Source organism: Choloepus didactylus, chromosome X (genome assembly GCF_015220235.1).
Source record: "Choloepus didactylus isolate mChoDid1 chromosome X, mChoDid1.pri, whole genome shotgun sequence".
Taxonomy (NCBI): domain Eukaryota; kingdom Metazoa; phylum Chordata; class Mammalia; order Pilosa; family Megalonychidae; genus Choloepus; species Choloepus didactylus.
This window is the reverse complement of record NC_051334.1, coordinates 189,202,295-189,274,383: the sequence shown is the minus strand read 5'-3', so window position 1 is coordinate 189,274,383 and position 72,089 is coordinate 189,202,295. Positions and strand designations below refer to the sequence as shown.

Sequence of the window (72,089 nt, the reverse complement as noted above, 5' to 3'; positions counted from 1 at the left end):
GACAAGGATACCCCCTGTCACCACTGTTTTTCAACATTGTGTGAGAAGTGCTAGCCAGGGCAATCTGGCAAGACAAAGAAATAAAAGGCATCCAAATTGTAAAGGAAGAAGTAAAACTGTCATTATTTGCAGACGATATGATCTTATATCTGGAAAACCCTGAGAAATCGATGAAACAGCTATTAGAGCTAATAAACAAATTTAGCAAAGTAGCAGGATACAAGATCAATGCACATAAGTCAGTAATGTTTCTATATGCTACAAATGAACAAAGTGAAGAGACACTCAAGAAAAAGAGACCATTTTCAATAGCAACTAAAAAAATCAAGTACCTAGGAATAAACTTAACAAAAAATGTAAAAGACCCATACAAAGAAAACTACATAACTCTACTAAAAGAAATAGAAAAAGACCTTAAAAGATGGAAAAATGTTCCATGTTCATGGATAGGAAGGCTAAATGTCATTAAGATGTCAATTCTACCCAAACTCATCTACAGATTCAATGCAATCCCAACAACCTACTTTGCAGACTTGGAAAAGCTAGTTATCACATTTATTTGGAAACGGAAGATGCCTCGAATTGCTAAAAGCACTCTAAAAAAGAAAAACGAAGTGGGGGGACTTACACTCCCTCACTTTGAAGCTTATTATAAAGCCACAGTAATCAAAACAGCATGGTATGGGCACAAAGATAGACATATTGATCAATAGAATTGAATTGAGAATTCGGAGATAGACCCCAAGATCTATGGTTGGCTGACCTTTGATAAGGCCCCCAAAACCACTGAACTGGAACATAATAGTCTATTAAACAAATGGGGCTGGGAGAGCTGAATATCCATATCCAAAAGAATGAAAGAGGACCCCTACCGCACACCCTACACAAAAATTAACTCAAAGAGGATCAAAGACCTCAATATAAAAGACAGTACCATAAAACTCCTAGAAGATAATGTAGGAAAACATCTTCAAGACCTTGTATTAGGCAGCCACTTCCTAGACCTTACACCCAAAGCACAAGCAACAAAAGAAAAAATAGATAAATGGGGACTCTTCAAGCTTAGAAGTTTCTGTACCTCAGAGGAATTTGTCAAAAAGGTGAAGATGCAGCCAACTCAATGGGAAAAAAAATTTGGAAACCATGTATCTGACAAAAGACTGAAATCTTGCATGTATAAAGAAATCCTACAACTGATTGACAATAGTACAGATAGCCCAATTATAAAATGGGCAAAAGATATGAAGAGACAGTTCTCTGAAGAGGAAATACAAATGGCCAAGAAACACATGAAAAAATGTTCAGCTTCACTAGCTATTAGAGAGATTCAAATTAAGACCACAACGAGATACCATCTCACACCAATTATAATGGCTGCCATTAAACAAACAGGAAACTACAAATGCTGGAGAGGATGTGGAGAAATTGGAACTCTTATTCATTGTTGGTGGGACTGTATAATGGTTCAGCCACTCTGGAAGTCAGTCTGGCAGTGCCTTAGAAAACTAGATATAGAGTTCCCCTTTGATCCAGCGATTGCACTTCTCGGTATATACCCGGAGGATCGAAAAGCAGTGACACGAACAGATATCGGCACGCCAATGTTCACAACAGCATTATTCACAATTGCCAAGAGATGGAAACAACCTAGGTGTCCTTCAACAGATGAGTGGATAAATAAAATGTGGTATATACACATGATGGAATAGTACAAGGCAGTAAGAAGGAACAATGTGAAACATATGACAACATGGATGAACCTTGAAGACATAATGCTGAGTGAAATAAGCCAGGCACAAAAAGAGAAATATTATATGCTACCACTAATGTGAACATTGAAAAATGTAAAATAAATGGTTTATAATGTAGAATGTAGGGGAACTAGTGATAGAGAACAATTAATGAAGGGGGAATGATAACCCAATAAGAACAGATAAGCTATCATGGGTAAATTTAACATTCTGGGAATGTCCAGGAATGACTATGGTTTGTTAATTTCTGGTGGGTATGGTAGGAACAAGTTCACAGAAATGTTGCTATATTAGGATATTTTCTTGAGGTAGAGTAGGAACATGTTGGAAGTAAAGTAGTTATATTAGGTTAGTTCTCTTTTCCTTATTCCCTTGTTTTGGTTTATTTGAAATGTTTTTTATTGTAAGTTTTTTTAAATTTTTTTTATATAGTTAATAGTTAATTTAAAAAAAATGAAAAACATATGCAGAGCCCCCTTGAGGAGCTGGGGGAGAATGTAGGGGTGTTGGGCTTCCATACCTCGATAAAAAAAAAACATTAGAGGCATACAACAGCAGATGTGAACAGGCAGAAGAAAGGATCAGAGAACTAGAGGATAGGACATCCAAAATCTCACAGACAAAAGAACAATCAGAGAAAAGAATGGAAAAAGTTGTGCAGGATCTCAGGGAATTGAATGACAGCATGAAGTACACAAATATGTGCATCATGGGTGTCAAGAAGAGAAAGGGAATGGGGCAGAAAGAACATTTGAGGAAATAATGGCCGAAAATTTCCCAACTCTTATGAAAGACATAAATGTACCTGTCCAACAAGCACAAAATACTCCAACCAAAATAAATCCTAAAATACCTACTCCAAGACACATACTAATCAGAATGTCAAATGCCAAAGAAAAGGAGATAATTCTGAAAGAAGCAAGAGAAAAGCAACTCATCACATACAAGGGGCACTCAAGACTAAATGCCAGTTTCTCATCAGAAACCATGGAGGCAAGAAGGCAGTGGTATGATATATTTATGATACTGAAAGAGAAAAATTGCCAGCCAAGAATTCTTTAAGCAGTGTGCTGGTTTGAATCTATTATGTCCCCCACAAAAGTCATGTTCTTTAATGCAATTTTGTGAGGGAAGACATTAGTCTTTTGATTAGGGTGGAACCTTTTGATTAGGTTGTTTCCATGGAGATGTGACTCACCCAACTGTAGGTAAGACCTTTTGATTAGATAATTCCCATGGATGTATGGACCCTACCCATTCAGAGTGGGTCTTACATAGATCACTGGAGTCCTTTAAGAGAGCTCACAAAGAGAGAGAAGCAGAGAGAGAGATTTTTTGGAGAGAAGCTAAGAACAGAACACAGACACTTGGAGATGCAAACAGAAAGACGTTTGGAGATGCTAAGCTAAGAGACAAAGCCCAGAGTTTGGCCCAGAGAAGCTGAGAGAGGACTCCCAAATCCTTAGAGAGAAACACCCTGGGAGAACAAGAATGCACAGCAGCTGAGAGAGAGAAGCTAAGAGAGAGAGACAGAAGCCCACAGACATTCTGGAGAAAGCCATTTTGAAACCAGAACCCAGGAGGAAAGGACCAGCAGACACCAGCCACATGCCTTCCCAGCTGACAAATGTGTTCTGGACACCATCAGCCTTTCTTTAGTGAAGATATCCTCATGTTGATGCCTCAGTTTGGACACTTTTATGAACTTAGAACTATAAATTTGTGAATAAATCCCCTTTATAAAAGCCAATCCATTTCTGGTATTTCACATAATGGCAGCTTTAGCAAACTGGAACATGCAGCAAAACTATTCTTCAACAAATGAGGGAGAGTTTTAAATATTCACAGATAAACAGAAACTGAGGGAGTTCATCAACAAGAGGCTTTCCCTACAAGAGATACTAAAGGGAATTCTGCAGGCTGGCAGGAAAAGACAGGAGAGAGAGGCTTGGAGGAGAATATAGAAATGATGAAGACTGACAAGGGTAACTAAAAGAGTAAAAAAAAAAGAGAGAGAGAGAGAGAGAGAGAGAGAGAGAGATTAAGATATGACATATAAAAGCCAAAGGATAAAATGGTTGAAGTATGGCCTATAAAGTAATAACATTGAATGTTAATGGATTAAACTCCCCAAGCAAAAGACACAGATTGGCATAATGGGTAAAAAAAAAAATATGGTCCATATATGTGCTGTCTACAAGAGATTCACCTTAGACACAAGGACACAAATAAGTTGAAAGTGAAAAGTTAGAAAAATACATTCCACACAAACAGTAAACAGAAGAGAACTGGGGTAGCTAAACCAATATCAGAGAAAATAGACTTTAAAAGCATAAACTGATCAAAGAGACAAAGAAGGACTTTATATTAATATAAGGGGCAATCCACCAAAAAGAAATAAAAATCATAAATATTTGTGCACCTAACCAGGGTATACCAAAACACGTGAGGCAAATGGCTAAACTGAAGGAGGAAATAGATGTCGCTATAGTAATAGTTGGGGACTTTACAGCACTCTCATCAATAGACAGAACATCTAGACAGAGGATCAATAAGGAAACAGAGAGTTTGAATAATATGGTAAGTGAACTAAACCTAACAGATATATACAGAATGTTGCACCCCTAAACAGCAGGATATACATTCTTCTCAAGTGCTCATGGATCATTCTCCAGCATAGACCACATGGTGGGTCACAGAAAGTTCTCAGTAAATTTTAAAATTTGAAATCATGCAAAGCACTTTCTCTGATCATAATGGAATAAAGCTGGAAGTCAATAACAGGTGGAGAACTGGAAATTTCACAAATATATGGAGGTTAAATGACACACTCTTAATCAGTAGGTCAAAGAAGAAATTGAAAGAGATATCAGTAAATATATTGAGACAAATGAAAATGAGAACACAACATATAAAAACTTATAGGATGCAGCAAAGGCAGTGCTAGGAGGAAAATTTATAGCCCTAAATACCTACATTAAAAAAGAAGAAAGAGGTAAAATAGAAGCCTTAACTGCACACTTGGAGGAAATAGAAAAAGACCAGCAAACTAACTCCAAAGCATGCAGAAGGAAAGAAATAACAAAGATTAGAGAAGAAATAAATGAAACTGAGTATTAAAAACAACAGAGATTGTTTTAAAAAAAGCACAAAAGTTGGTTCTTTGAGAACATCAATAAAATTGACAAGCCCTTAGATAGCCCAACAAAGAAAAAAAAGAGGGAAGACACAAATAAATAAAATCAGAAATGAGAGGGGAGATATTACTACTGACACCATGGAAATAAAAATGATCTTAAGAGAATACCATGAACAACTGTGTATCAACAAATTAGACAACTTAGATGAAATGGACAATTTCCTAGAAACACACAAACAACCTACACTGACTCCAGAAAAAATAGAAGATCTCAACAAACATATCACAAGTTAAGTGATTGAAATGGTCATCCAAAACCTCCCAAAAAAGAAAGCCCCGGACCAGATGGCTTCACAAGTGAATTCTACCAGTCATTCCAGGAAGAATTAATACAATCCTGTTCAAACTCTTCCAAAAGATTGAAGAAGAGGGAACACTACCTAACTCATTCTACAAAGCCAACATCACCCTAATACCAAAGCCAGTAGAAGATACTACAAGAATAGAAAATTAAAGATCAATTCATCTAATGAATATAGATGAAAAAATCCTCAACAAAAGACTTGCAAATCAAATCCAAAAGCACATAAAAAGAAGTTACACCATGATCAAGTGAGTTTTACCTCAGGCATGTAAGGGTGGTTCCACACAAGAAAATCAATAAATGTAATACACCACATTAACAAATCAAAGGTGAAAAAAACCACATGATCATCTCAGTTGATGCAGAAAAGGCATTTGACAAAATCCAGCATCCTTTCTTGATAAAAACACTTCAAAAGATAGGAATTGAAGAAAACTTCCTCAACATGATGAAGGACATATATGAAAAACCAACACCTATTATCATACTCGATGGTGAAAGACAGAAAGCATTCCCTCTAAGATCTGGAACAAGACAAGGATGCCCAGTGTCACCACTGTTACTCAACATTGTGCTGGAAGTTCTAGCCAGAGTAGTTAGGCAAGAAAAAGAAATAATAGACAATCCAAATTTTAAAGGAAGAAGTAAAATTTTACTATTTGCAGATTGCATGATCCTATATATAGAAAGTCCCCAAAAAATCTCCAACAAAGCTACTACAGCTAATAAACAAATTCAGCAAAATGGTGGGGCACAAGATCAACACGCAAAAGTCAGTATTGTTTCTGTACACTATTAAGGAGCAAATCTGAGGAGAAAATCAAGAAGAAAATTCCATTTACCATAGCAAATAAGAGAAGCAAATATCTAGGAATAAATTTAACCAAGGATGTAAAGGGACTGTACACAGAAACCACAAAACATTACTAAAAGAAATCAAAGAGGACCTAAATAAATGGAAGGACATTCCGTGTTCATGGATTGGAAGAATAGATATCATTAAGAGGTCAATTCTAACCAAAGTGATTTAAAGATTCAATGCAATTCCCATCAAAATTCCATCAGCCTACTTTACAGAAATGGAAAAGCCAATCATCAAATTTATTTGGAAGGGTAAGGGTCCCCAAATAGCCAAAAACATCTTGAGAAAGAAGAACAAAGTTGGAAGATTCATACTTTCTGAATTTAAATCATATTACAAAGCTACAGTGGTCAAAACAGCATGATACTGGCATAAAGATAGACATATTGATCAATGGAATCAAATTGAGAGTTCAGAAACAGACCCCCAAACCTATGATCAATTGATTTTTGACAAGGTGGCCAAATCCACTCAATTGGGACAGAATAGTCTCTTCAACAAATGTTACTGGGAGAACTGTATATCCATACCAAAAGAATGAAAGAGGACCCCTACCTCACACCTTATACAAAAATTAACTCAAAATGGGTCAAAGACCCAAATATTAGAACCAGGAACATAAAACTCCTAGAAGAAAATGTTGGGAAGCATCTTCAATACCTTGTGGTAGATGGTGGTTTCTTAGACTTTACACCCAAAGCACAAGCAACAAAAGAAAACATAGATAAATGGGACCCCCTCAAAATTAAATACATTTGTGCTTCAAACGACTTTGTCAAGGAAGTGAAAAGGCAGCCTACTCAATGGGAGAAAATATTTGGAAAATGCATATCCAATAAGGGTTTAATATCCAGAATATATAAAGAAATCCTACAACTCAACAATGAAAAGACAATCCAATTTAAAAATGGGCAAAATACTTGAATAGACATTTTTTGAAAGAAGAAATACAAATAGCTAAATAGCACATGAAAAGATGCTCAATATCACTAGCTGTTTGGGAACTGCAAATCAAAACCACAATGAGGTATCATTTCATATCTACTAGAATGGCTACTATTGAAAAGACAGAAAACTACAATTGTCAGAGAGGATGTGGAGAAATAGGAACACTCATTCATTTCTGGTGGAAATGTAAAATGGTGCAGCCACTGTGGATGATGGTTTGGCAGTTCCTCAAGAAGTTAAGTATAGAATTGCCATATGATCCAGCAATCCTGCTACTAGGTATAATACACAGATGAAATGAAAGCAGGGATGCGAAGAGATATTTGCACACTGATGTTCATAGCAGCATTATTCAAAATTGCCAAAAGATGGAAGCAACCCTAGTGCCCATAAACTGATGAATGGATAAATTCAAAATGTGGTATATACATACAATGGAATATTATTCAGCTGTAAAAAGGAACCAAGTCCTGATTCATGCAACAACTTGGATGAACCTTGAGGACATTATGTTGAGTGAAATAAGCCAGGCACAAAAGAACAAATATTGCATGGTCTCACTAACACCAACTAATTACAATGAGCAAACTCAGGGAGTTAAAATCTAGAGGATAGTTACCAGGAGATAGAATGAGGGTAGAGATTGGAGAGCTGATGCTTAATTTGTGCAGAATTTTTAATAAGGTTATTGTAAATGTTTGTAAATGGATAGAGGTAATGGCACCACATTATTGTGAGTGTAATTAACAGCACTGAATTGTGGGTATGATTGCAGTTGAAAGGGGAAGTTCAGGGTCGTGTATGTCACTAGAAGGAAAGCTAGAGGATGAAACATGGTATTGTATACCACAGCAAACCCTGTTGTGGATGATGAAGGTAGTTAATAGTGCAAATATAAGAATGTTCTTCCTTGAACTAGAACAAATGTATCTCACTGTTACAAGGTATTAATAATAGGGAGGTGTATGGAGAAAAATACCTCTACTGCAAACTATGGGCTATAGTTAACAGTAATATTTTAATATTATTTCATCAATTGTAACAAGCACCACACCAATGCTAAGTGTCAACAATAGGGGGGTATATGGGGTATAGGATTTTTCTTTTGGGAACCATGAAAATGTTCTCAAATTGATTGTGGTGATGAATGCATGACTCCGATTATACCGAGAGCCACTGATTGTATACTTTGGCTGGATTGTATGGTGTGTGAATAAAAAGGTGAATCCAAACAATCCCTGGAATACAGAAGCTCCTGGACTCTCCTGGAAGAGAGATGAAAGGCAATAATGACAACACAGGGGCTAAGTGCTACTGTACGGGACTGTTGAAGAGGTCTGTGGAGCCTGAAGGAAGGAGCCACTATCTCTACCTGCCAGGTAGAAAAACTTCATAATAGCTGGGCTGGGTCTTGAAGGATGTCAGAATTTACTGGGCAGAGAAGGGGGATATCATATATTCAAACACAGTCTCTTCATGGAAATGCCTAATATGTGCAAAAGCCAACTCAAAATGTGCAAAACTAAATTTTTGGCTTCCCATGCACCTCACTTCTTCCTCCCAGAATCTTTCCCAACTCAATGAATGGCAAGTTCATTATCCCAGTCAATCAGGCCAAAAATCATGGAGTCCTTTTTGACTCCTCTCTTTCACATCCTACATCCAATCTGTCAGGGGATCCTTTGACTCTACCTTGAAAATATATCCAGAATCTGACCACATCTCACCACTTCCACTGCTACCACACTGGTCTGAGCCCATCATCTGTCCTAACTGGTCTCCCTGCTTCTGTCCCAGTGTTCAGTGATACCTTGACAACCTAAGTAAGATGCTGTCTGAGATCTTGGAGAAAGGGCCTGATTTTGAGCAACATGGGAAAGCACAAGGGACTAGAGTTGCTGACACATTAAATGCTTTATTGTGAATTATTGCTGCTACCACAAATGTAGAGTATATTGATATCATAAGACTATGTAAAAGAAAATCCCCTGGTCAGCTAGAACTTAACCCAGAGGCCAGCCACCTGCAGTCCTGCTGAAGGGCAGAGTAGCTAGAGGCAGCTAGAACACCAGTATAGAAGTGAGACCCCTCAGAAGGCTCTCTCCGCCCTGTGCTTATCCTCCTGTTTCACTGAGCTTCCGAAGAAGGTCCTTTTGGTAAATGTCAGCCTGGCTTGCCTGGATTCAGGGAAACAATTAAAGAAAGAAAAGTTCACTCCACAATTAGACCAGGAGAGCTGAGGACCCCTGGTGGCTAAAAGTGGTAGTGACCGCCACCCTTCCAGATGGAGATTATGAGAAATTTGAAGGGCTGAGTGAGGTGAATCCCCAGAGCTAGGAAGATGACAGGAAAAGGGAATCCCTTATGTCAGGGTTTTTTCATTAACAGGTTGGCATTGTTGTCATGCCCAGATTTTAGATGAGAGAACCAAGGTTCAGAGGCTGCAACACATGCCAATCTAGAGCTTCAGAATCATAGTCAAATGCTCTTTTTAGTACACTCTGCTACAACCAGTGCCTGGGATAAAACCCTTAGAATTCGTGGAGCATTCTCCCTGCTCCTGCCATTCCATGGTAAGGGAGGGAGAGATTGCAAGAAGATGCTACAGATATTAAAGGGCAGGTTTCCGCAGGCCTTGGGGAGAGAGCTGTGACCTACAAAGTTGTGAACGCCCAGCAAAAGGCAAGAGAAACTCTGCATGCAAACTCCTAATCAAAAATTCAGCAACCCCTCCCTTTGTACTACTTGGTCAAAATTGTTGGTAACCTCCCGCCACAAATGAAGGAAGGTTAATGTCTTCACTGTCAGGCATTTTTCTGACAAGCTTGGGGTTTCACAACAGAGAAGGCTTTCCTACCCTCTCAATATTTTCTCTTGGACAAAGTTTGTTGTGGAGGGGGATCCAGAGGGGTATATAAGAGTGTTTAGCCCTCAAGTAGAAGAAATGCATGAAGAATTTTGAGCAAAAAGACTTGAAATTCTTCTTAGAAGACTTTATAGACAGCTGCTTTCCGCTTCAGTGGTTGTCGGGGAATTTTAGAGATGCGGGAGACCACAGAAACTCGGACGCAACTTGCCATATGGAGCAGAGTCCCCTCTCTTGCATCCCTGCCAGGTGGCCATTCGTAGGAACGGCTCCAGCAACAAGCAAGGAACACACTCTCTCGAAAGACAGCCCACTGCATTTCTAGCTCTGTTACCAATATAAACCCCTGCAGGCATTTTACTCCCGGGGTGGAGCATTAGATAGCCCAGGAGTGAGTGCACATGGCCAAGCCTGAGGGCTGCAATGAAACTCCCCGGAAACCACAGAATTGTTCATTTTATATACTTTTCCTTAGTAACAGAGGGAAAGTTGGGGGGGGGGGTGTGATCAAGAGGAAGCTTTTCTACAAAGATTTCCTTTTATTCTGCTTTCCCTTAGAAAGCCAGATTTAAGGATGCTTTCCCAGCCTTGGAGCTGAGCTGCAACTAGCATTTCAGACCCACGGAGAATCCTCACCCCTTTCATGGCATTGAGGTAAGGGACACCTACATTTAGGACACTGGCCTTCCAAGCAGGACAACTGGGAAGGGCTTTGAGGTGCCAGATTGCTCTAACAAATATATTTTATTAATTAGGAATGAAATGGATAACATCTTTATAAAATAGCCTTTCAGGATTTTCATGATCTCTAACTTGAACCATTATCATCGCTATCTTTGTTTCTCGTTTTCTGCCTTTGCACTTTAATGCGGCTAGAAGTGGGCTTCTTTAAATTTATGCTGCCTAGGATTCATTCAGCCTGTTGAATCTCTGGATTCAAATTTTCGGCCATCATCTTCTCTCTCCTGTCCTTCTGGGACTTCAATTAAACGTATGTTAGACTTTCTCACTCTACTCATTGTGTCTCTTATCCTCCCTTTGCTTTTTCCACATAATTTGCTTCTCCAGGCAGAATTCTGGACCATTTCTTATAGCTTATCTTCCAATTCAATAATTTTCTCTTTAGTTGCATTTAGCCTTCTGTTAAACCCATCCATTAAATTCTCAATTTTCATTGTTATATTTTTTAACTTCTAGAAGTGCTATGTGATTCTTTTTTTTCTTTTTCAAATTGGCTAAATCACTTTTTATGGTTTTCTGCTTCCTGCAGATGTTTTCTAGAGTCTCTTTCATTTTTTGAAATATAGAAAAAACATAGTTATCATAGTCTGTGTCTCATAATTCTGCTATCTGAAGTCTTTGCAAGTTTGTCTATTTTTTTCTGCTGGCTGTCACTCACTTTTTCCTTGTGTACCTAGTTATCTTTGACTATGCGCTGGTATATTACTGAAAAATTATTTGTTAGGATGATTTCAGGCCTAGGATGGCAGTACCTTCCTACAGAAAGTATTTCCATTTGCTTCTGACAAGTGCCTGGGGACACTACATATCCAAGACCACTTAAATCCAGGTTCAGGACTTGAGATTCCTTGGACCACCCAAGTGATGGGTGTCTAGGCTGTAAGTCCATGCAGATACTGGTTACATCTAGTTCACCATTATCTGGAAAGGGTAGGCACTCAGGGTCTCAATGTAAAGTGGCAGGAGGCCTTATCAGATCCCCTATTTGTTTGGGCTTTAGGCTTTGATTTTTGCCCCCCTTGACCTTGAGGCTACCAAAACCCCAGTTCAGTTTCAAAACTCTTTCTTCTGGTCTTCTGGATTCAGAAAATGCAATCAGGGCAAAGGTAGCTTCTAATGCTGGGCTTTCCTTAGCTTCCTTATGGCTTTCCTTGTCCCCAGTTTCTCTTCCTTCCAGTTCTGCCTTCACAAAGTAACCAAAAGATCCTTCCCAAGGCACCACTCTGATAGTGAGATTCCCATGGGTAAATCCTTCAAAAGCTACCCGTGAACTCTAAAATAAAAATCAAACTCCTTAGTTTGGGCAATCAGGTCCAGAATGCTCTTTCTGGCCTCATTTATTCATTCAACAAGTATTTATTGTGCACTGAGTGTACCACACTCACTAGGCCAGGTGCTGCCTCACCTCCCACTCGCCTTGGCACACTCACTCTCATGTGGCAGAGCTGGATCTGAATGCAGACAGGCTAACTCCCAGGTCAGAGAGTGGAACTTTCCCTACACCAGGATCCCATTTTCATATTTCCCATTCAATCAGGATATTTATGGACACTCTAATAAATTAACTAGACAAAAGCTCAACAAGTACAAATTATAGTGGCATTTTCGTATTTCTTGTTGCCTTTTGGGCTATTTGTCATGTGAGTCAGAAATTTCAAACAAGCATTACCTCCAGGGAGAACAGAAGTGGGGGGGGGGGGGCCTCTGTTTTTTAAGCTCTGGAAATGAATTCATCATTGCCATCAACTTTTTGGCAATTTCCATAGTCACAAGGGCACCGATGAACAAAACTTGGGGGCTTCAGGCTTATTTTCCCTGACAAATGAGGGAATGGTTGCCTGTGGAATTTGATTCCAGGGTGCTGGGAACACCCCACATCCAAACAAATCTACTCCCACCTGCTGGCGATTGTCTGAACTTCAGTCAAAGCTGGCATACGGTTGATGGAAATAGGCAAAATGGGAATGAGGGTTTCTAGTTTTGGCGTCTGCCACGATGTGCCCTTGGGCCAATCCTTTTTTCTTCTCTAGGCTTCAGTTTTCCCATAAGTACAATTCAGGTGGTTGGACAAAATAACCTGGAATGGCACTTCCATTTCTGACAAGCAAGGATTATCTCTACAAGGATGCCTAGGTGATCAGGGACAACGGGGGCAGAACAAATAGAAGTAGGGGTGGGCTTGACTGGCCCACTCATGGATGTGATGGTCAGTGGCATACGGATGCCACCACACTTTTTTTCTTCTGCTTCGATGTGGGAAGGAAAAAGGCAAGGAAAAGAAGGGAAAGGAAGGTGTAAGGTGCTCTGCTTGTTAAAAGCAAGTAGCAAATTATGAGACATATTTTGTAAGTTTGATTCTAAAATGGCTTTTAAAAATGGGGGGGGGGTAGTAAAGGGTTAAAAAGTTAAACCCTTAGTTCTGTAAAACAGTAAACTCCAGGAGCTCCAGGCAACTGAAGCTTTGTAACATGCTGGGCACAAACAGACCCAACTCATTTCACCAAATACTGCAGGCAAGGGGCAGAGGGGTGTGTTTCTGCTTGAAAGTTGTAGTTAACCAAGAGTGAACCTGAAGTCCATTTTAATTTGAACCCTTCCGAGTGCCTTGCATTTAGGAGGTCCAGAGCTGGTGACCACGGCAGCTCTGTTTGCTGATGGCCCACCAGGTTCATGGGTTCTGAGGGACCTCTTTGTGAACCCGCTTTGTCATGCACCTGAGCTTGGAAGGACAGTGGGGATTAGGTGAAGGCATTTCCTCTTCGTCACTGTCTGACATTCTTCTGGTCCACGGCGGGGTGTTTGAGGATAGCGGAAAGAATAGGAGCCTGCTACTCAAAATGCCAGGCTCTTCTCAGAACCAGGCCAGAGTGCTGGGGCATTGGAGTGGCCTGATCTCCAGGAGCTACCTTCCATGAGGATGGGAAACACTGACCTTTGTCCCCCTGCAGTGGTGTCAGCCCTGGACCCTCACTACAACTCTGCATTCCCCGACTCTGGGACAGGGTCACACCTCAGGGTGACCCCAGTTGGTGAAGCTACCTTCCAGTTCCTGGAGCTTCACCCTGGGGATCCAAACTTGGGGCAAAGAACAGTCTGGAAATGTAAGACTTCAAGCAACTCCAGGGCTCCTGAAGCCCAGTTTCTGTCCTGCTGTACCCAGGACACCCAGTCCTAAAACCCATCTGTGACCCTCTTCCTCCTCCCTCCCAGAAACTCGGCACCAGGATTACTGGAGACTCAAGGGTCTGGGAATGGCGCAAGCAGTCAGGTACCTCCTGATCCCCAAAGGGGTCCAGGCCTTTTGAGAATGCAGATTCAGCCACGGCAGGCAAATAGCCGCACTCCCTTCACCCATCCCACCCAAACACACCCACACAAAACAAACTCTTAAGCCCACGTTGTTCCCAGAGCAATGCCCACTTTCCATTTCTGCAGGGGGAAGGTGCGAGCCGGCACAGGGCTCCAGCAGCCAGCCCCGCCCCCCGGGCCGGCCCCGCCCTGTCGGAGTCTGGTGTTGGCCCGGAGACCACTGCAAAGGCCTGGAGGGGCGGGGACCGCAGCGCGCGCCTTTTTGTGCGGCTCCTGGCGCCCGCCGGATTGGCTCGGCCGCCGCTGCCGTCGGAGTGGGCGGAGCCAGCCGCGAGCCCTAATAGGTGCCCAGTCGCGGCCAGGAGCGGCCGCAGACGGAGCGCGTTCCGCGGCCTCCGGGCGCGTCCTGCGGGCTGCGTCCGGCAGAGCTGCGGGCGGCTGCGCCTCCGCCCCGCCTCGGGCCGGGGCTCCGCACCACCAGCCCTCCTGCTCCCCCGCCCGCGCCGCGCTCCCCGAGAGGGGCCCCTGGGCGCCTCGCGCCGTCCCTTTCTCCCCGGCCGTCTGCGGCCGACCCCGCGCCCCTCGGAGCGCCGCAGCCATGAGCATCCGCGGCATGCTGCGGGCTGCCGTGCTCCTGTTGCTCATCAGGACCTGGCTCGCGGACGGCCACGGCCCCAGGCTCACCTCGGAATTCCACTTCGCTCTCTCCACCGTTCCCGACGTCGTCCTGGACCTCTTCCACTGGTAAGCGGGCGACCCAGGCTGGCCCCCTGGACGGAGCGGGCCGGGGAGACTCGGACCCGGACTCGCGGAGCCCTCGCGCGCGCGCGGGCCCCACCAGGCGGCCCCTGGAGGGGTAAGGGGGGAAGTGAAGGGCGGCTGAGATGGAGCCCCGGGCTGCCACCCACCTGTTACTGCGGCGTCTGGCAGCGCCCTGTGCGCGCCCAGATCACAGCCCCCGGAGAAATGCCCTCACCCCAGGGTCTGCCCACCCATCCCCAGGGACTAAGGTCTGGGGCAGCGCTCCCCAGTCATGTTCTTTGGCTCCTGTGGCGGGGTCGGGGGGAAAGAGGTGATGGGCAAGACACGAAACAGAAGCGAGAGACACCTGTTTGAGTCTGATTTTAGCCCATTCCCCGGGTCGCGCGCGCGCGTGGGTCTTGAGGGGCTGGGGGAGGGGGGTACCCTTTCCGATGCCGCAGATAGAAATTTTTTATTCAGCCTTAGCGGAACCCAGAGAGTGCGGTTTGTGGCTGTATAAGCGTGTGGCCTGAGATGGGTGCACTTTTGCACTTTTGTGAAAAGGTTTGAAAAGACGAGGTTTTTCTCTGTGTTTGATTTCAAGTTTGTTTGAGTCTGCGAATATCGGAAGAGCTGTCAATTAAGTCAGCCATTTACATGTACCTCACACAGATCCTGAGCGCTAGCGCATGGGAAACAGGCGGGAATGCATCGCTTTTACTCGGGAATAATTTATGCGCACACTTTGGAATATTGCAAAATGAAAATGTCTGATTAAAGATGATCGGGAACAATTTTTTTAAATGGCAAACTAGAAAGGAACATGTACCCAGAGGAAAAAAAATAAAGTAGTTGGGCAAGGTTCCAGCAGACAGCCCTGCAGTGCCCTCAATACGACATACCAGACTGCGCTACTGAACACACACACACACACACACTGAGATTTGCAGGGGCTGGCATTCCCTGGCCAGTGCATGAACGATCCTAAGATCACAGTGATGGCCATGGCCTCTTCTTATTCCACAAGCCCCTTTGTGGGGAAAGAACCCCACTGAGGGTCTCAGGTGTCTGGGGTGAGCACGTCAGAGACCTCAGAAAAGGCCAGCTCTCCGCGGGACCAAGCTGGGTCCACTTGCATGTGCTCACCCAAGACACCTCCAGGCTGGAAGCACATGCTTAGCGAAAGAGTTGCCTGCTCCCAGAATGGATGTCTTTTCGAGGACAACCCTGAGCCCCGAGAATCTGAAATGCTTGGTTGCATGAGGGTCATAAATCTCTGCTACGTGAGCAAGGCTCTCTCTCTCTGCACCATGTCATATGCCCAGTCATTAAAAAAAAAAGAGGTGTACAAAAAGCAAGGTTGACAGAGATGTGACAACGAAATGCCCAGCCCTGCCCAACTAGGGGTGATGTGACTTGAAGCTGAGAATATAGGCTGCTTGGTTGAGCTCAGGGGATCACTGAGGGTAGAAGACTTCTTTTTCTGGGGCAATGAGGTGCTCCTGGCAAGAGGACCCCCTCCAACCTGGAAAGCTGTGTCCATGGTGATTACAAGGTGGGGTTCCTTAGGGAGCTCCCACCTGCCTGCTCCTCCCCCTCTCCACTGCCCCTCCCCCACCTCTGTCCTGCCTGGTAACAGGGATCCAGCCTGGGTGCCCCACCCTCTGGATAAAAGCTTGGGGGGAGGGGGAAGTCTGAGTCACTGCTGCTGCGCTTCTGGCTGACTCATCCTGGGGAGGGCGGGCAGCGGGGTGGAGGTGGGGGAGAGCGTGGACACATATGACTGTACATGTCTGCATGTATGCAGGAGAAGACAAGGCCCTGGCAAGTCAGTGTCCTCAGCTGCTTGTTCTCAGAGAAGCAACATGGCATTTATAATGACCAGTGACTTCTCTGTTTCAGCAAAAACTGCGCGAATGAAGCTGTGGTTGGAAAGATTTTGGACAGGGTGCTGGCTGGATATGATGTCCGTCTGAGACCAAATTTTGGAGGTAAGCCACTTCCAGCCACTCGAAGCTGGGGGGTTCAGTCAAATAAAGCTGAGACACACCAAGCCAGCCCCACCCAATAAACTGGCCATTGGCACCCCCCAGGCTGGTGACACCTCTGCCTCTCCAGACCCCCCTTCCTGAACCTGTGGACACCTGTTATGCCCACACTCGAGCCCCAACCCCCAGGCCTTTAACTCTGTCCCCGGAAGTTCTCCCACTTCTCTGACTTCCTGTGCAAGAGGCCCTCTGCCCCTTCCACGCTGCCTTGCCAGGGCACCAAGCCTGAAGCACGCAGCCCTGGAATGGCCAGAGAAGCACTAGCCCCAGGAATGAGCATGCGGTAAGCAGCTCAAGCTCGAGTTTTTTGTTTTTTTCCCCCGCTCCACAGGGAGGGCACCTGCGCACACATCCCTTGCACCCTGGGTACTCCCCCCCACCCATTAAATTTGTTCAAAAGTGCATGGTCTTCTTCATCAAATAAAGTGGGAATGCGCTAAAGAGCAAAAAAGAGGTTAAGCCAAAGAAAGCCTGGGACTTGAACTCCACAGCCCCTCGAATGGTTAATGAGCACTAATGGTTCACACTTGTGCATATGAACTGAGGCTTTCTGAATACACTAGCCCTAAAGAGCATCCAGCTGGGAGGAGCTGGCCCTTGGGCTAAGTCCAGTGGGGGGCTGTTTGGCCCCGGGAGCAACCTTGAAAACCCAGGCCCTGAATTTTGGGGGGAACTGGTGCCTCTCCTCTGTTCCATTCCTCCGTCTGGAGGTGAGGGCAGAAGGCGCAGCCCCCAGGTTCCAAGGTGAGTGCACACTTGGGGATCCCCCGAAGAGAAGGCCAAGACTCTGGAGCTCAGAGAAGGGATCTGGGTATAAGGGGAATTTGGTGTTAGGGCACCCCAGAACCCCTTCACTTGACCCCAGCTTTTGGATCAGTTGCGCCAAGCACTGGCGGGTGTCAGGGGAGTCGCTACTTCCTTTCCCCTCCATACCGTGTCAAGGCCGGGTTGCCGCCTCGGCAGGCACCCAGGGCCAGGGGCGAGGAGCCAGCTCTCAGGCTGGTCAGCTATGGAAAGTTCCCGTTCTCTCCGAGGCACCTCACCACTGTCTTACAAACAAACTCTGATTGTCTAAAGGGTAGGAGGCTTACATGCAGGCCTGGGGGGCAAATAAGGAAAGATGAGTCCCTGGCTGGATCTAGCCATATAGTAGATGAAGGTGGGAAGGCAGGGACAACTCGAACCTTCCAGCATTTAGACAGGGGGTCCCTCCAGCCTCGACTGCTGTGTGCTGGCGGAGGAGGGGCAGTAGGTGGGACAGCTGCACTCTGACGGGAGTGGGTGGCAGGGGTGGAGGAGGCAATAGAAAATCAAGCAGAGCACCATGGTGTCAGATCCCCATTTTTAGAGGGAGCGCCCCCAACTGGTCAGCAAGTGCAGCACACCCAAGAGAGGAAGCCCAGCCCCAGGGAGAGGAGGCAGGCACCTGGCGATGATGGCCTGAGAACGCCACAGAGGCTGAAGTCACTGAGGCTGTTTAGCTGGGAGGGGAGAGGACTCGGGCATGTGTGTCCCACCACACACACACACATTCACAGGCAAAGAGGCCTTAGTGACTGTGCCCTGCACAGGTTCCAAAGTGGGGAGTACTGAGGGTTACTGAGGGCATAAGAACTGAGACTCTGCAGTTTTGCAAAACACTGCTCCCTGAGGTTCCTGCACCTGGCCAGACATAGGCACCCTATATTGGAGAGTGAAGGAATGAATGAGACAGTTTCATCATTGCTTCCTCAGCACTCTGACGGATGCTGGGGAGGAAGAGGAGTTGGTGCAGTGAAGTTTTGGCGAATAAGGGAAAGGGGTTACCTCTATCTACCTGCCCTCCTGGGCCCATCAGGGGGCAGTAATGAGATATGGGGCTGAGGTCATCACTCCAGAGATGGCATTTGGCCGCATATCTGGAGGCTTCTCACTCTTCTTGATTATCCTTTTGGACATGACGGGAGACCTTAGCTAAGCTCCCACTTGCCCCTTCGGCCAGGAGCCCTTGGACCGGGCCAGGTCGCAAGCAAGCTTCCACCGTAAGGGATGGAGTTGCCAAAGGGGCGCTGGGTCTAGGGTAAATCTGACGCTGGGGAGGGAGGGGCGCTTGGCTGCCTGGCCCTGCTTCTGACTTCTAAAGGCACGTGGGGGGCCTGAAAGGTAGTAATAAAGAACTGCGTTTCCAGAACCCCCTGCCAGTCCATAGCACTTTGCCGGGGATTGTTCACAGTGGTCCTGAATGCTGTGCCCAAACAGAGAGGCCCATTTCCCTCTCCGCTGTCACTCATACGCTAATTCCCAGTAGCACTTTGCTTTCTGAAGCCTTGGGCTTAGAATAACACGTTTCCCTCTTTGCAGCTCAGCTTCTGGGCAATCAGCCTGCAGTGAAGCCAGCAGGCTGAATCGCAAGCGTCACACGTGTTACCATAGCAGCGGTGTGATGCAATAAAGAGAGAATAATGGCTTGGCTAGAGGTCTGGGTGTAGGCAGCTTTGAGCCGATGAGGGAACAATAAAAATTTATTTGTGTACAGTGCCTTACAGTTTACTACGTACTTTCCCATTCATGATCACATTTGAATCCTGCCAGTGGGCAGTGCTAACACTGAGGGCTGAAAATAAGCCCCAGGAGACAGAAACATGTACACACATGTCACACATTCAGACCTGCACATTAACACACACACATTCACACAGATATTCACATAAGGTCACCCACTCACATTCACTCAGTCTTGCACAGTGACACACAAACATGCTCACATACATGAACACTTTCCCACATTCCTTTACACATACAAATTTGCTCACATGCTAACCCTCAAACACAAACATGTTCAAACATTCACACATGAAAATACTCATAGAAACATGCTCACGCATTCACTCACCCACAGATATGCTGACATACACACACACACACTCACATGCAAACATGCTCACAAGCAGAAGCACACAAGTTCATTCACACCTAGACATGCTATCACACACATACTCACACATGCAGTCACATGCAGGAGCACACATATATTAACATGCTCACACATGAACATGCTCAAACATAAAAACATGCTCACTCATTTGCATGCAGAAATACACATATACTGACATGCACACACATTTACATGCTGACACAGACATGCATTTATTCACACACATGAACACACATTAACATGCTGAAAACAAACATGCTCACACACTCACAGACAAGGACGTACTCATACATTACTATGTTCACACACATGAACATGCTCACACATTCACTCATCAACACCCCCCTACACTTACAGGCACAAGCTCACATTCACACATTAACAACTTCATACAAATATGCTCATGGATTCATTTGCTTATCAACATGCACACAATTCATTCACACACATAACACATATTTAATTACCCACGCACACACCCAGACATGCTTACACATTCATTTGCACACATGAATGTGCTTACATTCACTGCCACATACACACTTACAATCACTTGTACATGAACAGTCATAAACATGAACACAAACAAGCTCAAAAATACATATACATGTTACTACATATACACATACTACCACACTCACACACCTTCTCACATATTGACTCATACAGACCCACTTACATACACTCTCACTCAGTCACACACTCACAAATTTGCTCACAATACACATTCACATTCACTCACACACAGGCATGCTCACATACACTCACATGATCATATATTTATTCTCACTCTCCCTTGAACACACCCATACACCCACACATTAACATACTTACACATGAGCACCCTCAAATACAAACATGCTCACATACACTCACATGTTCACTCACATTTTCATACGAAACACTTGCATATACAGGTACACTCATATTCTCTCCCACCAAAAAAGCACTCACATTAACTCACACATACAGACTCATTCACATATTCACACACACACAGACACACTCACATCCACTTATATGTACAGGCTCATACATTCCCTGCCACACACAGACATGCTCACATATACTCACATACTGTCATGTTTGGTGGCAAACCCTCAGTCATTCACACACACAAACATGCTCATATAAGAAAACACTCATACATTCACACATTACCGCACACAGGAACACATTCAGACATTCACTCCCATATCACTCCCATACACCCACATGCTCACATAGCTCTACACATATACTCACAAAAGCAGTCACAAATTAACATACACATTTTGACACACATTAGTATGTTAATATGAGTAGGATTGTGCATTCACTCCCATTAGCACCTTTCATTCACACAGAGGCATGCACACACACACAGGTTCACACATTAGTCATTCACAGGAAATCACTCAGACATACACATTCACTCATACCCACAAAGATGCTCACACACACTCATATGTACACTAACACATAAACAGGCTCCCACACTGATGTACCCACACATATATTCACCCACAAACACACACGATCAAGTGCATGCACATGCTCATATGTTCATTCACATACAGACCATATTCACTCATGCACTCACACATATGAACCCATGCACATATAAACTCACAGAACATGCTCACAGATTCACTCACATGCAGAAATGCTTACACATCCAATAATATGAACACACACCTTAACATGTTTAAGAGAACATGCCCATACCTGTTCCTATACCTTCCCACATACTCACACTTCAACATACTTACACACAAACATGCTCACATTTGCTCACCAAGGAAGGTACTCACACATGTATATGCTAGCCCAGCACAAGCGTGCTCACACATTCACTCATAGGCACAAGCTCACCTATTCATTCACACTCAGACCTTAAGCTTACACTCAAATATGCTCAGGGATTCATTCGCACATCAACATGCCTGCAGTTCCCTCACACACAAACACACATACACTCACATTTCATCATCCATAGACATGCTCACATTCATTCAAACACATGCACATGCTTACACTCACTCATATTTACACAGCCACTCGCACATGAACAAAGTCATACATATGAACATATTCACATGTTCACAGGCACAAACATGCTCAAAACACACATGTACAGTCACGTGTACACACACATACTCAAACTCTCACACATTAACTCACAGAGACCCACTCATATACTCTCACACTTGCACAGTCACACACAAACATACACCCATACACAAACATGCCCAAACAGGCATGCTTACATTCACACAATCACACTTTTATTCACTCTTACATAAACACATTCACACACATGTTCACAAATTCACTCACACACTCAAACACTCCAACAAAGCACACATGAACATGCTCAGTGACACACCCATACACCCACAAACTGACACCCTCAAGCATGCACTAACACACAAACATGCTCACATACACTCACATGTACATTAACACATGAACAAACTCACACATACTTCCTACACATCCACCCCCATACACACTGAAATACATGCACATTCATTCACACATAGAGACAGGAACTCACTTGCATATGAACACACATTAAATCACATTTATGGATACACTCACACATTCCCTCCCACACAAGCACACTCATTCACTCATACACAGACATGTTCACATACACTCATAGACTCATACATTTCAACAGCAAATCCCCACATGTTCACATACACACAAGCTCACACACAAGCATACACATTCACTTGCACATGAACACACTCAGTGACACATTCACATGCTCACACACAGGCATATGTTCACACATAGGAATGTACGTTAACACACGAACACAAATTCACTCCCTCACATGCACAGACACACTCATTCACATTAACACACTCCCATATGAATATACTCACTCAGGCATGCTCACACATTCATTTGCACATAAACATACCCACATGCGCTTAAATGTTTCTGCTCATACATTCACTCAGAAATGTCAACACATATACTTACCTGTGCACACTCATTTTCTCACACAGACATTAACATGCTCATGCAGAGTCAGTCACACAGATGTACCCACACATTAACAGACTCACAGACATGCACATGCTTTCGCACACAGGAATGCAGTCACATTAGCATGTTAACACACAAACATGCTCATATATCCACTCTCACATGCAAACACAGTCACATACACCCCCATGCACCCACAGGCACATATTCACATTCATTCACATGTTAGCATGTTCACACATGAATATCAACATGTGTGCACATTCACTCATGGATTCATTCAAATATCAACATGAGTGCACATCCACTCACATATGAAGACACATTCACTCACATGAATACACGCAAGCATTCAGGCACACTCACATTAACTCCCATACAAACATACACATACGGACACACACATTCACTCAAACACAAACACGTTCACACATTCACTCACAGAGGCATGCTCACGTACACTTATAGGCTCACACATCTATTCACACACAGGAACACACTCAGACATATTCAAAGACACAATGCTCACATACACTCACATAACATTCACACAAGCTCTCATGAACATGCGCAGTGACATACCCATATGCTCACACACACACAGGAACCTACTCATGCAGAAATACACTTGCACATATGTACACTAACACATGAACGGGCTCACACATACTGGCCCACACATTCATTCCCACGTGTGTACACACTATGCTGCATATACATGCTTACACATTCACTGATAAGCACAGATGTTCACACTTTCACTGTCACACAATCACATACATCACACATTCACTCATACTTGTACATTTGTACATGCTCATATATACACTCCCAAACACACCTACACATTCACTCACTCATATGGGCATGCTCATATATTAACTTAAAGCACACAAACATGCTCACACACTCACATAAACACTTGTGCAACAAGTTAACATGAATAAACTTATGCACATGAATATGGTCATAGACACACACACCCATACATTCACATTAACACACACATGAACATACTCATGCACTCACAAATGTACTCACTCAGTCATGTTCCCACAAATTCACAGGCACACTAACTTGGACAGGCTCACGAACAACAGCTTCCTTGCACTTTCACTCACATATACACACTCAGATACATGCACATTCAGTCACACATAGACATACATTTGCTGGCACATAAACACACACACAGATTCACTCACTCTTGCATATGAAACACAGACACTCACAAAATCACTCACTCAAACACACATTCACTCCCACAAAAATACATTTACATGTTCACACACGCATAGACATGCTCACATCCACTCATATGCAGATGCTCACATATTCCCTCCCTCATACTCACACTCAAATATTCACTCACACACGCATGCTCATAAACACACACTCATATATTAAATGGCAACCCCCAGTCACTCACACCCACAAACTTGCTCAAACAGAACACACCCACATTCTCACAGACACAAGCTCACACACAAGTACAGATTCTCACATTCACTTGCACATGAACAAACTCATACGTGTACACAGTCACATATTCACACGTTCACTTTGCACATGAACACATACATTCTTCCCACACACCACCATGTTCACCTACTTACATATACTCATATATTCACTCACACTCCCATACATTCATAGGCAACATACACATACACTCACATATCAACACACTCACACAGGTGAACACATATATTGACTCACTGGATATGCTTACATTAACTCTCACACTTGCACACTCATGTAATGTCACATGCTCACAAATTCACTCAGTCACACATTCATTCCCAAACTCATTAATTCCCACATACAGACCCACTCACACTTTCATGCCCACACAGACACATTCACGTACACACAACTTAACCACATACAGTCTTATGTTCTTATATTCAGTGGCAAACACATAAACACATTTAAATAGAATTACTCACATTCACACAAAAAAATCTCACATACAAGCACTCACACATTCACTTTCACAGGAACACACTCATACTTTTACTCCCACACACCAACTCACTCACATGCATGCACTGCCCAGACATTCACTCACAAACACACTCACATATTAAACACACAGACCCCACAAATTCACTCAGATACACATACACATTGACTCACATACATAAATATACTCACATTAACACAAACATGCTCACAAATACACTGCATAAACATATTCACATTCATTCACATTCAATTTACTTAACACAGAAATGCCCTCACACTCACAGGTATGCACTCACACACACATGTTCATATATTCACTCACACAGGAAGGTACTCACATTTACATGTTAACACACAGATGCTCAAATATTCACCCCCAAACACACTCACACATTCACTCGCACATGCCCCCATACACTCCCAGGCACATGATCAGAAATTCATTCACATTAACATGCTCACACACAAATATTCTCATGAATTCACTCAAACATCAACATGCCTGCACATTCACTCCCATACATGCGTACACATTCACTCAAACATGCACACGGTCACATACAGTCATATTCATATAAGCTCGTGTAAGCACTCACACAGGCTCACACACATGAACATGCTTACATTCATACCCCCAGTCACACTTTACACACAAACACACTCATGTATTCAGTTACACAGACATGCTCACACACTCACTGGCACACACAATATACTCACACATTGACTCATAGTTGAGTACACGCACATGAAACACATTCATACCTATACACTCACATATTCACTTCCACACAAACACGCTCACACATTCTCTTCCAACACCCCAAATGCTCATGCATTCACTCACACACACACAGGCTAACATAGGCTCATACATTTATTCACATTTTCACATGAACACACTCACAGACATGCTCACACATTCACATACACACAGCTTACATACACTTACTCAACACCTCACACAAATAGACTCACACATGATCATGCTCTCAGGCACACCCACACATTCACACATTAACACACTTACAGCCTCAGGTACTCACTCATACAGACATGCACACATATACTTACAAGTATACTAACACGTGAAGAGGCTCACACATTCACTCCTACACAATACACACTCAAAGATATACATATGCTCACATTCACTAACTCACACAGACATGCTGACAGTCATTGGCACACAGACACAGCCACATGTACTCACACTTGCACACTTACACACATTCACTTGCACACAGACACATATATTCTTCCCCCACACCAACATGCTTGCATGTACACTGTCATAATTCAGTCATGAAAATACATTAAACTCACACAGAATCATGCTCACACATTCACTCACAGGAATGTACTGATACATTGACATGCTCACCCACATGAAAATGGTCATCCACTTACACACTCCCACACACTCACAAGCACTCGTGAACATGATCACGTATTCACACACACATATGAATATCTTGCACTCTCACCCATACCCTCATACATTAAAGCATTCACATATTCACTCTCATGCAAACAATTTGCATTCACTCATACACAGACACACTCACACACACTCATAAGCACATACTCATTCCCTCCAACACAAACACAAATATTCACTTACACACACAGACATGCGCACATACCCTCACACACTCATACATTCAGTGGTAAACACATTCAGGCATACAAACCTACATGCTCACATTCACTAGCACACTAACATACTTGCATACACATATTTGGATATGCTCACATCCACTCATGCACATGCTCACACATTCCCTTACACACACATTCATTCACATACACAAACATGCTCAAATATAAGAACACATTCATTCACACACTCACACATTCACTTGCACACACACTCAGACATGTACTCCCATACCCCAACATGCTCACGTGCACGAACATGCTCACATATTCACACATATGAACAATCACACATTCATTCACATACCTGAACTTACACACTTAACATACTCACACAGATAAACATACACATTCAGGCTCATATATTCACACATGCAGAAATGCTCACACATATACTCATGTGCACACACTCATACATCAGTATGGTCACATGAGCAGATTCATGCATTCACTTGCACGTGTAAAGATACATACACTCACTCAACTATACTCACACAGTAACATGCTCACACATAAAAATACATGCATTTGCACACAGGAGTGTTCACACATTCACTCATAGTCATGCTTGCACAAATATGCTCATGGTTTCACTCAAACAGCAACATGCTCACACATTCACTCAAACGCACAAACATACATACCCTCAAACATACATACTCTCAGTCACTCACACAAAATCATACACATGAACACTCACTCGCAGACACAAACATGGTCACAAACATTCATGTGTACACTTACATGTTAGGATGCTTGTGCACATGAACACATACATGGATTGACACTGACACCCACATACACTCACACAGAAACTCAGAATTACATGTTCACTCAGTCATATAATCATGTTCATATAAACTCATGTAAACACAACAAGCTCACATGAACAGGCTCACACACAGACATGCCAAAATATTCACTTACACACCTTAATATGCTCACATACATACTCATACACTCACACTTTACACGAGAACACACAAGCACACTCATGCATTCACTCACACATTCACTGGCATACAGAGATGCTCAGTACACTCATTCACTCACTTCCACATGAACACACTCACATGTACCTATACACTCACATATTGAGTCCCACACAGACACATACACACTCACATACAGGCATGGTTACACAAACTCACAGGGTCACACATTTATTCCCAGTTGCATATGAACATACTCACAAACCTACTCACACATTCAAACACAAGCATGCTCACATACCCTTCTGTAAACACTCAGCAAGGCTCACATCAAGCTCACACATGTGAACATGCTCACACACACACACCCATATGCCCAAACATTAACACATTTGCACACAGACTCCAACATGAATTCACTCACATACAAACATGTTCACAAACTCACAAGTACACAACCATATGAAGAGGCCCTCACACACCAAAATGCCCACGCTTTCACTCCCATACACTTACATGTACAGCCTCACTTGTTCACTCACACAAACATGCTCACTCATTCCAGTCACACATAGACATAACATTAATGCTCACACATTCACTAATATTAACATGTTCACATGAATAGGCTCATGCATTCAGTCTCATGTAAACACACTCACATGTTCACTCACACAGGAATGTACTTAAACATTAACGTGTTCACACATGAACATGCGCACCCATTCATTCACATACTCATGTACATACACAGGCACATTTTCACACGTTCATTCAAACTCACAGTAACCAGCTCCCACATGAATATACTCATGGAGTCACTCAAACAGCAATGTGCTCACAGTCACACACACACACTCATATACACTCATTCACATATAGACACATTCACTCAAGCATGCGAACATGCCTACATATGCTCAAATGCACAGACACAATCACACATGACCAAAGTCACACACTTAAAACACATTCAGATATTCAGGCACAAACATGATGACAAACATACTTAGTCATAGACATACTCACATATATACTCACATACTGACACACTCATGCATACTAACACACAGTAATTTGCACAGCAATGCTCACATGCACTCATGCCTGCACACAGACAGGCATATGATGTCAGGTGCTTCAGTCATTCACAAGCACATATCCTCACACACCAGCAAGTTCACACACATTGACAAATCCACTCACACTTGCACATGAACACACATATGGACATGCTCACATACTCATTCCCACTCAAACACACTCACAGATTTAACTCATGCACACATATACTCAAACACATGCACACAGTTATTAACACTTAACACTCACAAAGATGCTCACACGTGAACATGCTCACAGATGCTCACCCATACATCCACATGTTAACATACTCATACATGAACACTTTCAGGCACTCACACCCACAAACATACTCACATACTCACAAGCACAACACATGTAGAGGCTCACACACCCCAGCTTACCCACACAGATACACAAATACATGCACATGCTCACACATTCACTCACATACACAGGCATGCTCACACATTCACTGGCATACAAACTCGCGTTCACTCATGCACTTGAACAGAGACACACACATTTACAACAAAAATATGTGTTAACTCACATATACACAGTCATACACTGACTCCCACACAAACACATTTGTTCACACACACACGGGCATGCTCACATTCACTCATATGCACATGCTCACGTATTCCCACCCACACACACTCATATCCACTCACATGCACATGATCCTTCACTCACACACATACTCACATACTTATGCACACACATAAGAACATACTCACATTTGCACACACAGCCCCGTACAAGCAGTCTCATCCATTCACTTTCACATGAACACACTCACATAAACTCACACATAATTTCCTGTTCTCACACACTCATGCATTTACTTGCACACACACTCATACATTCACTCCCACACACCAGCATGCTCACATACACGCACATGCTCACACATTCACTCACACAGACACACACGGACATACACGCCCACTCCTTCATTCATACACATGAGCATGTTCACGGACCCCACAGATCTTAGTTCTTGTTTCTGGGCTCCCCAGCGGGGAGTGGCAGGGAGCACGGAGCAGGAGCCCCTCGGTGTAGAAAAGGGTGGGAGTATAAGAAGTGGGCCTTGAGCCCTGAGCCCATGACGCTAGTCTAGGCCTTTTCTGTTTGACCTCTCTGCTTCCCATGCTGCGTCCGTAAAGGTTACTCCACCCCAGTGCCCACAAGATGAAACAACCTGAAGAGATTATTGTTGGAAGAGAGCCATCCCTCCTTAGGAGCCTCTGCCCTTGTGGATTTTAAGCAGCAGTGCCCGAGAATCACCCAAGAAATTTTTCAAATCGAAAGATATCCAGACCTGTGAATTGACGAGCCTGAGAGGGCCCTCTGAGCTAGTGATAATGAGCACCAACATTTAGAATTGCTTGGCCTGCTTTTGCTGTGAGATCAGTGCCAGCACTGTCCCCAAGTTACCCATGAGGAAACTAAGGCTCAGAGAGGTTAGGTGACTTGCCCAAGGCCACACAGCTAGTAAGTGCCAAAGCAGGGCTGAAACCCAGGCCATGTGGCTCCTGAGCCCATGCTCTTTACCTCTAGCCTACCCTGTGTGTGATAGCTTCTTCCTGTATTGCAGGTAACCCCGTGCCCGTGGGAATATCTATCTATGTCTCCAGGATTGAACAGATCTCTGAAATAAATATGGTAAGTGTGTCAGCTGCAGCCACGAGGCGGGCAGGGGCCAGGGGACACGGGACAAGGAGCTGCTCGTAAGGCATCTCCAGCTGTTCTGACCTGCGACAGAGCTGACATGGAAGAAACAGGGTAAGTTTGGGAAAGTACAGCCATCTGGAAGTTTTCGAAAAGTAGATTGAACCCCGAGATGACACCATATACAAAATCTCAGTTCCAGATGGATTATAAACTAACAAGTGGAAAGCGTTTAAAGTGAACCTTTTAAAAGATAATACAGGATACTACCTTTGTGTCCTTGGGGTACGTAAGAATTTCTTTTAAAGGACACACAGACACTCTCAAACCGAAACCATAAAAATAAATACTGATAACTTCCACTAAATTAAAAATGAAAATTCTATGTAGCCACAACTTCTGGGACTTCTGTTTTGCAGAAGAAAGAAATGAACAAAACCAACACAAAAGGGTAAGTGAGAGTGGATATTTGCAGTACAAAGACCTGATATTCACAATACACATCATTCCTAAGAATTAATAAGAAGGAGGCAAAAACCCAATAGAAAAATGTCCAGAAAATGTGAATAGGCCACTTCACTTTTATGAAGGAAACAAAATAGCAGATAAATGTATGAAAAGATACTCAAACTTATTAGTAATCTGTAAAATGCAAAAGAAAACCACCATGAGATCCCATTACATACCCACCAGACAGCAAAAATCAAAAGTCGGACAATAGCAACTCTCACATTGATGTTTCTATGTCCCGTGGCTTGGGTATGTATAGTGTGTTTACATAATAAAATGCACCATGTGTTCATAGAAGGGAATATGACCCAGCAATGCAAGTGAACAAATTATAATTGTACACTTCAACCTGAATGAATGAATCTCACAAATACAATGTTGAATGAAAGAAGTGAATGACAAATACAAACTGGATCAATCCATTCAGATAAAATTGAAAAGTAGGTCCACCCGCTATCACCACTGTTATTCAACATTGTGCTGGAAGTGCTAGCCAGGGCAATCCGGCAAGACAAAGAAATAAAAGGCATCCAAATTGGAAAAGAAGAAGTAAAACCGTCATTGTTTGCAGATGATATGATCTTATATCTAGAAAACCCTGAGAAATCGACGATACAGCTACTAGAGCTAATAAACAAATTTAGCAAAGTAGCGGGATACAAGGTTAATGCACATAAGTCAGTAATGTTTCTATATGCTAGAAATGAACAAACTGAAGAGACACTCAAGAAAAAGATACCATTTTCAATAGCAACTAAAAAAATCAAGTACCTAGGAATAAACTTAACCAAAGATGTAAAAGACCTATACAAAGAAAACTACATAACTCTACTAAAAAAAATAGAAGGGGACCTTAAAAGATGGAAAAATATTCCATGTTCATGGATAGGAAGACTAAATGTCATTAAGATGTCAATTCTACCCAAACTCATCTACAGATTCAATGCAATCCCAATCAAAATTCCAACAACCTACTTTGCAGACTTGGAAAAGCTAGTTATCAAATTTATTTGGAAAGGGAAGATGCCTTGAATTGCAAAAGACAGTCTAAAAAAGAAAAACGAAGTGGGAGGACTTACACTCCCTGACTTTGAAGCTTATTATAAAGCCACAGTTGCCAAAACAGCATGGTACTGGCACAAAGATAGACATATAGATCAATGGAATCGAATTGAGAATTCGGAGATAGACCCTCAGATCTATGGCCGACTGATCTTTGATAAGGCCCCCAAAGTCAGTGAACTGAGTCATAATGGTCTTTTCAACAAATGGGGCTGGGAGAGTTGGATATCCATATCCAAAAGAATGAAAGAGGACCCCTACCTCACCCCCTACACAAAAATTAACTCAAAATGGACCAAAGATCTCAATATAAAAGAAAGTACCATAAAACTCCTAGAAGATAATGTAGGAAAACATCTTCAAGACCTTGTATTAGGCGGCCACTTCCTAGACTTTACACCCAAAGCACAAGCAACAAAAGAGAAAATAGATAAATGGGAACTCCTCAAGCTTAGAAGTTTCTGCACCTCAAAGGAATTTCTCAAAAAGGTAAAGAGGCAGCCAACTCAATGGGAAAAAATTTTTGGAAGCCATGTATCTGACAAAAGACTGATATCTTGCATATATAAAGAAATCCTACAACTCAATGACAATAGTACAGTCGGCCCAATTATAAAATGGGCAAAAGATATGAAAAGACAGTTCTCTGAAGAGGAAATACAAATGGCCAAGAAACACATGAAAAAATGTTCAGCTTCACTAGCTATTAGAGAGATGCAAATTAAGACCACAATGAGATACCATCTAACACCGATTAGAATGGCTGCCATTAAACAAACAGGAAACTACAAATGCTGGAGGGGATGTGGAGAAATTGGAACTCTTATTCACTGTTGGTGGGACTGTATAATGGTTCAGCCACTCTGGAAGTCAGTCTGGCAGTTCCTTAGAAAACTAGATATAGAGTTACCATTCGACCCAGCGATTGCACTTCTCGGTATATACCCGGAAGATCGGAAAGCAGTGACACGAACAGATATCTGCACGCCAATGTTCATAGCAGCATTATTCACAATTGCCAAAAGATGGAAACAACCCAAATGTCCTTCAACAGATGAGTGGATAAATAAAATGTGGTATATACACAAGATGGAATACTACGCGGCAGTAAGAAGGAACGATCTCGTGAAACATATGACAACATGGATGAACCTTGAAGACATAATGCTAAGCGAAATAAGCCAGGCACAAAAAGAGAAATATTATATGCTACCACTAATGTGAACTTTGAAAAATATAAAACAAATGGCTTATAATGTAGAATGTAGGGGAACTAGCAATAGAGAGCAATTAAGGAAGGGGGAACAATAATCCAAGAAGAACAGATAAGCTATTTAACGTTCTGGGGATGCCCAGGAATGACTATGGTCTGTTAATTTCTGATGGATATAGTAGGAACAAGTTCACAGAAATGTTGCTATATCAGGTAACTTTCTTGGGGTAAAGTAGGAACATGTTGGAAGTTAAGCAGTTATCTTAGGTTAGTTGTCTTTTTCTTACTCCCTTGTTATGGTCTCTTTAAAATGTTCTTTTATTGTATGTTTGTTTTCTTTTTAACTTTTTTTTCATACAGTTGATTTAAAAAAGAAGGGAAAGTTAAAAAAAAAAAAAACAAGGAAAAGTAGGTCCAACTAAACAATATATTTTCTGGAAATGCATATGTAGACAGTAAAATGCTAACAAAGAGCAAGGGAATTATTGCAGTAACATCTAGGATCATGGTTACTGCCTGGGCTGGGTGGTGACAAGTATGTTCTGGAAAGTACACGCTGCTGCTTGAAAGTCTTGGCAATGTTCTGTTTCCTAACCTGGATATTAATTCCCTGAGGAGCATTTTATTGTTCTTGTATTCGTCTATATTTATGTACGCATCTATGTTCATGGTATCCTTCACGCATGTGCATACACATGCACACATATGCGTACACACACAGGTCAGAGAATCGGAGGACCTGACTTACAACTGGGATTTCCCTGTCTCTCCCCAGGACTATACCATCACGCTGTTTTTTCACCAGACATGGAAGGACTCACGCTTAGAATATTACGAGACAAACCTGAACTTGACTCTGGACTATCGGATGCTTGACAAGTTGTGGGTCCCCGATTGCTACTTTCTGAATAGCAAGGATGCTTTTGTGCATGATGTGACTGTGGAAAACCGCGTGTTTCAGCTTCACCCAGATGGGACGGTCCGGTACGGCATCCGGTGAGTTCCCCCAAGGGCCTGATGACCATCACAGCGAGCAGGCACTGGGGTCCCCTGAGACGGGAACACACACACACAAAGGAGCACGCAGAGAAGTCCACTGCTTTCCAGATTTGTCTGGCACTGCCCCATCACTCATCCTCCCCAGTGACCAAAGTGGAACCTTCACAGTTTCCCGCAGATGTCCTCGGCTGTCCTGTCCCCACACCTTCACTTCTGCTGTTCCTTCTGGAATGTTCTCTTCCTCCTTTTCATCAGTCTAAACCCTGCCCATCCTTCAGACCCTAACTCAAATGCCCTCTTTTTCAGGAAACCCTCCTTGACTCCTCTCCCCTCCCTGTCCCCTTTAGCATTGCACACAGTCCGTGCAGTGAGGGAGGGGACTGATGGATGCCACCGGTCATACTGATACCAAGTGGGGACCCAGGAGGGGAGGGGCTCTCTACACCCAGAACCACGTGCACACAGGAACTCCTCGGTGGTCTGTTTACAGCATAGCAGACAGTTGCCACGGCTCACCTCACAATATCATCCTTTACAAGCCAACTCGACAGACACATAGGAGAGATCACTTTAGCTTGGCAAATCTCTCCAAGAGGGAGCTGCCAGGATTCAGCTCTTCCTATTTTGACAGGTCGAATCTCTGAGCTTCTCTTTCTTTGGGGTGCTCCTGCTACCTCCCTTTGTTTCTTTCATCTCTCTCTATCCACTTTGCCCTGGACCAAGCCACTGGAGTCAGAGAGTAACAAAGTTTGCAGGGAGCAGGTCACTGGCCACACCTGTGGGCCCAGGTCCCTGCTCACGTGGGTACCTGCACACTGTACACCTGCTCTCAGCTTCGGCCCAGTGCCTCTGCTACTTTGGGGTGGCAGGCATTTTGCTCTTTGTGGCCTTGGTGCTTTTTCAGTGAGCACAAGTCCCCTTTCCCTGTCACTGTATCTGGTTCCTCAGTGGCCCTTCTGGTCCTCACCTCCTGTGGTTTTTCTGCAGTGCCATACATCTGTTCTTTGGTTGAGTCCTGCCAGATCTCTTGGCATCCTTGTCACATACAAATCCCCTTTCTACCCCTACAACTCATCTCTCCTCCAGAAGGAAGGAAGGAAAAGGCGGGGGAGAAAGGAGAGAAGATGGGAAGTGGGGAGGGACAGAGGACCCCGCCCTAGCATGCCTGATGTGAGGAGATGGAGGTGGGCCACTCCTTGGCGTAACTTCCTTCCTCTTCTGTATCTGCCCCCTGCAGCTTCCTCAGGAATGGCTGTATGAGTCATTTTTCCCTTTCTTTTCCTTCCCCTTTGCAGACTCACCACCACAGCGGCTTGTTCCCTGGATCTGCATAAATTTCCTCTGGACAAGCAGGCCTGCAAGCTGGAGGTTGAGAGCTGTAAGTCTCTCCAGTGGCCCCTTCTTCCCTCCTCCGGGTTGTGGAGATCAGGAAACCAAAGGCAGAACCGACAGTGAGAAGGACATCACATCTCCTTTCCCACCTCCCTCCCCACTTCTCTCAATTGAGAAATTATGGAGGGAGGGAGGGATGGATAGATGGATGAGAAGATGGACGGACAGATGATTGATGTGTGGATGGGGAGTTGGATAGGGAGTTGGATGGATGAAGGATGGATGGACGGATGGATGATGGGAATATGGATGGGGACATGGATGGATGGATGGATGGGGGATGGATAAATGGATGAGAAGATGGATGGATAGATGATTGATGGGTGGATGGGGAGTTGGATGGATGAAGGATGGATGGATGGATGGATGATGGGAATATGGATGGGGACATGGATGGATGGATGGGGGATGGATAGATGGATGAGAAGATGGATGGATAGATGATTGATGGGTGGATGGGGAGTTGGATGGGGAGTTGGATGGATGACGAATGGATGGATGGATGATGGGAATATGGATGGGGACATGGATGGGGGATGGATAGATGGATGAGAAGATGGATGGGTGGATGGGGAGTTAGATGGATAGGGGATGGATGGATGGATGGATGATGGGCATATGGATGGATGGATGGATGAGTGGATGGGAAATGGGGAGACGGATGGATGGATGGATGGATGGGTGGATGGATGGATGGATGGACAGAAAGATAGAGATATATCTTCTGGGAGCAGGTGGCCTCAAATGTATAAATTGAGATCCTAGGACTTTCCTTCCTCAATCTTCCCTGCCAAGCGTCTCCAGTAAAGCTACAAGGTAGCCCCTGAAAGTGCAGGTTCTAATCAGCCTTGGGCTTCACAGCCCACTTTGGTGTGACACTGCCTCTGCCAGTTTTTGGACCCTGACTAACTCGGTCTCTCTCTCCCCCCTCCCAGATGGCTACACAGCCGAAGACATCATATTATTCTGGGAAGATGAGGAGAATGCTGTCCGCGGGACTGAGGAGCTGCAGATCCCTCAGTTCAGCTTCCTGGGGCAGACAATTATGAGCAAGGAGGTCTATTTCCACACAGGTGAGCCTGACCCCTTCCTCCACGCCTGTCTCCTATCTCCTCTGCTCCCTCATAGGTTCCCAGGGACCTCTGCCTGGGGCCTACACTCTCTGCTGCCTCCTTTCCCATTTCCTGCTGTTGGTCACCTTCAGGCTCCCTGAGGTTTGCTCTCTCCCCCTTCCTTGCTCACTCTCCCCCCGTCCAAAGCCCCCATTTCCATTGTGACATTGTCAGCTGCACTTTTCCAGTGAGAGGGACAAGACATGTGGCCATGCTTCCAAAAGTCAGAGTGGCCCATTCCCAAGCCCACCCCACCCCACCACGCCCAGCCTCGGAGGAGGGATCCCACACCCGGAGCCTATCCAGTGGCTGGAGGCCGGAATGGTGCTTCACAGACACTCCCAGGAGATGTAAAACTTGGAGGGTGAGAGCTTGGCCCTGGGAGGGGCCTGTCCCTCAAGACCAGCATGGATCCTTTACACCTGTAAGAGTGGCAACAACCAAGCCGAGTGCTTCCACACCCTTATCCTCCTCGGCGGAGGACAAGCGGTTTGGGATGTCATCAAGGGAAAGTGGACTCACTTCAAGCCTTACACCTGCTCTACCGTGCCACAGGGGCCTGCTGAGACATGCCATCATCACTGGCCTGCTGGGGCAGCCGAAGGGTCCAACTCTGTGGCCTGCCCAGGCTGGGTGCCTGTGGATGGGGTATCAGGGGCTGAACTGCCCATCCGTCCCCCCACCACCTCCCACAGATGCCCACTGCCCTGCCACCAGCATGTCTCCTTACCAGGTTCCTACACGCGCCTGATCCTGAGGTTCCATGTCCAGAGGGAAGCCAACAGCTACCTTGTGCAGATCTACTGGCCCACCGTCCTCACCACCATCCTCTCCTGGATATCGTTTTGGATGAACCATGATTCCTCTGCAGCCAGGGTGACAGTTGGTAGGTCCTGTCCCCATCTCAAAGAGGGGGCTGGGTCCTTTTGCTCAGGGATAGGGGGAGGGTGAGAGTCTGGGAGGAGTTCCTGGAGCAGTGGGTGCCTGCATGGGTGCTCAGCCAGCCTAGCCCCATCTCCAGCCAGGAGACTGATCTTTGGAGATAGCCCAGAAAAAGGCCTTGGGGCTGGGACCCTGGCATTTTGGGCCCAAGGTTCCAGAAAACTCAGTAGTTACTGAATACAAGAATGAATGGACAAGTCACCAAATTAGGTCAGAAATGGAGTACAGCAAAGGTTGGTGAAACAACACATCAAACTTGGGAGGCGGCAGAGCACTTCCAGAGGAGGGACCCTCAAGGGGGATCTGGTGGGATGTGGAGACAGAGGTCTCGGTAGCTAAAACTGCACTGGGAAAGTGTTCAAGTTGGGTGTTGAGTTGGCGGAAAAGGCCAAGACACAAGACTAGGCATTCCCAAAGAGAAGGAATAGCTTGATTAAATGGGACTAAGTCCCAGGATTCCTGAGCTGGGGAGATGGGGAGGGCAGCAGAAAGACAGCCCGGCTAGACTTGGGATGGCCTGGAAATTCCTGTTTAAGAGTTGGAACTCCATGTTCAAGCGGTGGGGAGCCATCGGGGGTCTTTGGGCAGTACCATGGAGGGATCTAAGAAACAGGCTGGCCCGTTCCCAGCAGAAGGCCCATCTTGGGGACAGGCAAAAGGGGCAAAGGGCCATCATGGGATGGGACGGGGCTGAAGATGCAGAAGAGCATCACAGCCGCGGGAAGGCATTGGACCCTTGAGGCTGGGTTTAAAAATGGGCGAAGAAGAGTGGAGAGGACTTCAGCAGAGGCCCCAGGCCTAGAGAGTGGATGGCCTTTTGTTGAGGTGCCCCCCCCCCCCGCCTCCCCAGAGATGGCCAGAGGCCCCCGACCCTCCAGTCCTTTGGTCCCTTCCTGTGGGATGTGGGCCCAATGGCTTGCCAAGAACTTCAGCCACCAGAAGAGGCTAAAGCTGTGCCCGGTTGTTTCCAGGCTTGACCTCGATGTTCATCCTGACCACCATCGACTCCCATCTGCAAGATAAACTCCCCCAGGTTGCCTGCATCAAGGCCATCGACATCTATATCATCGTGTGCCTCTTCTTCGTGTTCTTGTCCTTGATGGAGTACGTCTACATCAACTATCTGTTCTACAGCGGAGGCCCTCAGCACCATCGTCGGCGACGCAGGAGGGCCCGCAGGGTCGCTGACCTTGAGCGCTACCGCTTCCAGGAAGTGGCGATAGCAGATGTGCAGGTTGGATTTTTCAACGGGCAGCAGGCTTTTCCTGAGCGCTTCTCGGGCCCAGACCCAGTGCCTGACCCTTTCCCCTTCCTTAACCCCTTTATTCCTCACATGCACAACAGACGACAGAGAGGCAGGACTATTTGTCAGTTGCTCCTTTAGAGGTGAAGGAACTGGGCTCAGAGGCAAAGTCACTGTCCATAGTACAGAGCTAGTAAGTGACAGAGCTAGATCTCCCCAGACCTGTGGACGTCAAGGCTGGTCCACTTCGCACACCACCAGGGCTGGCAGGAAGGGAGCACAGGAAGTAAAGAGGGGTGCAGAGGGAGACTGAAGGGAAAAGACAGTTGCCAGGGAAGGTGGCCTGCCTACCCGTCTTTGCCTGGCCGTGCCAACTCTCACAGCCATGCTGAGCCTTTGGCTGCAGGCAGGACATTGGCATCCAGCCATCCCACTCCTCCTCAGGGGACAGACTGCCCCTGGGGACCCCGGCTTTGCAGCCATCATGGCCCACTGCGGCATGCTAACGGCCTCTTCTTGGTCCTGTTCCTCAGCCCACCGAGCTCAAGAGACTCGAGGAGGAGACCGCCCTGCCCATTGAAGAGATGCACGACAGTGTTGCAAGTACTGAGAGGGCCCCCAACATGGAGAAGAGGCTGCTGGAGGAAGCCCCCCACCTCCTGCCTCCCCCTTAGTGCCGATCCAGATGGACCATTTGAAACTAATGACCCTATCTGTTTTCTCCTCAGAGGCTGAACTGATCGACCTGGAAGATGACCTCGACTGGCTGCTGTCCATCCCGGCACAGGCCCCGCTGGCCACCCCAGAGAGCCTTGGTTCTTTGGCCTCCACTCCAGAGCGGGCCCAGCTGGCCACCTCAGAAAGCCTCAGCTCCCTCTCCTTTGTCTCGTGGCAGACCCAGCCGGTGACCGAAGAAAGCCTGAGCCATCTCCCTGCCACCTCGGAGCAGGCCCTTTGCAGCTATGGCATCCGCTTTCATAGTTTAAAGACAGATGAGGGCATTCCTTTCCCCGAAATCCGCAATCGTGCCGAGTCCCGCGTGCGTGCTGAGATCCATGACCAAGACAACCAGGAAGAGAGCTCGAGCTCAGACGAGAGTGATGACCATGGCCACGTCAGGAAGCCTCTGGTTGGCCCCTACCAGCGGTGTATGCCGGCTGCAAGCTGGGACCTGGACAAGATCTGTAGCCTGAATGAGGATGTCAACGTCGAGAGTGGCTGGCTGGGCCGTGAAGAGCATCCTGAATCTGTTAACGACGATACTTGGAGCCTTGGCGATGATGACGAAGTCCTGGCCTGCAGCCAAGGGGAGGACAGTGGCTCGGAGTCTGATGACAGCCGCCCCCCGAGCCCTGGGTGCTCATTCAGCAAAGGGCTCTCCTCCAAGCTCTTTAACCCTGATTATGTCCCCAAGATCGACAGGTGGTCCCGCGTCCTCTTCCCTCTCGCCTTTGGGTTGTTCAACATCGCCTACTGGGTGTACCACATCAATTAGTCCCATCGTGTTCCTCTCGTGCTCTCTTTCAGTTTTCCTCTTTTCCTTCTTTGCTCTCTTCATTCAATTGTGTTGGTATCGGGGCAATCAAACGAGTTCTCTGCTGCACTTTATAAACCTAGAGTGGGGAGTAGTTGGAAAGGAAGGGCTTGAGGAGTTGGAGGTAAATAGCACATTGAGTTCCCTTTCCTGCTAGAAGACACTCACCTTTTGAAAGACTGCCAACAGCTAATCAGCATAGGGAAGTTCCTGGAAATGTTGAGAGGACAGAGAGGAGCAGTTTGGGGGCAGAGGAAGGCTCTGAGCCCTGCCCACAAACATTTCTGGGGGCTTTTCTGTCCCCCTGGGGTGTTGAATTCTCTTTTCCATTACTTTTTCCTTCCTACTGTTTTTCCCTCCTAGGGAGCATGGTCCTTGCCCACTCCCTGTTGGGGTCTTATGGGAGAAAGTCAAACTGGATTGGGCTGGGGCACACAGGGGAAGGGCTGGCCTTGGCTTAGAAGGGCAGGGGGCCGGCCAAAGGAAACTTGGGGAACATTTGAAAGTGCCTTTTCCACCCCCACAGTTTTGTGGTTTTTTGCTGTTGTATTTTGAGTGTGGTGTCGTGGGGCAGGGTGGGGGTGCAGAGTGAAATGTCTGTAGCAGGGACTTGGGGAGTGAGCCCAGGTTGGAGCTGGCATCTTTGGGGGGATAGAAATTTCTCCTTCAGAATGCTTGACAATAGGGGCTCCGTACATTCTCCAAGTCAGGAGTTCGCCTTCTGTGGGTGGCTGAGTGGACCACAAATCACAGGGTAAGCACATGGCAAATGGAGAGGAAGCTTAGGAAAGTTCTGACTTTTGATCTCACCATCTGATCTCGGACAGCAGGCGAACCACTATCGTGGATCTATATACTAATCCTTTCTGTTTCTCTAGTGCAAAGTAAGTGTCCACAAGCTCACTGACCCATCACATCGGTGGGCCCTCCCAGGAGCCCCATGAGCCAGGGAAGGCAAGGCGCGTTGGGTCCCGAGGAAGAGGTAGAGTTTATGTACCATGCTTGAAGAGCCGCCCCACTTGCTCTTCCTTCTTCTTTTCCTCCTAACTCTCCTAACTGAGGCACTCCTTGGATACTTGTCCCCTAACTCCATCCCCCTTAAAAAAGGAGGGGGGGTGCTCCAGCAGGTTCTGCCAATCTGCCAGGCCCCAGACCTCTTTCTGCTGGAAGACACCGGTGGCCGGCCAATGAGTGGGAACGGAGAGGATGGAGAACCTGAGCCTCGTCCCCCAGCGGGACTCTAACAGGAAGTAGGATTGGCCCCTACTCGAACTTGCCAGGCAGCTCCAAGCACTCAGCCCGTGTCCCTGCTTCCTCCCTTAGGCAGCCCCTTCCATAGCCCCTCTCCCCCCACCACCTACCCTTTGCACTGTGCTTCTGCGTTTGTGTTTCTGTGTATACCTGGGTGTGTGTATATGCATCAAGGTAGGTCTGCGTGCACATTCAACCCTCAGAAGCTGTACAGCTCTGTGTATAGCAGTGTAAATCTACATTAGTGTATATAAAGTGTATAGATAACAACGTGTGGATGCATATGTGTGCACACCCCTGAGAAACTTGTGACTTACGTATCTGTGTGCTGGTGTGTACACACACGAGTGTGTTCTGTGGGCGTGTGTGTAAGAAGTACATTTGTGCATACCCGTGTGTGTGTGTGTGTCTGGTTTGAATGGGTGTGAGAGGATATACACCTGAAAGCCTATGTATTCCCTGCCGGTGGCCCTTCTAGAACCCACCGTCATTCCCTAGGCCTGTCCTGTATAAGGGGGGCCCTATCTGGCCAGGCTGGTTAACTGACTGTTGTATTCCAATTCCCTGTTCCAGGGAGCAGCGTCTCCAAGTCCCCATCCACTTCTCTCCCCTCCCTCCACCCAGCTGAGCTGTCTCCTGGATAGAAGAGATTTGGGAGTGAGGTTACGTGGAAGCCCGGACTCCAGTTCCAGCTGGTCCGTGCCGGCAGCGGAGGGAGGTGGCGCCAGGTGATGGAAAGGGCATGAAGACACCGGACGTGAATGTAGTTCTAGGAAGTGCCTGGATGTAAGATAAGCTGGGTGTGCAGAGCATTTTGCTTTGTCCTGGAAGGACATGTTTGGGGGTAACGGGAGCTGGGGACAGAGTCTGGTAGATGCACTGAGAATAGAAATATGGTGTGGACAATGGGATGGGAGGGCCAGAGAACTGGAGAGAGGGTTGTATATAGCCTCCAGAACTCGTCCTTTCACTTCAACGCCCTTGTAAGCCGACCACCCACGTGGGTGCTCGTGGCAGTGGCAGGCAGGTGGGGTGATGTGGAGAAAAGGCCGGGGGGTTGGCTGATAGCCACTGAGGACCAAAGATGCCGGGGAGATGGTAGCAGGCATGGGCTGCCATGGCTAGCCACTTACTGGGGAGAGGCCAGCCTATTGTGGGAGGGCTGTTGGCTGCTGACCTCCACCAGCAGGCCCCAAGTTCAGCCTTGGAATGGGGGTCCCCAGACTCTACTTTTACCCCCTTCCGGGGGAAGAGAGATTGGAAGGGTGAGAGGGCTGGCCAAAGAGGGAAGTAGAAAGGAGTCCCATGAAACTATCCAGAGGAGCCCAACTTGTTGTTTCTCTTGTACACACCCAGCACACAAGTACACAACCTCACACACACACACACACACACATAAATCCACACAGTCATGCATACACACGTGGGCACTTACCCTCATCAGTATATACAGAAACACACCCAGATGTGCACACTGACACACACGTTCACCCCCACATTCTCACACACACACACATACAGATCTTGTAACACAGCTTTTTAAACACAAGAAAGTTGCCACTGGTGTGTCACAGATTGCCTCTTTCTTTCTAGACATCCCTCACAGAGAGGGGAAGCTTCCAACACTGCTGCTGAAAGGCCTAAACATTGGTTGGTTGACTTAGATTGGGGTTTCAAGGCCATGGGAGGGTCTCTGTGCCCAAACTGTGAGTATAGGAAATATATGCTGGGGTCCCCGGCCTTGCGGGGCTGATCAGTCCACTTGAGATGACGTGGGGTTATAAGGAGATTGGGGCAGTGGGGAACAAGGGGATTTTAAGAAAATGTATCTGGCATAAGTGTACGGGGAGGCTTCAGAGCACATTGGAAGGGCAGACAGGCCAGTTGTAAATATCTCTATAGATTCGTATAGCAATAGAATATACCTTCAGAAGAATATCTGGCCCTATTGTGCTGCAATAAGACCAGTTTGAACTCTACTGAGACTCTCACTCTGTGAGGTTCAGTGTGGAGGTGAGGTGGAGGTTTGGCAATGACACCTTTGCAGGGGACTCGAACCTTCTGAGTTCTGAGCCATGGACTTGGGCGGTTTAACCTGAAAATTGCCAGATCTCCCCTTGTCGTGTCCTGTGTGTGATCTGTCGTCAGTGTTGTCGAGCCCCAACCTCAAGTGTCCCCGTCCCGTCCCCAACGCCGCCTCTAGCTGGCTGCCTGCTTCCCCTCCCCCTCCTGTCCTCACACCTGCTGACTCTGGAAATGGCCATGGAGCCGTTCCCAGCCCCAGCCAATCTGAGTGCTTGTAGCAAAGGAAAATTTGAACCTTGGGCAAAGTATGAGAAGCAAAGCAAACTCGGAGAACGCAGAAGTTCAGTCTTTCATTCTTTGGAAGGGAGGAGTCTTGCTGAGTTTGGGATAGAGCACCCCCCCCCCCGAATTTACTCCTCTGCCCACCTCCCCCTTTGTTTGCTTCACACCAACTATCGCATTGATTCACACCCTAGAATCCCTTCTTGGCCGCTAGCATGGGAAGGATATCCTCTGTCTTTCCAGAAGGATGTTTTGTTGTGGGGCTGTGTGACTCATTTCCTACCAAGTTCTCGAGCGTTCCCTCTGCCAGTGTGGGGTGCCGTTGCAGAGGGGACAGATGATCTGCTAGGTCTTAGTGGAGCTTGTCCAACGTATTCTTACCATCTGTGTCATCTTGTTAGTAGCAAGGCCGCACAGTCTTCGCACATTTAGACCTGAGTTTTGCTGAGACTGTGGCCGTTCCTAATAAGGTTTCCTTATTCTGTATATAAAAGAGCTCACCCTTTGCTCTGCTAACTAATGAATGCGTTCGTTCACTGAGCTACCTGCCTGCATGGTACCCTGTAGCAGTGTGTGCAGTCACCTTCTAGCCACTCCACAGCCCAGCATCAAAGGAGGCTGTGACTTGTCCTCTCGAAAGTGTGGTGTGTTCGTGTCTGTTTTATAGTGTCCTGTGATCAATATGAAATCTATATTATCAGTGTTGGGTTTCCAGGGCAGGGAGGGGGGAGGGTGTTACAGTATCTCTCAGATGTGATTAAACTGCGAAACAGTCCTACTTGGTCAGGGTCACCTCTGTTGGCTCAAATTGGTGTGAAACCTTTGCATCTTGCCAGACTGTATCCCCCAGTCCATTGCCGTCAGCAGAACAAAAGGTGTGTGAATGTAGCACAACTGGCAGTGGTGCCTCACATCAGGTAGTGCCAAGAGCTTTCTCAGAGGGCAGCCAAGGCCACCAATGCCCCCAGCCACCTTCTCACTATCTGTGTGGCACCAGATCCCTTCAGGGGACAGTCTGCGACCAAGGCAGTGACACTCTGGAACTGGAAAGAAGGAGAACCAGACCCGCGGGTCTTGATTAGCTGATCCGCAAGAGGGAGCAGAGCAGCAGAGCCCCACCAGATGATCCGGGGCCCTCTTTGTCCTTGTTAAATGAATATTGTCGTGTGAAATAAGACCCTGACCTGTCCTGACTCCAAAAAGTAAAGACATGAAGAAACATAAAATTATGCTTCTGAAAAGTTCTACTGAAAGTTTTGTAAATAGACAAAAGGGGAAAATAAACAGATATAATAGCAAATAATCTCACGGGTCATTGTGTTTCCTGTCTGCTGACTGGAGGGAGGGTGCCTATTCAGGACCTCCGCTGGGGCCCCGGAAGCTTCCAGCTTCCACTGCTCAACTTGGCCTCCTCACACTTTTGCACATGTACCTTGTCATGCCCTGGGACGTTTGGATCCAGGGTTGCCAAATGGAGGGGGGATTGGGAACATCATAGTTGAAATCAGTGTACACTTGTGTACAAAAACAATCTAATCATTTGAGACAAAACTTTTAAAACCAGCAAACCATGGCAGTACCCAAATACAATGTGGACATTTCTCTCCATTTTATGGGCAATTAAAAGAGGTCTTTACCAAGAACACACTTTTTGAAAACTCCCCTTGGCCAATATGGATGTGTAGAAGAGAGAGTGGACCACCCCATGACTGGGCTGGGGAGAGGTCCTTCCTGTGGCCCCGCCTGGCCAGTACACCCCCCACCCAGCTCCCCTGGATGAAACCTAGAGTTACAACAGGTATCCTAACCCAATGGCTCTTCTACTTTGGGCCCCTTTTGTGCCCATAGCAGGCCAGGTGCATACACCCCCATCCCTGCTGGGGCTGCTTTCCGTTCAGCCTGCAGCTCCAAGCTGGAGAGGAAGCGTCCTCACTCTTGTCAACAGTCCCTGGCAGACAACGAGCCTTGTTCTTCCGGCTGAGAACTTCTGGCCCTCCCCAGTCACCCTCACTGGGCTCAGGTTCTTGACTCAGCTTGCCCCCCTAATACCCAACCCAAGACCTCCTCAGCTGCAGAGAACTCCATGAAGGAGCACGTGGTCGGTGCCTCTCCCAGTGAAACAAACATTCCCTCTGGTAGCCCTCACTCCACACGGACTGCCCCACAGATTTCATTCTGACTGCCCAAGACGCTGCTAGAAGGCTCTCTTTGGACTCCTGGCAGCCTTCCTGCTGCTAAGAGCTTACCAGGCCAAGCGGTCACCAGTCCACGTAGAAGGAGGAAACAGAGTGGGGGGGTGGCAGAAGGAGTTTTCACAGTAGGCCAGGAGCCGGCCATTGGCTACCGAGTCCTGTTCTGCCGGCTGCCATCTTGCCGACAAGGCAGGTTCTGAAGGACGGGAATTAGTGAGGTATGCAGGGCTGAGGCAGGTTTGTTTCTTTGTTTTTTTAATGGCCTTGAACATATTTTTAAACCAAGATGTTTAAAAGTAACGGGGGTAGGAGAACTATTTGTCATGGGACTCAAATAAGTTCCCGCCCAGTGGTCTGGAGGCAGCTCAGGGGCTGCACGGGGAGTCAGTGTGGGAATCTGAACATGAAGTCTCCCGACAGCCTGGCTGAGGCTTGCTGCCCCGGAATCCAGTTCGGCATCTTCAACTCTAGATTTTGCAATCTCCGTTTCTTTCCCTACATTTTTCTCTCTCGGGGTTGGTCGCTTTTTGGTCTGGGTCCCACCCACTGTGTCAACCAAACTCCTGGCTAACAAACAAAAAGGACCAGAGGGAAAACTAAAGGAAGTGATACCTTTCTCAGGGCGGAGAGAGCATGTCGGCTTCTTAGAAAATCTCCCTATAATGTCACATGGGGGGAGGGGTTAAAAACTCCTTGGAAATAATGGACCCCTCCTATCTGTGTGCCCTTGGGCAAGGCCCTGTTCATTTGGCAGCCTCTTCCGGGCCTTTTCCTTCCTGGCCCGTGAGCAGTTAGCCAACCTAGTATCGGCCCAAGCCAGGTGCACCTCTTAAAGCTCTGCTGTCCATTTTCAGCTGCCACCCACATACTGAACCAGCCCGTCCTCCTTCAGCTGGTCGTGAAGGTCATCAGTGTAAGCTGTGGTGGAGGGCATTTGAGTCCGGGCTACATGCTCAGGCAGCTTATTGTGCCCTCTGGTCCTGCTCAGGGCTCAGGCAGGAACACCACGCTCAGTCACTGAGTGGGCACCAGCCCAGGCACAGACACAGTGCTGACTCCAAGGAAGCAGCAGATGGGGCTAGCTGGCCACAATGCCCCCCATGGCAGGTTCTTGGGTTGCTGATGTAGGTCTCTCCCTTAGAGCACAAATTTTTCACCACCTAACCAAAGACCCTCTTCTATTATGTGACTTTGGTTGGGCCAGGGCTCTAAGAAGAGTTTCCAAGCTGACACACACTGTCCATAGTGGAGCTGGGGGATCCTTCTCTAAGGAAGGATCCAGTGAATAGAAAGGACTCTGCCCATCACACCACCAGACAGTGGCTAATAACCTGGGACTGCCCGATTTACTATGGGATGATCAGTCAGGATAGGTTAGGGGGTAACACACAATCCCCAAATCACAGTGACCCATCCCCCAAAATGTTTATTTCCTTCTCATATTGTGCATCTGATGTAGGTCATCAGGGACCAGGCTGGCTCCACTGATGTGTGCTTCTATAATCGTTGTAGCGGTGGGGAGGGTAGGTAGGGGAGTCTCACACTAGGAATTAAATGCTGCAGTCAGAAATGACATGCATCACTAACATTCACAACTCCTTGGCTAGAACTAGTACCAGGGGCCAACCCAACTGTAAGGAGCCAGGACGTCCAGTTTGCTGTGCACGTATCAGTGAGCACCACTAAGGACAACCATAGCTGGCTTCCCTTGATCTTTGGAGGGACGGTTTTAGCTCCTCTTCCCACTTAGAAGGACTCACGCCTTCCCTTTGCAGCGATCTTGCCATCTTTATCCTTGACAAATCAGCCAGCAATGTACGCTAAGATTCCAAAATGCTGCCATCCATCAGTGAGCTATTCTACCATTCTTGAGGGAGGGCTTTCTTGCCTCTGGAGGAAGTTGCACTCTGCTCCGGGTATCTTTCCAGTCCCTCTAGGCCAATGGCCACCCCCATCTTGTGCAGGCTCCACAAGCTGAAGGTCACATTATTCATGGCACATGGGTCGGGGTACAGTGTCCAGAGAGAGGTCTGGCCTAACAGTGATGCCCCTCACCACCCCCCAGGAAAAGGGAAAGACAGCCCCTTTGTTATCCCAGATGGAATGCATTACAAAATCCCCAAGGTCCTGAAGGTCAGGAGCTAGAACTCAGTCCCCAGCTGTCTCCAGGTTTGGGAGCAGAGAATTGTTGTCTCAAGTTTTCCACCATCACCACTGTGGTTCTAGACCCCATTCTGGCCACGAACAGAGGCTAACTACACCTGAGAAGCTGAAAGCCAAGGCTGAGGAGGAAGGCAAACTCCTGAAGAGCTCAGGTGGTCCTTGGCAAAGGGGACCTGAGGATGACCCAGGCCCTCAGGAAAATCTCTGAAAAAAACACGAGTAAACCTTTGGGAATTTCAGGGCTCCTGAATTCTGCTGAGGGTCATGTGAAGAGTGAGGGCAGGGAAATGCAAATAAACACCACAAAGAGATACCACCTCACACCCACTAGAGTGGCTAGTGTTAAAAAAACACAAATGGACAAAAATAACAAGTGCTGGCAAGGCTGCGAAGAAATAGAAATCTTAGTACATTGTTGATGGGAATGTAATATGGTGCAGCTGTGGTGGGAAAGAGTTTGGGGTTCCTCAAAAAGTTAAATACAGAACTACCATATGCCCCAGCAACCCCACTTCTAGGTATATACCCAAAAGAATTGAAAGCAGGGACTCAAACAGACATTTGCCCCCTGATGTTCATAGCAGCATTATTCACAATTGCCAAAAGATGGAAGCAGATGAATGGATAAACAAAATGTGGTCTATCTGTACAGTGGAATGTTACTCAGCCATAAAAAGGAATTAAGTTCTGACACGTGACAAGGTTGAACCCTGAAGACATCATGTTGACATAAAGGGACAGATTTTGTATGAGTACACTTATATGAAACAGCTAGAATATGCAAATTCATAAAGACAGAAAGTGGAGTAGAGGATACCAGGGCTGGAGTGGGAAGAAAGGGGAGTTAATGCATAATAAGTGCATGGTGTGTGTCTGGGGTAATGGGGAGTTCTGGTAATGGATGGTGATGAGGGAAATACAGCATTGTGAATGTGATTAATCCCACTGAACGCTATGCTTGGGAGGGGTTGAGATGGGAAATTTTATATTGTCTAGATGTTTCCACAATTGAGGGGGGGGGAGAGAGCGGGGGAGAGAGAGAGAGAGAGAGAGAGAGAGATTAAAGAAACCCTTTCAGCCTAGAAGCTGGGATGACTTCCTCATGTTGCTAATTACTGGGTTCTTCAACTCTCCTCTGTTTGGCTTCTCCATCATTTGTGTAACCAGTTCCCTTCTAAATTCCGTCTGGGCTAGGTATTTACAGTGGTTTCTATTTTCCTGGACATTATCTCACTGTGATATGTGTCCATTATATTGATTTTCTACTGTTAAACTTCTTTGCATTCCTAAGATAAACCCAAATCTGTCAACAGCAGTTAAATATATTTAAATTCTCCCCTATAATTAATAACAAAACAAAATACCCTGGACCTTTAAACCTTCTCCAAATAACATTCTGTTTCTCTCATCCTCTTCACAGTCTTCTCAAAAAATAATTTTAAAAGCCCTCATCTTTATGTATATATTGAGAAAATTCTATGGGATAAGTAATAGAGTGATATATTCAACTTGAAAAAATGCAAGCAATATATATATATATATATATATATATATGAAGTTATATAACACTACTTGTGTGATATGGACCAAGTGGTACTCAGAAAGAAAAGTATAGTCTTAAATAGATGCAAAAAATATATAAATAAATAGAAGCAAAAAATATATAAAGCATCCAAATAGTTCAGTAAGTAATATTCAATAAGAATAGCATATTAAACCTAAAGGACTACAATATAGAGAATAATGAAGATAAATGCAAAAGAACAAAAGAGAAAATAGTCCTGCCAACTAACAAAAGCCAGTTCTTTGAAAATACTTATAAAATAGGCACATTTTTGTAAATATGATCAATTACTAAATAAAAATGTAAACAAACTGTAAGTTCAATATAATTGTACAAAATATAGATGTAGAAGAGATTTAAATATTATAGGAGAACATTACAAATATGTTAAGCCATTCCCTCAGAATAACTAAATGCTGGACAAGGAAAGCTTTTCTAGTTACAGAACTATTTCAGCAAATAAACTCAGAAGGAATGAGAGAACTAGAGAATTTCCATTCTGCACCCTCAAGGGATTAATGGATAAAGACGAAGATCATCAATAACTGCCAATATCAGCACAAAGGAAGACAACCAGACATGACAAACCTCCTAGGGGAAGTTCAGAGCATCACCTATGGAGCGGTTTGCAAAAAAATATCACACGCAAAAAAAACACCTCTAACTACCAATTTAAAGAACTGCAGGGGCTGAAGAACGTATTACAGGACGCCACCGTGTTGCATTCAGCAAAATCCACGCTACGGGAAGCTGGACAAACACAAAACCTGTTTTTATCCAACAAAAAAAAAAAAAACTGCAAGGAAAAAGAGATGTGAGGGGAAACCTATAGATTTAAAAAGACTTAAAGAACATAATCACAATGTAGACCATGATTCAATGCCAAATCAAAATTTTTAAAAAGTTTAAGGCCATAAGGCAAATGTGGAAAAATAACTGGACATTTGGTGACATTAATGACTTATTTTTAATTTTTAGGAATGGTAATTGTATGGGGTTTCTGTTTTATAAAAGAGTCCTTATCTTTTAAAAACGTGGACTGAAACACTTAGAGATGAAATTGTATAATGTCTACGATTTGCTTCACATTATTCCAGTGGCACAGCTGGGGGTGGGGGTGAGTGGGGCATAATTGGAACCAAATTGCCATGTACTGATGATTGTTGATGCCAAGTGGTCAGGTATTTCACGTTCGTTATAGTATTCTCCTACTTTTATGTATGTTCGAGAATTTTTGTCATAAAACGTTTTTATCATAAATATAATAACATTACAACTTAAATCCTAAGTGAAACTGATCACTTTTTAGAAAAAAATAAATGACCAAAATAACCCATAAGGAAATAGAAAACTTTAAGTGAACAATACAAGCTGAAACTGTACTCAAAGCTCAGGCCACCCTCAAATATTTCAGGCCAAGGCAGTTTTGGGGGCTACCTACAACAAATGGTCAGGGAAAACTAATTACCTTCTTATTTAAACTCTTCCAAAGCAGACAAAAAGATGGACAATTATGCAACTTGTTTCCCAAGGCTTGTTCATCCTGATTCAAAAACCAGACGAGACCACCTCATAAAAAGAACACTTAATCCAAGCTCACTCATATAGCTGCAAATACACTAAATAAATTAACAGTTTATCCAACATCGCAGTGTATTAAATGAACAAAAGGCTGTACCCATGTAATGAAAACATGATTTAACATTACAAAGTATGTTCTATTGTAATTCTCTACAAATTAGAGGAGAAGAAAAAACATTTGATCACATCAGCAGGTAGAAAAAAAGCCTTTGAAAGAAATTTAATATGAGCTGGTGTTAAAAAAAACTTCTGGCAAACTAAGATTAGAAGGGAACTTCCATTTCCTAAAATATACATTAAACATACTTAAATGCTAAATGTTAGATACATTCCCATCAAAGTCAAGAACAAGACATTGATTTATGCTATCGCCTCTACCATTCAAAAACTGCACTGGAACAAAGCCAGAGCTACAGATATCAAAATAAATGAGAAGTATGAATATTGAAAAGAGATACTATTTGGTAACAAATATGATCATCTGTTTTGAAAATGCAAAGGCATAGGCATGTGGAATGTTCAAAGGAATAACAGACTTCAGAAAGATGGTGTATAGACGATTACTAGAGCAAATTCAAGAGCCTTGCAACACAAAAGCAATAACTATTTAGAATATATAACAGAAAATACTCCCATTCACAGGAGGAAAATATTCCCAAATTACCTAAGACTAAGCCTAACAAACATGTACAAGATCTTTAGGGAGGCAACAATAAAAGATTCAGCTAAAAGAAATCCCAAATAAGTAAAGCAGTGTACCATATTCATTGATGGGAACAAAATACTGTAAATATGTCAATTCTCTTTAATTATTTACAGATTTATTGCCTTACCTGTAGCTGCCAAGAAGACAATCAAGCTGAGGATGCTGTCTTCGGCTCCCAGAATCCACCCCGGAAAACTACGGAAGGGAGAATGAAATAAATAGAATGTATATATAGACAACAAAATCTAAATAAACCATTAGAAACTCCTTAGGGAGACTGAAGACTATGTTGAACTGGTTCTTGTGTTTGGGGTGTGAGGAGTGAGGGGCTGGAGTGAAGTTGGGGAGGGTCAGTAGCCTGCAATTAGAGGACAGAGCACAGGACAGGTAGGCGCAAAGTGTTTAAATTTCTGGCCCTCCTTCTTTGCAGAAATCTGAGGCAGTCCCTCAGACCACGTTTGCCAGTAACCATGAGGTAATATCAGGACAATAGGAAAGATGGGATTGATTGTGGCTGTGAGTGCCGAGTCTGTGCTATTAACCACCTGAAACCACTTAACTACTTCAGTGGGCAAAGGCTGGCCCTTTTAAAAAAAATTTTAACTGAATATAAAGAATGGAATGGAAGTCGAATAGCGAGTATCAGACTGAATCACGCATAGTAAGGGTAAGTATTCTTCCATGCAATTATATATATATATTCATTCTACATATACATTAGGCAGAGATGTAAAATATGTTTCTTACAAATGAAGGTTAAAAAAAGAAAATCAGTGCATTGTTTGATAACGTCAAAATACCTGGCTTCCCCAAAACATGACACCCAGCCTCATCCTTGCAGAAAATACATCTTTCAGAAGAAAAGACTTTCATAGTCTACGTATTGCTGTTGCAGAGACCCCATGGTAGGCTGCGATTTTTCTCTGACAATCCCCCACCTGTCATGGGTACCTCAGTTCAAACAACTACCCCTGAACATGGAGACATTCTCTGCAACGGGTACCAGGTGACAATGCTCAGAGCTGCCAAGGAGAGGCGTCTCCCACGGAGCACTACATCAAGGGGGCAGGAGCCAAGCTGAGGACCCTCCTGGCTGAGCACTGAAGGTCCACTCACCCAGAACAGACCGACCCTCAGAATCCACTTCTGCCCCTGCCGTCAGCCCTGGGAGACCCCGGGCAGGGTATTAGGCTGGGGACCGCCCCTCCGCCCCCTCCAGGCTCAGGGGCTCAGGGGTGAGGACTTGACCTGAGGGGAGACTCAGGTCTCAGAGGGAGGGGACAGGGAGGAGTCACGGGAGGAAAATGGAGGACAGAGGGCCCGCCCACCCTGGAAATGATGGGACCCCTCAGAATCCACTTCCGCCCTTGCTGTCTGTCAGCCATGGGAGTCCCAAACCCCCCTCCAGTCTCAGGGGTTCAGGGGTGAGGACTTGACCTGAGGGGAGACTCAGGTCTCAGAGGGAGGTGACAGGGAGGAGTCGGGGGGGGGGGGACCCGGAGTGAGGACTGAGGGACCACCCACCCAGAACAGAGGGACCCCAGGATCCAGCTCCCCTGCTGTCGGCCCTGGAGACCCCACTCCCACCCCAGTCTCAGGGTTCAGGGGAGAGGGCTTGACCTGAGGGGAGACTCAGATCTCAGAGGGAGGGGACAGGGAGGAGTTGGGGGGGGACCCTGAGTGAGGACTGAGGGACCACCCACCCAGAACAGAGGGACCCCAGGATCCAGCTCCCCTGCTGTCAGCCCTGGAGACCCCACTCCCACCCCAGTCTCAGGGTTCAGGGGAGAGGGCTTGACCTGAGGGGAGACTCAGGTCTCAGAGGGAGGGGACAGGGAGGAGTCAGGGTGGGCACCCTGAGTGAGCACTGAGGGACCACCCACCCAGAACAGAGGGACCCCAGGATCCAGCCCCACCCCTCCCCCCAACCCTGCTGTCAGCCCTGGGAGACCAAGCGTATGGGGGCAGATGTGGCACTTTCTGACTTCTCCCTGGGGAGGGGATTCTGAGGGAAGAGGAGCTGTAGTGTGAGGGGTGTGGCCTCAGGTCGGGAGGGGGAGGAGTCCCAGACTGGCGACACTGTATCTGTCCAGCAGCAATAAAGCAAAACGCAGTAAAAAGAGATTTGCCTGAAAGAGAAAGGCACAGGGAGGAGCCAGAAACCAGAAGTCAGCAGAACCCAGAAAAGAAAGGAGAAGACATCGCCATGTGACGGGAAATGGAAGGACTGCCGGCCAGCCAGAATGCTACCAAACCCAGGAGGAAGCAAGCCTCGCAGCCTCTGAAACCATGAGGCAATCAGTTCCTGTTGGTAAGCCAACCCCCTGTGTGGTGTTTGTCCTACAGCTTGGAAACTAAGACAGATATTGAGCGTCCTTCTATGTGCATACTGGTCATCTGTAAATATTCTTGAAGAAATGCTTATTCTAATTCTTGGCCCATTTTTAATTGGCTTATTTGTCATTCAATGTTGAGTTGACAGTTTTTTTTTATATGTTCAGAATACTAGATCCTTATTGGATATATGATATGAAAATATTTCCTCCCCAACTGTGGGATGACTTCACATTCTTGCTTGTGCCATTTGATGCACCAACGTTTTTAATTATGGTCAAGTCCAATTTACCACTTTTTCTTTGGTTGCTAGTATTTTTGGTGTCATGTCTAAGAAATCATTGCCTAGTACAAGGTCACAAGTATTTACACCTATGTTTTCTTCCAAGAGTTTTGTAATTTTAGTTCTCATATTTAGCTTTTTATCTATTTTGATTTAATATTTGTACATGGTATGAGATAGGGGTCCAAATTCCTTCTTTTGTATGTGGCTATGCAGTTGTCCCAGCACCATTCGTTGAAAAGACTATTCTTTCCCCATTGAATGGTATTGGCACCGTTGTAAAAAGCAGTTGATCAGTGATGTATGGGATTGTGTATGGACTCTTAATTCAATTCCTTTGGTCTATATGTTTATCTTTATGCCAGAACCGTGTTGTACCTTTGTAGTCATTTTTAAATTGGGATATGTGTGTCCTCCAATTTTGTTCTCTTTCAGAATTGTTTGTATTATTCTGTGTCCCTTGTGATTCAGTGTGAATTTTGGATCAGCTTGTCCTCTTTCAGACATATATTTTTCCATCCTTTTAAAGTGTGTCTCTTGTACAAATCTTATGACTAGATTTTTTAATCCATTCCATCAATCTCTGCCTTTTAACTGCAGTGTCTAAAGCATTTTCATTAGTGCATTTACTGATGAGGAAGGATTTATGTCTGCCATTTTGCTATTTGTTTTCTATACATCTTATATCAATTCCTCCATTACTGCCTTCTTTTGTGTTAAATTGATATGTTATAGTGCACAATTTGAATTATGTCATTTCTTTTACAATATATTTTTGAGTTATTAGCGGTTTCCCTAGGGATTTCCATTAACATTTTAATTTATAAAAAAATATGGTTCTGATTAATTCCATCTTAATTTCAATACTGTATATAATCTTTGCTCCTGTTTAGTTCTTTGTCCCCTCTTACACTGTTAAAGGCAAAAATCATATCTATATATCTATATATTGTGTACCCATCAACTTAGTTTTATAATTATAGCATTATACAGTTGTGTTTAAATCAAATAGGAAAAAACAGGAATTACAAGCAAAAAATATACCTATACTGCCTTTTCTATTAACCTATGTAACTATCTTTACCAGTATTCTTTATTTGTTCATGTGATTTTGAACTATATTCTGGTGTCTTTTCATTTAAGTCTGAAGGACTTCCTTTAGCATTCTTGAAGGGAAGGTCTGCTAGTAGCACAGCCTCTCAGTTTTTGTTTATCTGGTCAAGTCTTATTAATTTCTCATTCAGTTTTGCTGGATATAGAATCCTTGATTTACATTTTTTCTTTCCTCTCTTTGAATACATCATCCCACTGCCTTCTGGCCTCCATGGTTTTCAGCTGCCTTACATGCTTGTGAGCAATGCCCACCACTTTTCCACCCTGAGTGAGTTCTGATTCAGGGGAATAGACTAGCACCTTGTCCCTCAGGTAGCCCCAGACAGGTTAGAAGGCACAGACACAATAATTTTTGATAAGGTCTGCTCTGCTCCCCCTGGAACTAGGGACCAGGGTCCCACCCTGGAACATGGGCTGCCATCTTCAATTCCTCTGCCGGTTGGGGAAAGGGGTGGGCAAGGGCCAGCACAAACACACTAAGCATTTCTACTCTTTCTCAGTTGCTTTTTTCTTGATTTAGTTTTCACCTGGTTGCTGTGAACCGTTGCCTGTTTTTGAGTGTGCTGGTTTGGAGCTGTTATGTACCCCAGAAAAGCCTACTTCCTGTGGGGGCAGACCTCTTGTTGGTGGGACCTTTTGATAAGGTTGTTTCCAGCCCACTCAGGGTGCATCATAATCCCCTTGCTGGAGTCCTCTAGGAGAGGATAAAAGAGGAGACAGAGAGCTCGGAGAAGCTATGAGATGAAATCCAGAGTTTTCCCCAGAGATGTGAAGAAAGGACCCAGAGAAGCTGAGAGAGAAATGCCCAGAGACATTTGGAGACAGCCGTTTTGAAACCAGAACCAGAAGAGAGGGACCAGCAGATGTCACCTTCTGCCTTCCCGTGTGACAGGGGAACCCCGGAGGCCATCAACTTTTCTTCACAGAAGGCATCTTCCTCTTGATGCTTTAATATGAACATTTTCATGGCCTTGGAACTGTAAATTTGCAACCTCACAAATCCCCACTGAGATTTATTATATAGAGAGAATATATTAATATATATATTAATTTTATATATAATATATATTAATATATCCATTTCTGGTATATTGCATTCTGGTACCTTTAGCAAACTGAAACATTGAGAATTCTGACAAGTTGTTTCTGACATTTCTCATTGTTCATTCAGTGTTTCTGTGGTGGGTCAATTTGAAGCTGCCTACTCAAGCCATTGTGTTGATGTCACTCTTCACCCCAAGTTTTCATAGCAACAAATGGCCTAAAATAATGGTGGCATCAGAACACCATTACGTGCCTCTTTGTTGCTCAGATGTGGCCCTCTCTCTCTAGCTAAGCCAACTTGGCAGGTGAAATCACTGCCCTCCCCGCTATAGTGGGATCTGACACCCAGGGGAGTAAATCTCCCTGGCAACATGGAATATGACTCCTGGGGAGGAATCTGGACCCGGCATCGTGAGATGGAGAACATCTTCTTGACCAAAAGGGGGATGTGAAATAAGCTTCAGTGGCAGAGAGATTCCAAAAGGAGCTGAGAGGTCACTCTGGTGGGCACTCTTAATGCACAATATAGACAACCCTTTTTAGGTTCTAATGTATTGGAATAGCTAGCAGTAAATACCTGAAACTATCAAACTGCAACCCACAACCTGTGAATCTTGAAGACGATTGTATAAACATGTAGCTTATGAGGGGTGACAGTGTGATTGGGAAAGCTATATGGACCACATTCCCCTTTGTCTAGTTTATGGATGAATGAGTAGAAAAATGGGGGAAGGAAAACAAAACAAAACAAAACAAACAAACAAAGGCACCCAGTGTTCTTTTTACTTTAATTGCTCTTTTTCACTTTAATTTTTATTCTTATTATTTTTGTGTGTGTGGTAATGAAGGTGTCAGGGATTGATTTTGGTGATGAATGCACAACTATATAATGGTACTGTGAACAACTGAATGTGCGCTTTGTATGACTGCATGGTATGTGAATATAGCTGAATAAAATTGAATTTAAAAAAAACACCATTACTTTAGGCCTTGGGAGTGCTGTTGCAACTTTTAGTAGGGGAGTTTGGGGTCCTTTACATGCTTACTGCGTCGAGTGTGTGTGTATGTGTGGGAAAGCAGACACTACCATGAGGTGGGCTGCCTGGAAGTTACTTCTCTGCCTTATTTTGGATGGGTTGGGATGACCCTACCACCCCCCATATTTCACACATCTCCCTATCTGGGTTCTGGCCACCTAAACCCTGATGTCACCTCCCACCACACACACACAGAAACACAGAGCCCATCTTCCTCCTGGCCCATGGGTTAAATTCTTAGTCTAGAAATGTGTGGTCAGTGATCCTTTCTGACCCAGTCCTTATCCCCAGTGTCTGGCTAACTCTGAACCTACCAGTCTGGCTCCCAGTTCTCAAGGACCCCACCTTTCTCTCTTCTCACACGCGTGCCTCTTCCTTTCCTTCCGTCCCTCCCCATGATCAGAAATCTTGAACAAAAAACACATACATCAGGAAGTACCGTGTCCCCAAGCCTCGTTCTATTTTAACAGTGTTGTCTCTTGCGGTGGTGATATTCTTCAGTTCTTCAACTTGACATTGATTCTGGTTTCTTGTCTCGGCTTGTGGTAGAATCTTTAGTCTTGTTCAATCATTTCAGTTTGCATGACAATGTCCTGGCACCGAAGCCCATTCTCCTTGATGTTTTAAGTTTTCTCTGCATCTTCACCTGGGAGGGAAACAGGAAGATCCCAGAAAGGTATTGAGTTGGAGGAAGAGAATGGGGACTGGATGTGAAGGGGGCTTCATGTGACAGAGCGCAGGCTGAGGAGGGGGGGTGTGTCAGGAAGGGATAAGGTAGGAGCCTTGTGGGAAGGGGGAGTCAATGGGGAATAAGAGCAAGAGTTTGTATGAGGTGGTCTCACCTGGCTCCTTCTTGCTCTGCATTGATGGCAAATCCGTTTATTGCTTCTAATCTGTCTTCTCCTTGGAGCTGGTTGTTGAGTGCAAAGGGTGGGATGTTCCATCCCTCTGCCGGGTTGCTTCCTCCCTCTACCAGGTTGCTTCATCCCTCTGCCAGCTTTGGATTGTGTTCTAACCTTGGCCATTGCGAAACCTTTGAAGCGTCCGGGAGGTCTGCAGCAGGGCTCCTAAACCCGCTATTTATACCCTCCCCAGGACATGAGGGACCACACCCCTCAGCTTTGTTTGGTCACTTAGGCCCCTCCCCCAGCCAATGGGGGCTCAGGGTGGCTCACACATCACAAAGCCCCACTCCTGACACGCCCTGGGGGGTGGGGGTGCTCAGGAGACCAAGATGGCCTGGACAGAGAAAGTGGATCTTTCCTTGACCTCCCTCTAATGAGCTTTCCCAAAGTGACCTGCCAGCCTTCTCATCATCTGTGCGCATGGCAGGGAGAGGGGTTTCCCCAGATACTTTCCTCATGGCCATTCCGTGGTTTCTTCTGTTCTCTCTCACCCTCCACCATAACCTAGTATTTTGTACTGTTACCTGAAATCCCTCCAAGATAATGTGGCCATACTTAAGTTTCTGTGAGATGTGAATCATCCCCCTTCCTTCCATCAAACGTCTTTTATTCATCTGGAACAGCATTCGCTTCTTAGCTACTACCAGGCAATATTCCCTTCCACCTCCTTTCCCAATGTCCATGTAGATAGCCTCAGATTTCTATTTTCCAGTCTTATATAACTGCCTTTATCAGTAATCAAAACAGTGCTGTAATGCCATACCGATAGACAGATAGATCAACAGAATAGCATTGAAAATCCAGAAATAAATCCATATATCTATAGACAGTTGATTTTTCACAAGGGTGCCAAGGCAATTCAAAGGAGGAAAGAATAGTTATTTCAACAAATGGTGTTTTTACAACTGTATATTCACATAGTTATATAAAGCTTTATTTGTTTGTGTTGTACAATTCTATGGGTTTTTTTTTATTAAATTCAGTTTTATTGAAATACATTCACACACCATACTGTCATCCATGGTATACAATCCACTGTCCATAGTATGATAACATAGTTATGCGTTCATCACCACAATCTATCTCTGAACGTTTTCCTTACATCAGAAAGAACCAGAACAAGAATAAAAAATAAAAGTGAAAAAACACCCAAATCATCCCCCCATCCCACCCCATTTGTCCTTTAGTTTTTATCCCCATTTTTCTACTTATCCATACACTAGATAAAGGGGGTGTGATCCACAAGGTCTTCACAATCACACTGTCACCCCTTGTAATCTACATTATTATATAATTGTCTTCAGGAGTCCAGACTGCTGGGTTAGAGTTTGGTAGTTTCAGGTATTTACTTCTAGCTATTCCAGTACATTAAAACCTAAGAGGTGTTATCTATATAGTGCATAAGAATGTCCACCAGAGTGACCTCTCGACTCCATTTAAAATCTCTCAGCCACTGAAACTATTTCGTCTCATTTTGCATCCCCCTTTTGGTCAAGAAGATACTCTCAGTCCCACGATGCTGGGTCCACATTCATCCCCGGGAGTCATATTCTGCATTGCCAGGGAGATTTACACCCCTGGGAGTCGGGTCCCACGTAGGGGGGAGGGCAGCGAGTTTACTTGTCAAGATGGCTCAGTTAGAGAGAGAGAGGGCCACATCTGAGCAACAAAGAGGTACTCAGGGGGAGACTCTTAGGCACAATTATATGCAAGTTTAGACTCTCCTTTGCAGTAACAAGCTTCATAAGGGCAAGTCCCATGCTTGAGGGCTCAGCACATCAAACCGCCAGTCCCAATGTTTGTGACAACATCAACACCAGTCCAGGTGAGGATGTCCAACACATCCGCACCTTCTCTATGGGTTTTTTTCTTTTTATTCTAGTAACATATATACAACCTAAAATTTCTGCTTGTAACCACATTCAAATATATAATTCAGTGGAGTTATTTACATTTACAGTGTTTTGCTACCATCACCACTATGCATTACCAAAACTTTTCCGTCATTCCAAACAGAAACTCTGTATCAATTAAGCATTAACGCCCCATTCCCTATCCCCACCCCAGCCCCTGGTAACCCGTATTCTAGTTTCTGACTCTATGAATTTACATATTGTAACTATTGCATATAGGTGAGAACATACAATAATTGTCCTTTTGTGTCTGGCTTATTTCACTCAACATTATGTCATCGAGGTTCATCCATGTTGTACAAGAGCTCCATTCCTTTTTATGTATGTACATTTTTAAATGTACATATATAGCACATTTTTTGTTTATCCGTTCATCTGTTGATAGCCACTTGGGTTGCATCCATCTTTTGGCAATGCGAAAAATGGCACTATGAACATGACCATCCAAGTATCTCTTCAAATCCATACCTTCGATTCTTTGGGTATATACCTAGAAGTGGGATTGCCAGGTCATATACTTAAGTTTCAGAGGAACTGCAAACTTTTCCATAGCAGCTACACCATGTTACATTCCCATCAACGATGAACACGGACTCCTTTTTCTCCACATCCTTGCCAACACTTGTTATTTTCTGTTTTTTTTTTTAATAGTAACCATTCTAGTGGGTGTGAGATGGTATTTCATCATAGTTTCAATTTGCATTTCCCTATTGGCTAATCATATTGGGCATATTTTTATGTGTTTTGTGGCCTCTGGTATACATTTGGAGAAATGTCTGTTAGAGTCTTTTGCCCGTTTCTTAATTGAGTTGTTTGTCTTTTTGTTGGTGGGTTGTGGGATTTCTTCATATATTCTGAATATTAAGCCCTTATTGAACATCTGGTTTCCAAATATTTTCTCCCATTCTGTAGGTTGTCTTTTTACTTTCATGATAAAGCAGTCCTTTGAGGCACAAAAGTTTTTTTTATTTTTGACAAGGTCCTATTTATCTGTTTTTTCTTTTGTTACTTGTGCGTTTGTAAAGTCTAAAAATGCGCTCCCAACACAAGGGTCTGAAGATGTTTCTGAATGTTTTCTTCTAGGAGTTTTATGGGCTATGTCCTTATATTTAGGTCTTTGATGACTTTGACTTAATTTATGTATGTCATGTAATGTAGGAGTGCACCTTCATTCTTTTGCATATGGATATCCAGTTTACCCAGCACCATTTGTTGAAGAGACTATTCTTTCCCCATTGAGTGGACTTGGAACCTGTTTTAGCTCCCCAGGCTGCTCAAGCAAGTACCATGAAACAGGTCGGGTTAAAAATGGAAATTTATGTGCTCACAGTTCTGAGGTTAGGAAAAAACGTCCAAATCAAGGCTTCATCAAGGTGATGCTTTCTCCCCAAAGAGTGGCATTCCTGGGCTGGCTGCTGGTGATCCTTGGACCTTAGTTTGTCACATGACAAGGCATATGATGACATCTCCTGGTCTCTCCCTTCCCTTCCAGGTGCCATTCATGTTCAGCTTCTGGCTGCTCCCTCTGTGACTTTCACTCTCTGTGTCTGAATTTCACTCTGATTATTAAGTACTCCAGTAAAAGGATTAAGACCCATCCTGATTGAGGTGGGTCACACCTTAACTGAAGTAACCTCATCAATAGGTCTTACTTACAATGGATTCACACCCATAGGAATGGATTAACTTTAAAAACATGTTTTTCTGGGGTCCATACAGTTCTAAATCGCCACACTCCATCCTCTGGACCCCAGAAAGACATCTTCTTTCTATATGCAAAAATATATTCTTTCCATCACAAATCCCAAAGCCTGTAGTCATTTCAGTAACAATGCTAAGTACAGTCTCATCACAATCAATTATGGGCATGGACTGTCCTGGGGCACAATTCCCTCTAGGTGTGGACCTGTGAAACCTAGAGAACAAGTTATCTGCTTCCAGTATACAAAGGAGGGACAGGCATAGGATAAATATTTCCATTCCAGAAGGGATAAATTGGAAGGAAAACAGGGGTCACAAGTTCCAAACAATTCTGAAACCCTTCAGGAAAAAGTCCATTAGATATAACGGTCTGAGGGTCATCTATAGATGGAAGTTTTGTCCTCTGGGCCTGATGGAGTGGCAGCTCCACCCCTTCCAAGTGCTCGTTCAGCAGCCGTGCTCTCCCTGAACATGGGGTAAGGGCTTGTGCCAGTTTGAATATATTGTGTCCCCCAAACGCCATTATCTTTGATGTAATCTTGTGTGGGCAGACGTTATCAGTGTTGATTACATTGTAATTCTTTGAGGGTTTCTGTGGAGATGCGCCCCACCCAGCTGTGGGTGATGACTCTGATTGGATAATTTCCATGGAGGTGTTGCTGCGCCCATTCAGGGTGGGTCTAAGTTGAGTCACTGGAGCCATATAAACGAGCTGACGGACAGGGGAAATCAGTGCGGCTGAGAGTGACATTTTGAAGAGGAGCTACAGCCAAGAGGGACACTTTGAAGAAAGCACAGGAGCTGCAGATGAGAGACATTTTGAAGATGGCTGTTGAAAGCAGGCTCTTCCTCCGGAGAAGCTAAGAGAGGACAGATACCCCAAGTGCATATAAGAGTGACATTTTTGAGGAACTGCAGCCTAGAGAGGAATGTCCTGGGAGAAAGCCATTTTGAAACCAGAACTTTGGAACAGACACCAGCCACGTGCCTTCCCAGCTAACAAGAGGTTTTCTGGACACCATTGGCCATCCTCCAGTGAAGGTACCCGATTGCTGATGTGTTACCTTGGACACTTCATGGCCTTAAGACTGTAACTGTGTAACCAAATAAACCCCCTTTTGTAAAAGGCAATCCATCTAGGTGTTTTGCATTCTGGCAGCATTAGCAAACTAGAACAGATTTTGGTACCAGAGAAGTGGGATGCTGGTGCTGCTGAGTTTGCAAATACCAAACATGTTGGAATGGCTTTTTAAAAGGATAATGGGAAGATTCTGGAAGAATTGTGAGGAGCTTGATAGAAAAGGCCTAAACTGCTTTGAAGAGACTGCTTCTGGAAATATGGACTCTAAACATACTTCTGATGAGGCCTTGAAGAGAAATGTTGAATGTGCTGTTGTGAACTGGAAGAAAGGCGATCCTTGTTTTAAAGTGGCAGAGAATGTGGCAAAATTGAGTCCTGGTATTGGATGGAAGGCAGAATTTGAAAGCGACAACCTGGAATATTTAGCTAATGAGATCTCCAAGCAAAATATAGAAGAAGTAGCCTGGCTTCTACTTGCAGCTTATAGTAAAATGCGACAGGACAGAGATAAACTTAGAACTGAACACTTGGATTCAAAGAAACCAGAAACTGATGGTTTGGAAAATTCCAGGCTTCCAGGGGGTGGATCCCCAGAAGCTACAGCCCAACATGAGGATTTAAGTAAAAATGGAACCCAGCCGCTGTTTCAGTACAAGCCAAGATTGGAGATGGAGTTATCCAGAAAGGATTTGTGGAAAGTCTTATTGTCTGATGGTTTTGACCCGTGTGCTTCATGCAAAGCCAACAAAATTTTTGCGAGATCTTTATAGACAGAGCCGTTGCCAGTCTGGACTGGAGGAGACAGACAAGGAAAAAATTGAAGGAAAAATTTCCTCAAAGACAGAGCCATGGAGGTTAAAAAGTCTGGAGTCAAGAGGCCTTGGGCTGGGAGAGCAGAGTGGCCCACACGCATGGAAAGGGTAAGTTTGCCCTGGAGGTCGAGGATGGGCCTTCCATCTCGATGTTCAGGAAATGTTCTGCCACCCCAAGCCCCAAAGAGGGTGGAGCACATTTCCAGGGAATTGGGGAGAGCCTGGCTGCCACCACACTGTTCTAAAGGGGTTGAGTGTGTGCCCTGGAGATGGAAGGGAATCCAGGTGCTGCCCCGATGTTTGAGGAGAGTGGGGCCGAGAAGGTAGTCTCCCCAATGTGTGGATATGTTGGAGCACTCATCCCAGAGTTTGGAGAGGAAAGGGCTGCCACAAAGGCCCTTAGGAAGGGTTAGACTCCTGCTCTCTCAAGCCCCAAGGATACAACGTCATTCTGTAAATGACTCTCAGACTTTGAAATCTAATGGAGTTTGTCCTGCAGGTTTTAGGAACTGTTTTGGTCCTGTTAACCCTGTTTTCCTTACTCTTTCTCCTTATGACAATGGGAATGTTTATCCTATGAGTGTCCCTCCTTTGTATGTTGGAAGCACATAACTTGTTTTAAGTTCACAGATCCACAGCTAAAGGATAATTATGCCTTAGGACCAACCACGCCTATAATTAATTTTGATGGAATCTTGTACTTATCTATTGTTACTGAAATGATTTAAGTTTTTGTGATATTGTGATGGGATGAATGTATTTTATATTTGGAAAGAATATGTTTTTCTGGGGTCCAGGGGTGGAATGTGCTGGTTTGAATGTATTATGTCCCCCAGAAAAAGCCATATTCTTTGATGCAATCTTGTGGGGCAGACATATAGTGGGGATTAAGTTGGAACGTTTGGATTAGGTTGTTTGCATGGAAATGCGCCCCACCCAACTGTAGGTGATAAATCTGATGAGATATTTCCATGGAGGCATGGCCCCACCCATTCGGGGTGGGCCTTGATCAGTGGAACCATATAAATGGGCTGACAAACAGAAGGAACTCAGGGCAGCTGAGAGTGACCACTTTGAAGAGGCCCTACAACCAAGAGGGACACTTTGAAGAAAGCACAGGAGCTGCAGATGAGAGACAGTTTGAAGACAGCCATTGAAAGCAGCCTCTTGCTCCAGAGAAGCTAAGAGAGGACAAAGGCCCCAAGAGCAACTAAGAGTGACATTTTTGAGGAACTGCAGCCTAGAGAGGAATGTCCTGGGAGAAAGCCATTTTGAAACCAGAACTTTGGAGCAGACGCCAGCCACATGCCTTCCCAGCTAACACAGATTTTCTTGACATCATTGGCCATCCTCCAGTGAAGGTACCCGATTGCTGATGTGTTACCTTGGACACTTTATGGCCTTAAGACTGTAACTGTGTAACCAAATAAACCCCCTTTTATAAAAGCCAATCCTTCTCTGGTGTTTTGCATTTTGGCAGCATTAGCAAACTAGAACAGGGCTCCTCTGCCTCTGAGCATCAGGAGGGCAGCCAGGCTCTCCCTGAATGCTGGGGAAGAGGCTCCACCCTCTCCAACATCAGGGTGGTGGTCAAGTTCTCCATGAACGCTAGGACACAGGCCCCACCATCTCTGAGCATTGGGATGGCAGCACTCTTCCTGAACAACGGGGTGGAAAGCCTGCCCCCTCCAAGCTCCAGGGTGCACCCGCCCTTTCCACACACATGGGTGAGCCCACTCTCTTGGCCAAGGAAAACCTCTTTGGTCGGAACCTCGGCTTCTGTGGTTCTGCCCTTAAAATCATTCTTCCTTCAGTTTGTCCCTTATCTGTCCCTTTCATTCCAGGTTGACAGTGGTTCTGTTTGTACAAATGATGCAAAAAACTTTTGTTTTTGCATGTAGTTCACAGGGGTCCAAACCATCAGACAGTAGGACTTTCCACAGATCCTTCTTGGGTAACTGCATCTCCAATCCTGGTTTGCACTGAAATGGCTGACAGGATCTGTGTTCAGTTAACCCTCATATGGAGCACAATTCTCTGAGTGCCTGTTTTCTGGAAGCTCAGAATCTTCCAAACCATCAATTTCTGGTTTCTTTGTGCCCAGGAATCAGTTCTTGGCTCATCCCTTTCCTCTCTCATTTCACTATAAGCTGCAAGGAGAAACCAGGCTGCACTCTCCACATTTAGTTTAGAAATCTCCTTGGTAAATAACCAAGTTCATCACTCTCAAGTTCTGCCTTCCATCCAACTTCAGAACTCAATTTTTCCAAGTTCTCTACCACTTTAAAACAAGGATCACCTTTCATCCAGTTACCAATAACACATTTGTCATTTTCTTCTAAGACCTCATTGGAGTACATTTAGCACCTGTATCTCTACCACGTCTCTTCAAAGCAATTCAGGCCTCTTCCATGAAGCACTTCACAGTTCTTCCAGCCTCTACCCATTACCCAATTCCAAAGCTATTTCCACATTTTTCAGTATTTGCAATAGCAGAACCCCACTCTTCCAGTACCCAAATCTGTTTTCCTTTCCTGGGCTGCTCAAGCAAGTACTATGAAATGAGTTGGGTTAAACAATGGGAATTTATTTGCTCACAGTTCTGAGGTTAGGAAAAAGGTCAAAATCAAGGCATCATCAAAGCTATGCTTTCTCCCCAGAGAGTGGCATTCAGGGGCTGGCTGCTGGTGATCCTTGGTCCTTAGTTTCTCACATGACAAGGCACGTGGCGGCATCTCCTGGTCTTTCCCTTCTCTTCCTGGTTCCATTGATGTCCATCTTCTGGCTGCTCTCTCTGTGGCTTTCTCCCTCTTTGTCTTAAATTCATTTTCTTACAAAGGACTCCAGTAATAGGATAAAGACCCATCTTGATTGAGATGGGCTACACCTTACCTGAAGTAACCTCATTTACAATGGGTTCACAGCACAGGAAGGGATTAACTTTAAGAACATGTTTTTCTGGGGTATTGTGCTAGTTTGAAGCTGTTATGTGCACCAGAAAAGGCCATGTTCTTTTAATCCATTCCTATGGGTGAAGACCTATTGTAGATGGGACCCTTTGGTTAGGTTATTTCAATTGAGATGTGACCCACTCTATTCATGGTGGGTCTCAATCCTTTACTGCAGTTCTCTATGAGAGGATAAAGGACAGAAAAAACCAAGAGAGCTTAGAGAGAAAGCCCCAGAGAAGCCAAGAGAGGACCTACAGAGGAAGCCACTGGAACCAGAAGCTGAAAGCAATGAAACCTGGGAGCAAAGGACCAGCAGACGCCAGCCATGTGATTTCCCATGTGACAGAGGTGTCCCAGATGCCAGAAACTGGTCTTCAGAGTCCAGGTATCATCCTGTTGATGCCTTAATTGGGACAGTTTCATGGCCTTAGAACTGTAAATTGTAAGTTAATAAATCCCCATTGTAAAAGTCAATCCGGGGGCAAGATGGCAGACTGGTGAGCTGTATGTTTTAGTTACTCCTCCAGAAAAGTAGGTAGAAAGCCAGGAACTGCGTGGACTGGACACCACAGAGCAATCTGACTTTGGGCATACTTCATACAACACTCATGAAAACGTGGAACTGCTGAGATCAGCGAAATCTGTAAGTTTTTGTGGCCAGGGGACCCGCGCCCCTCCCTGCCAGGCTCAGACCCGTGGGAGGAGGGGCTGTCAACTCCGGGAAGGAGAAGGGAGAACTGCAGTGGCTGCTCTTATCGGAAACTCATTCTACTGATACAGACTCCAACCATAGATAGACTGAGACCAGACACCAGAGAATCTGAGAGCAGCCAGCCCAGCAGAGAGGAGACAGGCATAGAAAAAAAACAACACGAAAAACTCCAAAATAAAAGCGGAGGATTTTTGGAGTTCTGGTGAACATAGAAAGGGGAAGGGCCCTGAGGCACATATGCAAATCCCGAAGAAAAGCTGATCTCTCTGCCCTGTGGACCTTTCCTTAATGGCCCTGGTTGCTTTGTCTCTTAGCATTTCAATAACCCATTAGGTCTCCGAGGAGGGCCCGTTTTTTTTTTTTTTTTTTTTTAATCCTTTTTTCTTTTTCTAAAACAATTACTCTAAGAAGCCCAATACAGAAAGCTTCAAAGACTTGCTATTTGGGCAGGTCAAGTCAAGAGCAGAACTAGGAGAGCTCTGAGACAAAACGCAATAATCCAGTGGCTGAGAAAATTCACTAAACACCACAACTTCCCAAGAAAAGGGGGGTGTCCGCCCACAGCCATCATCCTAGTGGACAGGAAACACTCCTGCCCATTCCCAGCCCCATAGCCCAGAACTGCCCCAGACAAACCAGTGTGACGGAAGTGCTTCAAATAACAGGCACACACCACAAAACTGGGTGTGGACATTAGCCTTCCCTGCAACCTCAGCTGATAGTCCCAGAGTTGGGAAGGTAGAGCAGTGTGAATTAACAAAGCCTCATTCAGCCATCATTTCAGCAGACTGGGAGCCTCCCTACACAGCCCACCAGCCCAGAACTGCCCTGGGGGGACGGCACTCACCTGTGACATAGCACAGTCATCCCTCAACAGAGGACCCGGGGTGCACGGCCTGGAAGAGGGGCCCACTTGCAAGTCTCAGGAGCCATACGCCAATACCAAGGACTTGTGGGTCAGTGGCAGAGACAAACTGTGGCAGGACTGAACTGAAGGATTAGACTATTGCAGCAGCTTTAAAACTCTAGGATCACCAGGGAGATTTGATTGTTAGAGCCACCCCCCCCCTCCCTGACTGCCCAGAAACACGCCCCATATACAGGGCGGGCAACACCAACTACACACGCAAGCTTGGTACACCAATTGGACCCCACAAGACTCACTCCCCCACTCACCAAAAAGGCTAAGCAGGGGAGAACTGGCTTGTGGAGAACAAGTGGCTCGCGGACGCCACCTGCTGGTTAGTTAGAGAAAGTGTACTCCACGAAGCTGTAGATCTGATAAAGTAGAGATAAGGACTTCAATTGGTCTACAAATCCTAAAAGAACCCTATCAAGTTCAGCAAATGCCACGAGGCCAAAAACAACAGAAAATTATAAAGCATATGAAAAAACCAGACGATATGGATAACCCAAGCCCAAGCACCCAAACCAAAAGACCAGAAGAGACACAGCACCTAGAGCAGCTACTCAAAGAACTAAAGATGAACAATGAGACCATAGTACGGGAGATAAAGGAAATCAAGAAGACCCTAGAAGAGCATAAAGAAGACATTGCAAGACTAAATAAAAAAATGGATGATCTTATGGAAATTAAAGAAACTGTTGACCAAATTAAAAAGATTCTGGACACTCATAGTACAAGACAAGAGGAAGGTGAACAACGAATCAGTGACCTCGAAGATGACAGAATGGAAAATGAAAACATAAAAGAAAGAATGGGGAAAAAAAATTGAAAAAATCGAAATGGACCTCAGGGATATGATAGATAATATGAAACGTCCAAATATAAGAATCATTGGTGTCCCAGAAGGGGAAGAAAAGGGTAAAGGTCTAGGAAGAGTATTCAAAGAAACTGTTGGGGAAAACTTCCCAAATCTTCTAAACAACATAAATACACAAATCATAAATGCTCAGCGAACTCCAAATAGAATAAATCCAAATAAACCCACTCCGAGACATATACTGATCACACTATCAAACACAGAAGAGAAGGAGCAAGTTCTGAAAGCAGCAAGAGAAAAGCAATTCACCACATACAAAGGAAACAGCATAAGACTAAGTAGTGACTACTCAGCAGCCACCATGGAGGCGAGAAGGCAGTGGCACGATATATTTAAAATTCTGAGTGAGAAAAATTTCCAGCCAAGAATACTTTATCCAGCAAAGCTCTCCTTCAAATTTGAGGGAGAGCTTAAATTTTTCACAGACAAACAAATGCTGAGAGAATTTGCTAACAAGAGACCTGCCCTACTGGAGATACTCAAGGGAGCCCTACAGACAGAGAAACAAAGGACAGAGAGACTTGGAGAAAGGTTCAGTACTAAAGAGATTCGGTATGGGTACAATAAAGGATATTAATAGACAGAGGGGAAAAATTATGACAAACATAAACCAAAGGATAAGATGGCTGATTCAAGAAAAGCCTTCACGGTTATAACGTTGAATGTAAATGGATTAAACTCCCCAATTAAAAGATATAGATTCGCAGAATGGATCAAAAAAAATGAACCATCAATATGTTGCATACAAGAGACTCATCTTAGACACAGGGACACAAAGAAACTGAAAGTGAAAGGATGGAAAAAAATATTTCATGCAAGCTACAGCCAAAAGAAAGCAGGTGTAGCAATATTAATCTCAGATAAAATAGACTTCAAATGCAGGGATGTTTTGAGAGACAAAGAAGGCCACTACGTACTAATAAAAGGGGCAATTCAGCAAGAAGAAATAACAATCATAAATGTCTATGCACCCAATCAAGGTGCCACAAAATACATGAGAGAAACACTGGCAAAACTAAAGGAAGCAATTGATGTTTCCACAATAATTGTGAGAGACTTCAACACATCACTCTCACCTATAGATAGATCAACCAGACAGAAGACCAATAAGGAAATTGAAAACCTAAACAATCTGATAAATGAATTAGATTTAACAAACATATACAGGACATTACATCCCAAATCACCAGGTTACACATACTTTTCTAGTGCTCACGGAACTTTCTCCGGAATAGATCATATGCTGGGACATAAAACAAGCCTCAATAAATTTAAAAAGATTGAAATTATTCAAAGCACATTCTCTGACCACAATGGAATACAATTAGAAGTCAATAACCATCAGAGACTTAGAAAATTCACAAATACCTGGAGGTTAAACAACACACTCCTAAACAATCAGTGGGTTAAAGAAGAAATAGCAAGAGAAATTGCTAAATATATAGAGACGAATGAAAATGAGAACACAACATACCAAAACCTATGGGATGCAGCAAAAGCAGTGCTAAGGGGGAAATTTATAGCACTAAACGCATATATTAAAAAGGAAGAAAGAGCCAAAATCAAAGAACTAATGGATCAACTGAAGAAGCTAGAAAATGAACAGCAAACCAATCCCAAACCAAGTAGAAGAAAAGAAATAACAAGGATTAAAGCAGAAATAAATGACATAGAGAACAAAAAAACAATAGAGAGGATAAATATCACCAAAAGTTGGTTCTTTGAGAAGATCGACAACATTGACAAGCCCCTAGCTAGACTGACAAAATCAAAAAGAGAGAAGACCCATATAAACAAAATAATGAATGAAAAAGGTGACATAACTGCAGATCCTGAAGAAATTAAAAAAATTATAAGAGGATACTATGAACAACTGTATGGCAACAAACTGGATAATGTAGAGGAAATGGACAATTTCCTGGAAACATATGAACAACCTAGACTGACCAGAGAAGAAATAGAAGACCTCAACCAACCGATCACAAGCAAAGAGATCCAATCAGTCATCAAAAATCTTCCCACAAATAAATGCCCAGGGCCAGATGGCTTCACAGGGGAATTCTACCAAACTTTCCAGAAAGAACTGACACCAATCTTACTCAAACTCTTTCAGAACATTGAAGAAAATGGAACACTACCTAACTCATTTTATGAAGCTAACATCAATCTAATACCAAAACCAGGCAAAGATGTTACAAAAAAGGAAAACTACTGGCCAATCTCCCTAATGAATATAGATGCAAAAATCCTCAACAAAATACTTGCAAATCGAATCCAAAGACACATTAAAAAAATCATACACCATGACCAAGTGGGGTTTATTCCAGGCATGCAAGGATGGTTCAACATAAGAAAATCAATCAATGTATTACAACACATTAACAAGTCAAAAGGGAAAAATCAATTGATCATCTCAATAGATGCTGAAAAAGCATTTGACAAAATCCAACATCCGTTTTTGATAAAAACACTTCAAAAGGTAGGAATTGAGGGAAACTTCCTCAACATGATAAAGAGCATATATGAAAAACCCACAGCCAGCATAGTACTCAATGGTGAGAGACTGAAAGCCTTCCCTCTAAGATCAGGAACAAGACAAGGATGCCCGCTGTCACCACTGTTATTCAACATTGTGCTGGAAGTGCTAGCCAGGGCAATCCGGCA

General features: G+C 44.8%; 1 protein-coding gene across 1 annotated transcript; it reads left to right on the top strand.

Moving 5' to 3' along the window:
- Positions 1-14,578: 14,578 nt before the first annotated feature.
- Positions 14,579-39,962, top strand: GABRQ (gamma-aminobutyric acid type A receptor subunit theta). The gene is made up of 9 exons (XM_037822213.1): positions 14,579-14,724; positions 16,624-16,712; positions 29,911-29,978; positions 33,545-33,765; positions 35,064-35,146; positions 36,096-36,233; positions 37,006-37,158; positions 38,186-38,448; positions 39,188-39,962. The coding sequence occupies exons 1-9, from the start codon at positions 14,579-14,581 to the stop codon at positions 39,950-39,952; spliced, it is 1,926 nt and encodes a 641-aa protein (XP_037678141.1). The 3' UTR covers positions 39,953-39,962.
- Positions 39,963-72,089: the final 32,127 nt, after the last annotated feature.

Bases quoted from the DNA above. Each gene is read 5' to 3' on its own strand.
- GABRQ (XM_037822213.1), top strand. From the start codon at position 14,579: ATGAGCATCCGCGGCATGCTGCGGGCTGCCGTGCTCCTGTTGCTCATC. The intron at 14,725-16,623 runs GTAAGCGGGCGA...TCTCTGTTTCAG, and splicing joins GTCCTGGACCTCTTCCACTG to CAAAAACTGCGCGAATGAAG. The intron at 33,766-35,063 runs GTGAGTTCCCCC...TCCCCTTTGCAG, and splicing joins ACGGTCCGGTACGGCATCCG to ACTCACCACCACAGCGGCTT.